This window comes from Narcine bancroftii, chromosome 11 (genome assembly GCF_036971445.1).
Source record: "Narcine bancroftii isolate sNarBan1 chromosome 11, sNarBan1.hap1, whole genome shotgun sequence".
In the NCBI taxonomy this organism is placed as follows: domain Eukaryota; kingdom Metazoa; phylum Chordata; class Chondrichthyes; order Torpediniformes; family Narcinidae; genus Narcine; species Narcine bancroftii.
In genome coordinates this window covers 100,920,477-100,992,565 of record NC_091479.1, presented here as the reverse complement: position 1 = coordinate 100,992,565, position 72,089 = coordinate 100,920,477, and positions in this window count along the sequence as shown.

Below are 72,089 nucleotides of genomic sequence, written 5' to 3'. Positions count from 1 at the left end.
CTCAAACTCATTCTGCCAATGAACAAAGTCTGAGAACAAACTCAAATTATAAATTTTTTTATCTATCTAATTTCTTATCCTTGGTTTTTTAAAAAGAAACATTGAACCAAATACCAATTAATATTTGGGAAAGTGTTAGAGTCCATAGTCATAGAGTTTAACAACACAGAAACTAGGTATTTGGTCCAATGTGTCCATGCCAACCAAGTTGCCGACCTGAGAGAGAACCATTTTCTTGCATTTGATTCATATGCCCCAAACCTTTCCTGTACATATTCCGAACCAAATATTTTTCATCCAACAGGTTTGGATCCATCTCTACCATTTCTTTTATCAGCTTGCTCCATGTACCCACTGGCCTCTGTATGGAAAAAGGAACCCCTCGGCTGCCTTTTAAATCTTTCCCCTTTCATATTAAATCTATGAATCTACCTTTAGGCTCACCTACCCTGGGGAAAACACTATGTCATTTATCTTATCTCTACACTTTGCGATTTTATCAACCTCTATAAGGTTGCCTCATGATTTCCAATGTTTCAGGGAGAAAAGTCCCAGCCCCTCCAGTCTCTCCTTACAATTCAAGTCCATCCGTCCTGGTAACATTCTTGCAAATTCTTTCTGCACCTTTTCCAGCTTAATGACATATTTCCTATAGCTGGGCAACCTGAAATGTGTATTCCAAGTGTGGTCTCACCATCATCTTGTACAGTTGCACAGTACAGGCCCTCGATGTTGTACTGACCCATTTATTCCTTCCAAAAAAAAGTACTAAATCCTTTCTGCCTCATAACCCTCTATTGTTTTTCATCCGTGTACCTGTCTAAAATTCTCTTAAATGCCTCTAATGTTTCAGCCTTCACCACCACCCCTGGAAAGGCATTCCAGGCACCCACAACTCTCTGTAATAAAAAAAAGCTTACCCCTGATGTCTCCCCTAAACTTCCCTCCCTTCACTTTGTACAGATGTCCTCTGGTGTTTACCATTCCTGCCCTGGGAAACAGATGCTGACTGTTCACCTTATCTATTGCCTCTTAGAAACTTGAAGACCTCTTTTAAGTCTCCTCTCATCCTCTTTGCTCCAAAGAGAAAAGTCCTATTATCTCTGCTAACCTTGCCTCAGAAGTCTTATTTTTCAATCCAGGCAACATCTGCACCCCCCCACCCCCCCCCCCCCCCCCATAGCTTCCACATCCTTCATATAATGAGATCACCAGATTTGAACAAAATACTCTAAGTGTGGTCTCACCAGAGATTTGTAGAGTTGCAACATGATCTCTCTTGAACTCAGTCCCCCTATTAATGAAGCCAACATCCCATAGGCCTTCTTAACTATCCTATCAAACTGCACAGCCACCTTGAGAGGTGTATGGATTTTGGAACCTAATGTCCCTCTATTTATCTACACTCTTAAGTAATCAACCATTAACCCTATACTCATACTTCTGATTTGACTTTCCAAAATGCATCACCTCATACTTATCCAGATTGATCTTCATCTGCCACTTTTCCTCTCAACTCTGTATCCTGTCTATATCCTTTTGTAACCTACAACAACTTTCAACACCATCCCCAACTCCTCCAGCCTTCATGTCATCTACATAATTACTGATCCATCCTTCCACCTCTTCATCCAGGCCATTTCTAAAAATCACAAAATTCACCAAGAGCAGGAATCCCAGAACAGATCTCTGCGGAACTCGACCAGTCACTGACCTCCGGACAGAATACTTCCCATCCACTACTGCTCCCTGCTTTTTTATCCACACAGCCAGGGTTCCATGGATCCCATGCCTCATGAATTTCTAAATGAGTCTTTCATGGAGGACCTTGTCAAATGCAACATGATATTTTAACTGCTGGATTCAATCCCTAACTGATGAAGGCCAGAATACCAAACATCGTCTTTACTACCCTGTCTATCTTTTCTGAATTTCTAATTCACTTTATGAATAGATGTGCTTGCTAACCACTCCTGGAAGTTTTGGCTCTAAATAGTCTCCGTTGCTGGCCAACTTGCAGAAATAATTTCTCTCCATCCATAAATTGTGCACGTCCTAAAAACTCCAGTCAAATCTCTTAATCTTTCTTATTGTAACTTGAATGATTAGTCTAGCACTTGGACCTTTCCCTTCTCTTTCTCTCACTTTATTTTAAAGTTAGTTTCAAGATCATTGTCACATGTCCCAAAAATTCTGCGATGGAAGTTCTTTTGTGAATTGATCTGTCGGACGTCTTTATACATAGTGCAACAACTAAGACTCAGTACAAAATAGCAGAGATCAGTTCATACAGAACAAAGGCAGCTTAATTTTAATTATTTTGAGATTCAGGAGTCTGATCACAGTAGGGAAAGAGATCGCCATTGAACATCAGATGCGCATCTCTGTGAGGCACTGTCTCAAAAAGGCAGCCACCATCATAAAGGACCTCCACCACCCTGGTCACAACCACTTCTCACTGCTCCCTTCAAGCAGAAGGTACAGAGCCTGAAGGCCAGCACCTCTTGGTTCAAGAACACTTTACAGTATTTCAAACTGTAACGATCAGGCTGTTGAATCTCCCCATACTATCCAAAACAGAACAGGACCACAAAAGATCTGTCTGTGCTATTGTTACATCACATTTTGCACTACTGCAACTGTGAATATATATCTCTCCTTTTATAATTATTAATTCTTTTGCTTGTGGTAATTTAGCATATTGTTCTCTGGTGTATTTTACGTACCTGTGTCTTTGCAGCTCGTAAACATTTAATTGCCTCTGCACATTATTTTTATATGTACAAGAGTAAACTCACATCATCATCCTCAGTGAATGGTCATGTATGCAGAGGTACATCAAGCAGGGTCACAGACTGTGAATATCAACTACTCCAAGAGAAAGGAATTTGGCCAAACTTCATTGGAACGGGTGCCGAAAGGCTGTGGAGAGACTTGGCCAGATTAGGAGAACGGGCAAAGACATGGCAGATGAAATCCAATGTTGGAAAGTGTATGGTCGTGCCCTTTGGTAGAAGAAATAAATGGGCAGATCATTATTTAGATGGGGAGAACATTAAAAATTCCAAGATGCAAAAGAACTTGGGAGACCTCATGGATGTTTCCCATGGTAGGGGATTCCAGGACAAGAGGGTATAACTTCAGGATAAAAGGTTGTCAATTTAAAGCAGAGGTGCTGAAAATTTTCTTTCGTCCGAGGGTCGTGAGTCCATGGAACTTGCTGCCACAGGCAGCTGTGGGTGTGAGGTCGTTGGATGTATTTAAGGCAGAGATTGAAGAGCTACCATCACTTCAGTTGGTAGCTCCTTCCACCGTCTCACTTCTCTTTGTGTGAAGAAGTTCCCCCTCATGTTCCCCTAAACATTTCCCATTTCACCCTTAACCCATAACCTCTGGTTTGTATCTCACTTAAACTCAGTGGTAGAAGCCTTCTTGCATTTACTCTGTCTATACCCCTCATAATTTTGTATACCGCTATCAAATCTCTCCTCATTCTTCTATGCACTAGTCCTAACTTGTTTAACCTTTCACTGTAACTCAGTTTCTGAAGCTCCAGCAACGTCCTAATAAATTTTCTCTACACTCTTTCAATCTTATTGATATCTTTCCTGCATTTAAGTGACCAAAACTGCAGTCAATACTCCAAATTTGGCCTCACCAAATTTGTTTCACAGTTTAATCAAAAGCAAATTCAATAATGCATAGTGCAAAACCCATGTCTGATAAATAAACCTGGCTTTATTTCAACTCAAATCCAAAGTCAAGGAGTCCAAAAGAAGGTTCAACACCAAAAACCTACAAGGTCAAGAAATCTCCAGAAACTAATCGCAAGTCGCAGGCAAAAGTTGAAGTATATCATGTATATTATATTTCTGTATTATATGACAGTAAAAGGCGCCTTGAAAGATGTAGTTATTGCCCATTGAATGATTTAAATCAAATAACCAATAATTATTTTTTCATGTTTCACTATCTATTTATAATCTGACCGGCTGCATCATGGTCTGGTATGGGGACACCAATATCTCTGAGTTGAAAACTTTGAAAAAGGTAGTGGGCACAGCCCAGGACATCACAGGAAAATCCCTCCCTACCTTCGAGAACATCTACAAGGAACGCTGCCATCAAAGAGCAGCAGCAATCGTCAAGGATCCACACCACTCAGCACACGCTCGGTTCTCACTGCTGCCTTCAGGAAAGAGGTATCAGTGCTATAAGACTCGCCCCACCAGGTTCAGGAACAGCTGCTCCCCCTCCACCATCAGACTCCTCAACAACAAACTCAATCAAGGACTCTTCCTTTCCACATTATTTATTACAGAATTTCTTTTTGTTTACATTTCTCTCTTTTGTATAGGTAATTTTTTTTCTTGAATACATTTTACTGATAAATAGAAATTCTGTCTGACCTGAATCTCGTGGTTGTATGTGATGTCATGTGCAGTATGAACTCTGACAATCAATTTTAACTCAAACTTGAACTTGAACATGGGCTTCCTATCCCTTTCTGTATCTAGGTGTGTGTTTGGCTGGTAGGAATTTTGTTGTCATTTATCTGCTTTATAACAACTGCGGCTATTTTGGCTTCTGTAAATTTCCTCTTGGCTCGGGTTTATGGCATTTAGAATAAAAAAGGATTTTTTTTTACACATCACACTCAGGACCATGCCGCCCAGTTACAAAACCCTGGTACATTTGGAATGGTGGGAGGAAACCAGAGCACCTGGAGGAAACCCACGCAGGGAGAATGTAGAAACTTCTTACGAACAGTTCCAGATTCGAACCCCAGTCCCGGTTACTGGAACAGTAACCGCGTTGTGCTAACCACTACGTTAACCATGCCACTCCCCACGAATAAGTGAGAATAAGTTGCAGGGGAACAGGGAGGAGGAATGGGATAAATGGGATTGTACTCTTGAGACCCTATGTGGATCCAAAGGACTGAATAGAGTCCTTCTCAGGTTTTTATTCAAGACAAGATTGATTTTCAATGATAAAACGCTGAATAATACAGCATTGAATTTCCAGGAATGTTGGCCAGGATCCCAGAGAGCAGTTTCAATGGACTGCCTAGTGGTATTTTACAGAGGGAAGACAGGTCCTGGGTTGACCACCATGTCCAGGGGTCTATTCCTTGACTGCAGTTCCTCACACACCCCATCTTCCTATTCACTTGACTTTGGGGGGAGCATGGATACAAGGTTTCCTCTGTCATTCACCAAAGATACTTTAGAAGTCAAAATACATTTTCAACTAAAGATTCCTCGGGTGAAGATCAAAAATATCTATAACTCACCCTTATACAATATCAAGCTCCTTGTTAATGATGTGCACATTATTATTACAATCTGAGAATTCTATTTTGCTCAGGAGATCTGTGTGGTTAAAGTTGCAATTTGACCTGTTTCTCTGTGTTGGAAATTATCAATTTCATTGTGTTATATTTCAAGATAAGATGTATTTTGTGCTTAAAATGCCTCCCATCTGTATTCAGTCCCTGGTCTGTTATTCCCCACATTACAATCATCTCTATATTTCCTGAGATGGTGAAAGCTGCCATGGAAACGCAAGCACTCTCACCTTTATTAATTACGCTTAGCATGTTGACTCCGACAAATCCACTGGAAGGCCGGGATCGATTGCCAATGGAAACTCATGGGGGAACCTGATTAATGGCTGCATTTAATTCATTTTATAAAGCAGACTTCTGTGCAAGTAACAATTGGCTGATTATACCCCAGTGATGAGAGGGAGGGGAAAGGTAGTATGTACTTCTCAAACTGCAGTCCGCGAGAAAATCCACCATTTGCAAACCACCAGAGATCTTTCACAACAGTTTGGTATTGGTCATCTAAGGAGTAGCTAACCTAAGGACTTTGCTCTTCTATTATAGCAATACTGTTACAGGGCGAGTAGGCTCACTTGCACAGCTTTATCAAATGAATTGATCAGGTTCCCCAAAGAGTTGGAATCAATCTCTGCCCTCAAACAGATTTGGAGGATTCAACCTGCCAACTGTAATTGTGCTTGCATCTTTCACAAACTCAGGATGAAACATAAAAGTAAAGAGATTATTATAACGCTTCCACATCTTTTAGAAATGTTCATCTCAGCAGAAGCAAATTAAAAAAAAACTTGACCTTCATAGGAATGTGGGACTGAGGAAATGTTCAAGTTTATTTTATCATCATCTGATTGTACATATAAAACCTGGCAAAACAGCATCTCTCCTGACCATGGTGCACGCACAGTACATAACCGAATTCGGTTCATTGCAGCCTGTGGGAAGAAGCTATTCGCCAGCCTGGCAGTCCTGATTCTGATCTTCCTGTAACTTCTTATTTTTTGAAAATTTTATTTTTCATTTGCACCAATAACAAATACAACATGCTTATCCATAATCATACAGAATAATAAAACAATGCAAAAATAATACATCGTTTTATATTTTCTCCCCTCCCCAAAAAAGAAGGAAAAAAGCCTTCCTGAATGTATCATATTTCATTCATTGATTAATTAAATTTCAAATTTAGAAATTATAATCTTAAACCTCTAAATTAACTGGGGTGAGCTGGAGCGGGAGTAGAGGATGCTGTAGATGAACTCTTACCGATGAAATCCATATAAGGTTTCCAAATGTTAAATCTTTTCTGGTTGATTCCGTAAATAATTCATTATTTTCTCTAATGGTATACAATTTTGTAATTCTATTCGCCATCTATTCAACCCCACATTATTGTCTAATTTCCACATTACTGCCATACATTTCTTTGCTACTGCTATTGCTACACTTAGAAACTTACTCTGATAAATATCTAACTTCAAATTATGAATATCACCTAGCAAAACTATTTTTGGATCTTTCAGAACTCTATCTTCATAATTTGTCCCAGTAAAATACTCATATCTTCCCAAAATTTTTCTACTTATTCACATTGCCATACTGCACGCAAGAAGGTTCCTACCTCTTTATTACATCTAAAACATTGATCAGATACCTTCTTGATGATAGGTACCTCCTTCTTGATGGTAGGTACCTCCTTCTTGATGGTGTGAAGTGTACAAAGAGGAGAGGCCCATTCAGCCTCTCCAGCCTTTCCTGACATTTAATAATATCACAGTTTTAATTTTTAATTTAATTTAATTTAGACATACAGTACAGTAACAGGCCATTTCAGCCCACAAGTCCATGCCGCTCAATTTACACCCCATTAACCCTCACCCCAATACATTTTGAACGGTGGGAGGAAACCAGAGCCCCCAGAGAAAACCCATGCAGATACGAGGAGAACGTACAAACTCCTTACAGACAGCGCGGGATTCGAACCCCTGTCCCAATCACTGGGACTGTAAAGGTGTTAACCGGTACACCAATACATTGATCCACACAGCCGCATTTTCCTTAATATTGTCGTTTTCAATAATGAAAAAAAATCAACTTTTTTATTTAAGAATTACAACTTGCACAGTATCAATACCTCCCATGGGGAGGAAGTTCACGAGTGTGAGATCAAGCACATCACATTCAATGACATTTTCTTTCCTGCTTTATCAGACTCCTGAGTGAAGCTCTCAATTGTAAAATTATGCTGTCTTTGTTGTGTAACAACTGATCTCTCTCTGCAACTCTACCGTGTCTTACTTGCTGTTGTACATATGAAATGTCAAGCTGGCCTGCTTGCTAACAAACTTTATCAGTGCATGTGACCATATGCCTGAACTCGAGGATGGGGCAGCGGTGATGCAAGGTAGTATTGCTGCCTGACAATTCCCAGCAATCTGGATCCAATTCTAACCACTAACATTATCTGCGTGTCTGAATTTGCAGGTCCACAGGTTTCTCCCACATCCCAGAGACATGCTGGTTGTTAGGTCGGTGGCTTAATGCAAGAATCCTGGGGTGCCAGCAAGCAGGTGAAAGAGAATAGGTTAGAGGGTAATAAATAGAATGGGATTGAGAGAATAATTCTGGTGAACATAGACTCAATGGGCTGAATGACCTCCTATGTCATAAGGAAATACACAACATATGTATGCACACATATGGAAAATGGTTGCCATTTCCTTAAGAAATATCCAAACTTCTACCTTTAACACCTAGAAGTCTTACAAGTTGTGACAGATTCCATTCCATTATCAATAGCCCCTTTTCCACTGGCACCCTGTCCCAGGAATTAACCGTGAATTTACTGTGACAAGGTCCAGTGGGAAAGGAACACTGTCCTATCGCCGGCATCAAATGACGTCACTTCACGCTGGGGATTAACCGCCTCTACCACTACTCATATCCCTGCCATTTACAGACACCGGCGTGCTAATAAAACCAGTGGAAAAAAAGATAGCATTAAGTCACCCATTTCCAGTTGAAGGTAGAACACTGATCCCCGGGGATGAGTTGTATTCAGTGGAAAAGCAATTAAGGGTGACCCAGTTACCCATTTCCAGTGGAAATGGCACAAAAGGCTTCCTATCCCGGGACACTGCCTGGCCAATTAACTGGATGCCAGTGAAAAAGGGGCTATTGTAATTGGCTCCATTGATTGACAAGAAATGTCTTGCCAATTGCCTCCTGGTTCCCAAACCTCCCAACAAATGATTCAAGCCTTTTTCATGTGGTTTGCGATACCATTCATATTTTCTCTTGTGTTTCCAACATTGCACTGCAGAAAATCATTCCAGTTTATGAATTGTCTTTGGCCCAGCTTCCAAAGGAATTTTAAGGTGCCAACAAAAATAGATTGCATTTATCTCTCACCTACATTAAGGGAAAAAATCCTCAGGCACTTCACAGTTCCTTTATTATTCAGAATTTCCCTCCAAGGAATGGGTGAATTAATGAGATCCATGTATTTGCATATTAAAAATTTGTCATTATTTGATTATCCAATATCTATTATTGTTGAACTATTATTTCTTGACCAGAAAATAAAATTAATTCCTGTGAATGTGTCAACAGTAAACTGCCAACCGCTGCTGCATTTATTGGCAAAGGCCAAGTACATGAACTCAGGCACATAGAACATATTAAGTCTTTGAATAATTAAGTCTTGAAAAATCACAAAAAATGAAACTCAATCTCATCCATTCAATCTCTGCCTATATACCACTAAAAATCCAAAAGGCAGAAAGAATATTAAATCAATGTTTGCTCATTTCCCCAAACCTAAAATGAATAGCTTGTTTGACCATTTTTAATTCCTGTGTATAACACGAATAAGTTATCCTAACTTCCTCATGTGGTGACAGTGCTCTGTTACATATCAATAAACTGTACGATTGATTGAAAGGAAGAAGAGGACAAAATAATTATTGAGATTTTTAAACTTTTATTTGCTCGCTACATTAATTCTCTTCACCATTCCCATTCAGACATGTCAGTCCTCAGCTGCATCCAATGCCAGTGTGAGACCAAATGTAAACTTGAGGAACAATATATTCCTCCTGGGAGCCTAGAACCCAAAGGCATAAACGTTGGAGAAACACAAAAGTCTCAAAGCTGGTACTTTGAGTGTACGTGGAATTGCTGGAGGAACTCAACGAGTCAGACAGCATCCATGGGTACAAATGGTTGGTCAACGTTTCGGGTCTGGACCCAGAATCAGATTTCCGATTTATTGACAGCGTACAAACACAACATCATATACATCCTGAGATTTTTCTTACAGCAGGCCAGGTAGAATTACCACTTACTGATAGTGCACAATATAAGCATGTCAACCAATAAAGAAAGGTAAACAAACTGACTGTGCAATACAGAGAGAAAAAAATCCATAAAGTGCACAAGTCCGAGTCCTTAAATGAGGCCTTGATTGAGTTTGTCGTTGAGGAGTCTGATGGTGGAGGGGGAGCAGCTGTTCCTGAACCTGGGGGTGTGAATCTTGTGCATCTATACCACTTTCATGATGGTAGCAACGAGAACATGTGACGTCCTTACATGTGGTGTGGATCCTTGATGATTGCTGCTGCTCTCCAATGGCAACTTTCCCTGCAGATATTCTCCATTTCTCCATGGTGGGGGGAGGGGGTGTGATTTTGTTGATCTGTATCCACTACCTTTGCAGAGCTTTATGCTCAGGGGTATGATGCAGCCGGTCAGCACACTTTCCACCACTTTCCTATTTCACACCAAACCTCCGCAAACTCCTGAGGAAGTAGAGGCATTAACGTGGCTTTATCAAGATTAAAGGAGTTGGTGTAATATGCATAAAGGCAAGAAGAAAAGGTGAGTTGAGGGGGGGCTGAGGTGAAAGAGTATAGGATAGAAGGTGTGAGAGGTGGAGGGACCACAGGGGAGGAGGAGGATGGGGAGGCAGGAGTAAAGTTAGAGAAAAGTTAGAGAGGTGAAGGAAAAAAAGTGAGAGCCAACACGGTCGACGTAGCGGTTCGCGAGGTGTCTTTACCATGCCAGCGATCAGGACAGGGGTTCAAATCTGCGCTGTCTCTAAGGAGTTTGTACATTCTTCAGGTGGCTTCATAGATATTCCCCAGGGACTCCAGTTTCCTCCCACCATTTGAAACATACCGGAGTTGTAGGTTAATGGGATGTAATTGGGCGGCACGGGCATATGGGTCGAAATGGCACGTTACTGTGCTGAAGAAAGATATTTTGGATATGATGTAATCTGCCTCTTGCCTCTTGCAGTGAGAGAAGTGTCCAGAGAGAGGAAGATCAGCATGTACTCTGAATTTAGCAAAAATAGATGTCTTTTTGTGGGGGTGGGGGTGGGTGGGGGGGGGTGACCCATAAAGTTGCAAGGAGAACATATAAGATCCACAGACTGCTCTAGAGGTCAGTATTGAGCATGGGATGCTGGTGACATGAGGCAGTTGCACTACCCACTGTGTTGCTCGGAGGAAGTGCAAGGTTTGATAAGAGTTTGGAAGCTAACAATTGAGATGAAGGGAAACTTCAATTCTTACCATTCATCTTATCATATCCAATTAATACCTTTTGACTGTTGGTCTTTATTCTTCCCCATACACTTTATACCTTGAAGAACAGTTCAGGCCTGAAATGTTGGTAATATATCTTTACCTCCCATGGATGCTGTGAGACCGGCTGAGTGCATTTTTACAGAAACCTCAACAGAATCGTTGAGTTTGCAGATGACATGATAGTTGACTGCATTAGCAACAATAATGAGTCGGCTTACAGAGAGGAGGTTGAAAAGCTTGTACAGTGGTGCAAGAGCAACAACCTGACTCTCAATGTAGACAAGACTAAAGAGGCAATTGTGAACTTACAGAAGGATGAAAGACCACTCCCCACTACATATCAATAACTCCGTCATGGAGAGAGTGGTGAACACCAAGTTCCTTGGCGTCTGTATAATGAATGAACTATTCTTGGCCCACAACATCTCCTCATTAGTTAGGAAAGCTCAGCAGCAGTGCCTACACTTCCGAAGGACATTGAGGATGCCAAGCCTACCAACCTTCATCCTAACAACATTCTGCAGGAGCGCAATAGAGAGGATTCTGGCTGGCTATATCATATTATGGTACAGTATCTGCAAAGCATCAGATCAGGGTGATTAAAACTGCTGAGAAGATCAGTAGGCCTTCCATTCCCTTATCAATGATATCTACATGGAGTATTGCTTACTCAGAGAGGAGCCTTACCATCCATCCCCCAGAATCTTTGAGACACTACCTTCAAGGAAGAGGTACAGGAGCATAAAAACCAGAACTGCCACACTGGGAAACAGCTTCTTCCTGCAGTCAGTGAGACTGTTGAACAAACCTATATTATTTGTGTGCGGGTGTACTGTGTGTCTGAGTATGTGCACTATGGTCCAGAGATATGCTGTTTCATCAGATGGTATATGTATATGTATAATCAGATTACAATAAACTTGAACTTGATACATGTCACTCTGCACCTTTGGAACTCTCTACCCCAGTAAGCTGTTGGATCCCTGTCTGAGACCAGTAGATCTTTGAACTCCTAATGAATGAGGGGCCATGAAAATCAGGGTCTGTGGATGGAGTGGAGGATCAGTCAAGAGGAGCAGATCTGAGAGGTGAATGGTCTCCTGCTGCTTCATTACTTATTGTCTTTGGTTTAAATTCAAATTTCTATTGAAACATGAACTTGTTCTCCAAAAAGATGCTGCATCACATTCTGTTTTGCAAAATTGGAACTTGAATTAAAATGGGAAAAATTGGAGCCAATTAATCTGTGCCAGACAACACTGAGACTAGCAAATGGTTGGTATTGCCAGCCAGTTCTCTCCCACACCCAGAGCATTATTAATGAGCTCAAAATTGTTGCTTTTTTAGGGACATCACATGTATTCAGCCGGAAAGATCCTCTGTTCCACATTCAGATCCATGTTGTACATCTCATGTTTTCCAATTTTATAGTTTGTCAAGATATCAGTAGTTAACAAAAGGTTCTTGAGAAGCTCCATGACTGATCTGAATGTAACCTCAACACTGTCGATCCACATTTGTCTCTCTGCCTCTCCTACATTGAGGAACGATTGTCAGCTCTTGGACTGTACTCGCTGGAGTACAGAAGAATGGTGGGGGGGGGGAATCTCATGGAGGCATTTTGAATGCTGAAAGGCCTGGACAGAGTCGATGTGGCAAGGATGTTTCCCATGGGAGGGGAGTTTAGGACAAGAGGCCACAATTTCAGGATAAAAGGGTGTCAATTTAAAACAGAAATGTGGGAAAATTTTTTAGTCAGAGGGTCGTAAGTCTGTAGAACTTGTTGTCACAGGCAGCTGTGGAAGTGAGGTCATTGGGTGTATTTAAGGCAAGATTGACAGGTATTTGATTAGTCGGGGCATCAAGGGTTATGGGGAGAAAGCTAGGGAGTGGGGCTGAGTGGGTGGATGGATCAGCTCATGATTAGAATGCCTCAATTGGCTGATTGGCCTACTTCTGCTCCTATATCTTGTGGTATACCTCTACCTTAAAACTATTCAGAGAACCTGCTTTCTCCGGCTTTTGGGGGAAGAGGCTTCAAAACATTTAATACCCATTGAGAGAAAAAAAAACTCTCCCTATCTCTGTCTCTGTCCAAGTTCTTGATTTTCCCATAAAAAGAAACATACTTTCTGCATCAACAATGCATATGTATCGCTTGTCTGTATGTGTATTATGTCTGGTTGTGAGTCTGCATGTTTTTTGCACTGAGGATGAGAGCGCTGTTTTGTCGGGTTGTACCAATGCAATCGGATGATAAATAAACTTGAACAAGATGATCAGCAGGGATAGTGGTTCACCTAATCGAACCACTGCTTTGTACTTCAATCCTGACCTCAGATGCTGATTGTGTGGAGTATGCCAGTGCTTCCTGTGATGGTGTCAGCTTTCTGAGGGTCCCCTGGTTTCCTCCCACATCCCAAAGACATGGGGGTTAGTTGGTGACTTGGCTCTGGTGTGTAGATGAGTGAGAGAATCCTGAGGGGAGTCGATGGGAATGTAAGGAAAATAAAATGGAATTAGTGTAAATAAGTGATTGCTGATAGGAAGGCTCTGTTTCTGTGCCATACCTCATGAATTTATGATAAAATGGATAGTTTAAACTATCTATCCAATGTAAATTTAAGCAATGAAATTCTATATCTGTATCAAACTGTGTATTCATTTTCTCATAAATTACATAGAACACTACAGCACAATACAGGCCCTTCGGCCCTCGATGTTGTGCTGACCCATATATTCCTTTTAAAAAGTACTAAACCCTCCCTACCCCATAACCTTCTATTTTTCTTCCATCCCTGTGCCTAAGAGTCTGTTAAATGCCCCTAATTTTTCAGTCTCCACCACCATCCCAGGCAAGGCATTCCAGGAACCCACAACTCTGTGTAAAAAAACCTACCCTTGATATCTCCCCTAAACTTCCCTTTGTACACATATGTTTGCTGATCCTGCCATGGGAAACAGGCGCTGGCTGTCCACCCCATCTAGGCTTCTCATAATCTTGAAGACCTCTATCAAGTCTCCTCTCATCCATCTACACTCCAAAAGGAAAAGTCCCAACTCCTCTAACCTTTCCTCATAAGACTTATTTTCTAATCCAAGTAACAACCTGGAAAATCTGCTATGCGCCCTCTCCATAGCTTACACATCCTTCTTATAATGAGGTGAGCAGAATTAACATAATACTAAGTGTGGTCTCATCAGAGATTTATAGAGATGCATCATTACCTCTCTGCCCTTGAGCTCAATCCCCCTTTTAATGAAGCCCAGCATCCCACAGGTCTTCTTAACTATCCTATCAACCTGTGCACTGACCTTGAGGGATATATGGATTTCGACCCCAAGGTCCCTCTGTTCATCCACATTCTTACCATTATCCTACCATATCCTACCATTAACCCTGTACTCAACCTTCTGGTTGTCCTTCCAGAATGCATCACCTCACATTTATCCAGATTGAACTCCATCTGACACTCTCCACCCAAATCTGCATCCTGTCTATATTCTCTTGTAATCTTCAACAACCTTCAGCTCCATCCACAACTCCTCCAACTTTTGTATCATCTGCAAACCTACTGACCCATCCTTCTGCCTCTTCATCCAGATCATTTATCAAAATCACAAGGAGCAGTGGGTCCCAGAACAGATCCTTGCAGTACTCCACCAACTTTTCTTCCACTACTATTCTCTGCTTTCTACCTGCAAGCCAATTTTACCCAGCTAAGGTTTCATGGATCCCATGCCTCATGACTTTCTGAACAAGTTTCTCATGGGGGACCTTTTCAAATGCATTACTAAAATCCATATAGACCACATCTACTGTCCTACCTTCATCGGTTTATTTTGTTACCTCCTAAAAAACTCAAATAGACTCGTGAGGCACGGCCTTCCCTTCACAAAGCCCTGCTGACTATCCTTGAGTAGACTGGACTTCTCCAAAAGCTCAAAGATCCTATCCTTGAATCCTCTTCAATAGTTTGCACCCCCCTGATGTAAAACTCACCAGGCTATAATTCCCTAGATTCTCCCTATTACCTTTTTTAAACATTACATTTGGCTACTAGACAGTCTCCACCAACAACTAAAGACTCATGTATAACTAGTTTGTGCGTTTTCTTCCAAACTCACCTTTGCTTCCTTTTGAAAAGATATCCACTGTCCTCAAGAATTTGTGAAGATATTACAATAGGTAATCTTAGCAATAGGTGATTGGACTTGGTAGATGGGTTTCAAGAGACAGCAGAATGAACAGGGAGGCTTCTACCCAGAACATTAGGAAGTGATCTGGTTGAGGCGAGAAGTTTGTTGAAGCTTAGATGGAGAGGAACTATTTTTTCTGATCTGGAACAAGGAGGCATAACCTTAGATCTAAACCAAAAACATCTGAACTAAGATTAATAGATATTTTAATGTCTATTGCCCTCGGCACAACCTCTTCCCAACACTACCTTTGAATAGAGATACAGAAGCCTGAACACCAGCATCTCTCGGTTCAAAAACAGTTTCTGTTTGATGGCTATCGGGTTCTTGAACCTCCTCTTGTTCCACTAATCAGAAAAGGACTGTCTACCTTGATGCCATGCTACTTTTTTCCCCTCACACTATGATAAACATTTATTAACTATTTATCTTGTATATTTATTAGCATTTTCCAATTTAAATTTAAATTTAGACATACAGCACAGTCCACAAATCCATGCCGCCCAATTACACCCCATTAATATACAACCCCTGGTATGATTCGAATGGTAGGAGGAAACTGGAGCCCCTGAGCAAAACCCATGCAGACACAGGGAGAGCCTGCAAACTCCTTACAGAGAGCGCGGGATTCGACCCCCTGTCCCAATCACTGGCACTTCAACCCACTGCACAAACTATGCTGTCCAAATTTAATCTGATGTATTTTATTGTAATTGGTATTTTTTAACAAAGGGCATGTTTGATTGCCGCAAGAAAGAATTTTGGTGTATATTTACATTGAACAATGTGTATAATGAGAAATTAATTCTCCTTATTATCATTATATGAAGTATTTAAAATGGATACACATAGGGAGGTGCCTTCCCTGCCCTTTCCAAACAAAATTTTATATTGTTGCTTTTAGTCAACATTACAAGGCTATTTGGCCCCATTGCACCTGTCCTGTTCCGAATCACAGAGTAATCTCCACAGCACCATTCCTTCACTTATTTTGCCGTTGGCTGCACTTTTACCCCTGATTCTCCTATCATCCACCTACACCAGGATCACTTACAGCAGCCAGCAAACTTACCAACCAGCAGACCTTGGATATGGGAGGAAACCGGAGTGCTTGGAGGAGGGTGTGAAAGCCCTGCCCAGGCCACATCCAAGGCCGGGAAAAATCCAAGGTCCCTGAAGCCCCGAATGCACTACCCTCTATCAATCTGGCTGATCCAACCGATGGATCTGGCCGAATGGCAGAATGTGTATGAGGGGCTGAATGGCCTTCTCCTAATCATCTGGCAGACTTGGACTAAATTTATTCAGCATTGGTAATGCAAAAGAAGTAAACTTTTTGCAGTTCTCCAAACTAGTAAATAAAAGATGCCCTCTCTTGTAAAACCAGATTTGATGAAACAAGATTAAAGGCTTGTAATACGTAGGGGAGCAGAGGACAAATTCTGCAGCACTCCGAATTAAGGATTCATGCACACAGGGAAAGTAGCTGACTGTCATAAAGAAACTGGCCTATTATTAGTGATCTTCCTGTCATTTTATATTATATTTCACTCGCTGTGAATGTAAGTGACGTTACAACGCTTCAGAAAAGCAGCTCCATCTGCTTTAGACTCGCAAAAACCTCAGGGAAAACCAAGCACGATGTCTAATTGAGAAACTGGGCATCTTGATTGCTCCTCTAATAGAAGCCTAAAGCCTATTAGGAAGATTTCATAAACTCGCTTTTCCAAAGAAACAAATCATGTTCTTTCCTTAATGTGTGTTTGTGTCGCACTGAGGAAAATGACAACCCTGCCCTTTCATAATAAGCGTAGTTTTTGACAAAAGAATAGCTGGCTTTTAAGCTCTTTCCTTATTTTGTCTTCTAAAACACAAGATATTGGAGATTAGAAGAGAGAGAAACATGATCGGCTGCAGACGCTGTGATTGTAGTAAACACAACGAAATGCTGGAGGAACTCAGCCGGTCTTTTCAGCATCTGTAGGAGACAAAGATATATTGCCAAAGTTTTGGGCCTGAGCCTTTCTTCAAGGAAAGGTCAGGAAAGACAGAAGCAGAATGTATCAGAAAGGCTCAGAATTCAAACAATGGGGGAGGAATCCAGACCAACAAAAGGTGTTCATTGGATGTGATAAGGTCCTACTCAAAGCAAGAGGTATTATGGACAACTAAGGGAACAGGTGGGAAATATAGTGCCAACGGGAGTATTGATCTGTGAGCATTGTGTCCTTACAAAAGCAGTACCACCTTCAATCTATATATTCACCAAAGAAACACTCCACAGGTCAGTCATTTCAGGGCCCTGTGTATATTTTGAAATTACACAAGGCCCTGAAATATTGTATATAGGTTTTATCTCTCGATCTAAGGGATATACTCATGACAGAAGGACCACAGTGAAAGTTTATCCATGTCTGCAGGGGGAGGTTCTATGAGGAGACATTAAGCAGACCGGACATGTGATGTCCATTGTCAACATTTTACTGCTCCAATGTGATGTCTCTTCGAGGGACACCCATCACGAAGAGGTCCAGGGAATAAAGTCCTAACCTGGTTAACCTTTCTCTCACTCAGTTCCTGAATTCCTGACAACATCCTAGTAAATCTCTGCACTCTTTCAATCATATTGATATATTTCCTGTAATTAGGTGACCAAAACTGGACACCATACTCCAAATTTTGCCTCACCAATGTCTTATACAACTTTAATATCCCAACTCCTATAGTCAATACTTTGATTTATGAAGACCATGCCAAAAACTCTTTTTACAACCCAATCCACCTGTGACACTACTTCCAAGGAATTATGTATCTACATTCCATATCCCTCTGTTCTACTGCACTCCTCAGTGCCCTACTGTTTACAGTCCTACTTTGGTTTTTCCTTCCAACTGCAACACCTATCAATACCCCAAGATGAGGAGTGAATATTGGTCAAGGATAAATCCTTTGCTACAAAACTATGCTGTCAGATTCATTTGTGTGAGGCCATTGAGCAACAGATTAAGATGCAAAAATAAACCTACTGCAAACAATTCTGTTGAGTTTTGAAAGCATTCATTTTCCTGCCCTTCAGCACAATGTTAATGCTTTATTCTGTTTTGGTTGATGCATTGATTGAATGAGTCCAGTCTGAGACATCAAACACACAGCATTATTTTTCATCATAGCCTTTCAATTCTTAGCAGTCTAATAACAAGAGATGTGTTCACTTAATGGATTGATAATTGCGTGCAATCAGAACAGTGGGTGGGAGTCTCTGAACGAGTGCCCATTCTGTGCTGACGAATTCAGGTATTTTTGGTCCAATTTGATGCTGACTCATTCGGCCAAACATTCCCTTCCTGCTGCCCATCAGCAGATTCTTTGACACCTTTCCACAAAACCATTCTTGCGAGTCAAAAGGCCTTACTTCGAACATTGTTTATTTATTTTTAAATTTGGGGACTCAGCTCGGTAGCAGGCCCTTCCAGATTGCGCTGCCCAAATCCACCCAAGCACCCAATTAACCTATAAATCTTGGGAATGTGGGAGGAAACTGGAGCACCCAGAGGAAACCCACGCAGACACGGGGAGTTCATTTAAACTCCTTACAGACAGTGCCGGATTCGAACCTGGGTTGCTAACGCTGGAATAGCGTTGTGATAACTGCTACGCTAACCATGTGAACATCAGTGGTGCCGTCACAATTATCTGTCCTCCAGAGACCTGCTCCTTGTTGTAAATATTTGCATGAACTGCAACAAAGAATAGTTCTTTATCAATTCTTTTGTACATGTATCTCTTTTACTGTCTTGGCCTATTGTATTTTAATGTATACCATTATAGTTGGTGTACCCTATGTACATGTTTTGCTATTGCAAGTAAGAATATTGATGCATTTGTACATTGTACTATGTATATGACAATAAATTCTAATCTCATAGCATAAGGCACCAGCAATCTTTCTTGCACACACACAACATAATGCTATTAATTTTAGAAATATTTCATGAACATTAGCAATCTCTCTTCCCCTCTCTCTCTCTCACACACACACACCCACACAGACACACACACACACACACACACACACACACACACGCTCATACACAAGCACACACACATAGGCACGCGCGCGCACAAACACACACACGCCATTTTAGAAATGTGCCCTCTGGTTTATATTCTGTCTTCTCATTGTTCAGTAACATCCCAATATTAAATTTCATCTACGATGTGTCTACCCATTCCTGTCTCTCTGCTTTTGAACTCAGTTACCACTCTCAAATATAGTTTGCATCACACCAAATTCTGTACATTGTATAAATATAGAGATTTACACACAAGTCCGAGTCAGGGCATCACAGTTAGCTAGCAGTTAGTGCCATGCTATTACAGCGGCAGTGAACTGGAATTGAATCAGCCGCTGTCTGTAAGGAGTTTGTATGTTCTTCTCATTTCTCCGTGGGCTTCCTCCCACCATCCAGAAGGTATAGGGTTGTAGGTTAATTGGTGTTTTGGGGCAGCACAGGCTCATGGGCCAGTAATGTGCTGTATATCTAATTTTATTTTAATTTTAAAAATTAATATGTATCAAGAAAAATAGTGGTAGAATAGGGGTTTAAGAAAGAAAAACGGGATTATTGATTGTGAGGGAGGGAAGGGTTAGATTGATTGTGGTGTAGTGTTTTATACTGTAGGTCAGCATACCATTGTGGGCCAACTTGTCGGCAACTTTGCTCTACATACTTAAAACAAGAAGGACTGCAATCCTGGGGTCGAGTGCCATGCACAAATGTGCTGGAGAAACTCACCAGATGTTGCGAACTAACACAGGAATAGCAATGGAAAATTCATCAGACAATGGTAAATTCAAAATAATGGTTTTTATTAAACTATTAATAACATAACATTTCTTTCTTTATCTTAAATTCCACTACGTGCAAATGTATATATGTGCACGTGTCTGATTAAATTCCAAATTATTTCAGTTTAAGCTTGAAGAAGTCTGAAAAAGTCAATTTTAAAGTCCAGTTTCAAGCATCTTGTTGATCTTGAGGATCTTTTTAAATCGCAGTTCAGAAGTAATTATGAAGCACTTTAAAACATTATGTCTTCAGATCTCTATACTCACAAGTCCCTTGATGAGTTGTCTTTCAGAGAAATATTCTTCACATGAGTGTTCTCTCTTGCTTGGAGATTTTTGATCTGTGTTCCACACAATGAATCTGCCCTCTTTATCTTAAAGAGGCAGTCAGAAGTGGTCTTACTTATTTTAAAGCCACTTATTTTGCATTTCCCTTTTCCAGGAGTAACACACAACAGTACCTTTTCTGATTACTGTATCTTCAATTCCAAAACTGTCCTCCTTATTCATAAAGACAGTGAAGTGACTCTTCTTTATGGCCACTGATTTTGTGTATCTCCTATGATAAGGATAATACAATACAGAACAATATATCTTTCTCTCTCCATATACTGGTGCTTTACTCCTGTGTCTTTCTCAAGAGGATAAATTTCTCCTTCTGGTTTCAAAATACCTCTGCCCTCTTCATTTATGTTTCTCTGACATCATGTGATGTGAAATCACCACAGTTTTAGTTTCATTTCTGCAAAACCTCCTGCCTTTTTTAAAAACCACTCCATATCCATAACAACCTCTGACCTCACCTCTGTTCCAAGAGGGTTAAGTGATTTACAATGCCAGAAAGACTAGCACGTCACTCAAGAAAGAACTGCTTATTGATACAGCTGCCCAGCAGAATGTTGGGTGTTAACACAAATGCTTTTAAGCATTTCTTGAGTTTTAATTAAGAACACTTCAGCTTTATGGCTCTGTTTTCCATATGCACCGACTCTGAAAATGTTGTATTCTGGAATTGTCCTGTGACCTATGAGTGGTGCTGTATCCAACCCACAAACTAACTTACTAGAAATATTTTAAACTCTATAGCTTCCTTCTTTGGCTTGGCTTCGCGGACGAAGATTTATGGAGGGGGTAAAAAGTCCACGTCAGCTGCAGGCTCGTTTGTGGCTGACAAGTCCGATGCGGGACAGGCAGACACGATTGCAGCGGTTGCAAGGGAAAATTGGTTGGTTGGGGTTGGGTGTTGGGTTTTTCCTCCTTTGCCTTTTGTCAGTGAGGTGGGCTCTGCGGTCTTCTTCAAAGGAGGTTGCTGCCCGCCAAACTGTGAGGCGCCAAGATGCACGGCTTGAGGCGTTATCAGCCCACTGGCGGTGGTCAATGTGGCAGGCACCAAGAGATTTCTTTAGGCAGTCCTTGTACCTTTTCTTTGGTGCACCTCTGTCACGGTGGCCAGTGGAGAGCTTGCCATATAATACGATCTTGGGAAGGCGATGGTCCTCCATTCTGGAGACGTGACCCATCCAGCGCAGCTGGATCTTCAGCAGCGTGGACTCGATGCTGTCGACCTCTGCCATCTCGAGTACTTCGATGTTAGGGGTGTAAGCGCTCCAATGGATGTTGAGGATGGAGCGGAGACAACGCTGGTGGAAGCGTTCTAGGAGCCGTAGGTGGTGCCGGTAGAGGACCCATGATTCGGAGCCGAACAGGAGTGTGGGTATGACAACGGCTCTGTATACGCTTATCTTTGTGAGGTTTTTCAGTTGGTTGTTTTTCCAGACTCTTTTGTGTAGTCTTCCAAAGGCGCTATTTGCCTTGGCGAGTCTGTTGTCTATCTCATTGTCGATCCTTGCATCTGATGAAATGGTGCAGCCGAGATAGGTAAACTGGTTGACCGTTTTGAGTTTTGTGTGCCCGATGGAGATGTGGGGGGGCTGGTAGTCATGGTGGGGAGCTGGCTGATGGAGGACCTCAGTTTTCTTCAGGCTGACTTCCAGGCCAAACATTTTGGCAGTTTCCGCAAAGCAGGACTTCAAGCGCTGAAGAGCTGGCTCTGAATGGGCAACTAAAGCGGCATCATCTGCAAAGAGTAGTTCACGGACAAGTTTCTCTTGTGTCTTGGTGTGAGCTTGCAGGCACCTCAGATTGAAGAGACTGCCATCCGTGCGGTACCGGATGTAAACAGCGTCTTCATTGTTGGGGTCTTTCATGGCTTGGTTCAGCATCATGCTGAAGAAGATTGAAAAGAGGGTTGGTGCGAGAACACAGCCTTGCTTCACGCCATTGTTAATGGAGAAGGGTTCAGAGAGCTCATTGCTGTATCTGACCCGACCTTGTTGGTTTTCGTGCAGTTGGATAATCATGTTGAGGAACTTTGGGGGACATCCGATGCGCTCTAGTATTTGCCAAAGCCCTATAGCTTACTTTACTAATAAACTCTATAGCTTACTTTACTAATAAATGTATATATTTTATAACTAAAGATTTTAACCTTAAAGATTAACACAAATCCGTTACAGCAGGTCATGCAGCATCCATAGGAAGTAAAGGGTAACCAACATTTCAGGCCTAAGCCGTTCATCAGGAATAAGTAGAGAGAAGCTGTATACATTCCTCCTGACTTAAAAAAAAATAACTGTTCCTTGTTAGTTTCCTGTCACTCAGGCAATTTTCTATCCTTGCTGCTACCATGCATTTCAATTTTGATGTCTATTCTGTGGCATGTTATTAAATACCTTTTTGATAATCTAATAAACCACGTCAATCATACTAAACAAAAATATCTGCACACACACTGGGGCCGAGTGCAATATACAAACATGCTGGAGAAACTCAGCAGGTCACGCAGCATCTGGACGGAGGATCCAGGCCTGAAACTTTGGTCACCCTTTACTTCCTCTGGCGGCTGCGTGACCTGCTGAGTTTCTCTAGCACATTTGTATGGCAGTCACATTTCCTTCCTTTACTCTCATCGACAAAAAGAAACTCAAGTTGGTTCAAAACCATTTTCCTGAAACAGATTCATTCTGAATTTCTTGAATAGGTTACAAATCGAAATGACTGCCGATTCAGCAGTAAATTTAAAACAAAATCTCAGAAGCTGTAAATCTAAAAAAAATTGGGCTGGTAACACTCAGCAGGCCAGGCAGCGTCTGTGGAAGGAGAAACAGTGTTAATCTTTGTCACAACTCTCCATTCATGGTTGCTGCCTGATTTGCAGCATTTCTACTCTAAGTGCTAATAATAGAACATCAGAATCAGAATTTATTATCATGAACAAGTCACGAAATTCGGTGTGTAACGCCGGCATCATAGTGCAAACATTCATATTATAAACATGTAGAACAGTTCGGCCCCAATGGTGTGCTGCCCCACAATATAGAAAACTACTCCACAATCAGCCTTCCCTCCCTCACAGTCCATAACCCCCTGTTTTTCTTTCTTAACCCCCTATTCTATCCCCTATTCCCATCAGGGAAGAGATACAGGAGTATCAGAACCAAAACTAGCAGGCTGAGAAGCAGCTTCTTCCCACGGGCAGTGAGAATGCTGAACGACTGATGAACTGCTCACACTAACCATCCAAAACTATTATTTATTTAACAATGATATTTATTTATTTTAATCTCTGCATAATGCATACTGTGCACATGGATCGCTTGTCTATATGTGTGCTATGTATGTGTATTTTGCATTGTTTTATACTGATGACCGGATAATGCTGTTTTGTCAGGTTGTACGTGTGCAATCAGTTGAACTTGAACTATTCAGAATTATTGTTTCTAAAGTTAATGGTGCGGACCAGCAGTTACAAGGAATTCCTTTAAATTAAATGTTTACATTTTATAATTTAGACATACAGCACAGTAACAGGCCCTTTCGGCCCACTAACCCATGCCACCCAATTACACCCAATTGACCTACAACCCCCATACGTTTTGAAGGGTGGGAGGAAACTGGAGCACTCAGAGGAAACCCACACAGGCACGGAGAGATCGTACAAACTCCTTACAGACAATGGGGGATTCGAACCCTGGTCCCGATCACTAGTGCTGTAATGGTAACCGCTATGCCAACCATGCTAGCCCTGGTTGCACTGTTTCCATCTCTTCCTTAGCTACTCCTGTTCCTACTTAACCAACCCCCTCCTCCCTTCCCAGTAGTCTCTCCCTCTATCTGTCTCCCTGCCTCCCCTACAACCCACCACCTCTTAACTCCTCCCCAGCTTCTTTCCTTCTCTCTCTTCTTTTTCCCCCTTAAGAAGAATCAGAATCAAGTTTATTGCCATGAGCTTGTGTCACCAAATGTGTTGTTTTGTGGCAGCAACATCGTGAAGCAAATTTGAATTACATTTCTGTAAATACACACTTTTTTAAAAAATTAGTGCAAAAGAAGAGAAAAAAAGTGAGTTTGTGCCTGTGGTTCATTGTCCGTTTATAAATCCGATGGCGGGGGGGAGACATGGCTTTTATATCATTGGGTGTTCGTCTTCAGGTTCCTGCACCTCCTTCCTGGGAAGTGAGGGTCCTTAAGGATAGAGGTTGCTTTCTCAGGACACTTGCCTCTTGTAGATGTCCTTGATGGATTGAAGGCTGATGACCATGATCATTGCTTGTCAACCAGAGGGGAAGGGAGAATTTCATGGGAAAAGGGATGGCATTTCTCTCAAATGACATCAGTGGACGTCTGGGCTTGCCCAAGTGTTTGAAATGTCAAATAAATTCTTATGGCATTAATATGATGGTGTTCTTTTTTAGTTTGATTCAATACATCTTTAAAAAAACATTTACGGTTAAAAAATCCTTGCATTTACCTATCACCTTCACCATCTCAGAATGTCCCAAGATGCTACCATTACAATGTAAGAAGAATGAGCAGAAATATGCCTTGTGGCTCTGTCACACTAACATTATAGCCAGGCCATTCTAAATCTCGTCTCTCTGATTCACTTCTGCCCAAAAATCTACCTCAGTGATGCAAACAGTCACTCCCCACTTTCATCTCGATATGTTGACAGACTACTTCTACCCATCGACGTTGGCTGACCTGCCAAGACCACTTAACTTCTTGTTGCTTGCTCTGGAACTGAAATGTTGTAAATTCTTAGTACATTCGGCATCCCACTAGTTTTTCCTTCACAGTGAGTACAACTTTCTTGGTGAAGACCAACATCAAATGCTGATTTACCATCTCTGTCACCACGAGGTCATTTCCTTTCTAATCCATCTCTTTTCTTACAGCCTTTTCCTGTTTATGTGTCTAGAAAAACATTAGATTCTTGTTTGTGTTTGCTGCCAATCTTTTCTCATCTTCTCTACCACCTCCTAAAACGTGCTATCCACGGAAAAATCAGCCTGTGGATGAGACACAGAGACACCAGCTGTTGTTCCTGAACTCCTCCAGTGAGTGACACTTCCTGCGTTTCTAATTACCCAGCACACCGAAAGTGTGTGTGTGTGTATGTGTGCACATGCATAAGTGTGTGTGTATGTGTGCGTGCACTTGTGTGTATGTATGTGTGCATGCATATGTGTGAAAATGTGTGATTGCATGTATGTGTGTGTTTGTGTGTTTGAGTATGTGTGTGTGCATGCATGTATGTGTGTGTCTATGTGTGTGTGTGTCTATGTGTGAGTGTGTCTGTTTGTCTGTCTGTCTATCTGCTAGTTTTTATTGTGGCATTGTACATATTTCACTTTAAGATATCGCTTAGTTAAGACAGAAATAAGCAATTTCTTCCCTTATATGATTGTGAATCTTTGGAATTCTTAATCACAGAAAATTGCTGACATCCTGGAATATATACATGGCCAAAAATAGAGAGATTTTTAGGTTATATTTTCCTTGCAAAAGCTATCAGGAGGTTGCAAAAGAATTGAAGGAAGATGCCCTGCAAAGGAAAGGAGGCAGATATCAGCATGCTGGCTGTCGTTCTAGATGTGCATTCCTGGTGAACAGGACAGCCTACGCTGTGGAACCTGAAAAACTGAAGCTGCTCGTACTCTGAGCCATAGTCATTCTGCACCCAAATAGGCCATTCTGCCTGTCACATCCATCCTGACCATCACACCCATCAAGAATAATCCCACTTACATCCACATCCACAGCTTTCTCTGTTTTGCTGGTTCAAATGCTCAACCAGATACAGTAAAACTTCTAATATGCGGAATTCAACCAACCAGCAGCCTCAAGCAACGGGGAAAAGAATGAGAAAAATAAATTTTAAAAATTAAAATAAAAAAGAATAAAATAACAGGAAAATATTGTAAAAGTAAATGTTCTCTGAAGTAACACATAAACCTTTGGTGAAGTTGGGAGCAAATATTCAGCCAGTGGAGGGCCCTGCTTGTGCTTTGCTCATAGCAGCTGTTTGAATAAAGTTGTGTGAAATAGAAATGATGTCGCCCAGGACGAAGAGCTGGTTATTGCCATACGCCGTTGGGGTGACTCTCTTAAAGTGTATCCCTATCCCTGCTTATTGAGAGTCACCCCAGTCAGAACCCTTATCTGTAAACTTGGGAGGGGGTTAATTATCTATAATGTAATTGTTCATCTTACGGCATCTCTGTGGATGGGGAGGAACCTGCAGATGCAGCAACAGTTAAATGTTTTCAAAGAATGAGGCAGAAAATAAATTAAAATGCTTTAAGATTTATAATATTCATGCAAGTGAAGTTTGGTCAGTGTAAGTACAGTGTAGTATTTTTGACTTTTAAGCTGTTCATTCTTAATTCAAGTGTATTAGTTAGACATTGTAAGTATAAGTCTCAAACAACCGGAAGACTCGCTTATCCAGCATCTACCAATCCCCATAGGAGCCGATACCAGGGGTTTTACTGTACTTCTTAAATCTCCATCACCCACTCAGGCAAAATGTTTGAGATTCCAACCAGCCTCTGAGTAAATTAGTTATTTCGTCGATCTCCTACTTACGGACCTTAAAGTGGTATCCTCCAAATTTTACACATTTCTGCTATGGAAAACAGATTCCTAATATCTCTCCTATTCATGCTTCTCATTATCTTGTATGCCTCTATAAGGTCTCTGCTCTTCCATTCCAAGAATGACAAACTCAACCTCCAGTGTTCCCTCATCACTGAATGCTCTATCCCACACAGCATTCTGCTGAATCTCCTCTACACTCTCTCCAGTACAATCACATTTTTCCTAGACCAGAACTGACATAATACTCCAACTGTGGCTGAACTAAAGTTGCACCATGATCTGTGTCTTTATATTCTATGCCCCAGTGAATGAAGACAAGTCATAGAGTAATACAGCACAGAACAGACCCTTCAGCCCCACCCATTAGTCATGGGATTGAGTTCAAGAGCCATGAGGTAATGTTGCAGCTCTGTAAAACTCTGGTTAAACCCACTTGGAACATTATGTTCAGTTTTTGACGCCTCATCACTGGAAAGATATAGAAGCTATGGAGAGGAAGTTTACCAGGATGATGCCTGGATTGGAAAATGTGTTTTATGTTAACAGAGCTAGGGCTTTTCTGTTTGGAGCAAAGAAGGATGAGAGGTGACAATAGAGGTCCGCAAGATCATGAGAGACATAGGTGAGGTGGTCAGCAATCACCTTTCTCCCAGGGTGAGAGGTTATCAGTACAAAGTGAGGAGAGGAAAGTTTAGGGGGGACTTCTCTTTTTTACACAGAGAGTGGTGGGTACCCGGATCCGGGGGTGGTGATGGAGGCTGGGACAATAGAGTCATTTAAAAGACTCTTAGACAGGCACCTGGATACAAGAAAAATCAGGGATTATAGGTGCAGAGTAGAGAAGGGTTCGTTTGTTGATGAGGTTTCAATCAGTTGGCACAACACTGTGGTCCGAAGGGCCTACACTATGCTGTAATGTTCTATTTTTCTATATAAACTGATTCCACAATAATCTCCTTTCCTACCTATAGCTATAACCCTATATACACTATAAACGTATACAGTAAATCAATTTAATAAGAAATAATGATTACAAAACATAGATGGATAATAAATATTTACAATTCCCATCGTGCAAGGAAAAGTGACGTTTCAATGATGCAAAACAGATCTTTTGGACGTCCTGCACTAATTTACGGTTAAGGTCATGCCAAGAGATTCAAGACCCTGATTGCTGATGGAAAATAAACTGCCCTTGAGCCTATAATTGGCAGACTCTAAGCTTCTGTACCTTCTGCCTGAGGTAGCAGTGAGAAGAGTTTGTGTCTACAAGAGGTGGTGCCTTAAGAAGGCAGCCTTTATCCTCAAGGATCCTTAACATCCAGGCCATGCCCTCTTCATGCTGCTGGCGTCGGGAAGGAGGTACAGGAACCTGAAGACAACCACAGTGGGTGATGGAGATTCAAGAAGTACCGTAAAATCCCTGGTATCGGCTCCTATGGGGATTGGTAGATGCTGGATAAGCGAGTCTTCCAGTTGTTTGAGACTTACACTTACAATGTCTAACTAATACACTTGCATTAAGAATTAACAGCTTAAAAGTCAAAAATACTACACTGTACATCTTTGGCTTGGCTTCACGGACAAAGATTTATGGAGGGGTAAATGTCCATGTCAGCTGCAGGCTCGTTTTTGGCTGACAAGTCCGATGCGGGACTGGCAGGCACGGTTGCAGCGGTTGCAGGGGAAAATTGGTGGGTTGGGGTTGGGTGTTGGGTTTTTCCTCCTTTGTCTTTTGTCAGTGAGGTGGGCTCTGCGGTCTTCTTCAAAGGAGGTTGCTGCCCACCGAACTGTGAGGCGCCAAGATGCACGGTTTGAGGCGATATCAGCCCACTGGCGGTGGTCAATGAGGCAGGCACCAAGAGATTTCTTTATGCAGTCCATCAGCCAGCTCCCCACCATGACTACCAGCACCCCCACATCTCCATCGGGCACACAAAACTCAAAACAGTCAACCAGTTTACCTATCTTGGCTGCACCATTTCATCGGATGCAAGGATCGACAACGAGATAGACAACAGACTCGCCAAGGCAAATAGCGCCTTTGGAAGACAACACAAAAGAGTCTGGAAAAACAACCAACTGAAAAACCTCACAAAGATTAGCGTATACAGAGCCGTTGTCATACCCACACTCCTGTTCGGCTCCGAATCATGGGTCCTCTACCGGCATCACCTACGGCTCCTAGAACGCTTCCACCAGCGTTGTCTCCGCTCCATCCTCAACATTCATTGGAGCGACTTCATCCCTAACATCGAAGTACTCGAGATGGCAGAGGCCGACAGCATCGAATCCATGTTGCTGAAGATCCAACTGCGCTGGGTAGGTCACGTCTCCAGAATGGAGGACCATCGCCTTCACACTGTACTTACATTGACAATAAACCACAGGCACTGCCTCACTTTCTATTCCCTTTGCACTAATTTATTTTAAAATGTAATTTATAATGTAATGCTGCCTCAAAACAACAAATTTTGTGACATGTTCATGACACAAATTCTGATTCCTACTCGGTTGATGGGGGTCCATTAAGATATTGGTAGTAAGGGGGAGCAGGGGAGGTAAAGGGACCGGTGTCACACTTCCAAAGGTTCCAGGGGTAAGTGCCAGGGGATAGGGAGGGGTGAGTAGGGGAGGATGAGTGAACCAGGGAATTAATGAGAGAGTGATCCTTGCAGAAAGAGGGGAGCGGTGACTGTTGGAAGGATCGCTTTCTGATTTGGAATAGAAAGGGTGACACTGCTGTGGAAGTTTTCCTCTATTGAACAATTTAGCACCAGTGATCATATGTGCAGCCTTGAGAACCACATCCTGTAATATTTCCACAAACAATTTCTAAAATTTCCACTCAAAGGACACAGGATAAATAAATGTAAATGTTTTGGGCTTCAAACCAAAGGAAACCCCATTGTCAGTCATCCGTTGCAATTAGCATTCATGGTCACAGCAGCTAATCTCCAGATTGGAGCCTTTTGTTCCAGCAAAGACCACATAGTCATTAACTTAGTGTCAAGAGGTGAGATCTCTGTTATTCTGCACTTTTGGTTGTTTCTTTGTGTATTCTGTACTCATTTACATAAAGAGCCAAAAGCAACCCCAAATGCACAAAACCACAGGAATTGTTTCAAAGCACAAGCAGAAAATTCTGGAAATTTAAAGTGGAAACAAAAATGTATATTATAATAAAGAGTCAACATGGATTTCAAAATCTTGATTGACCAAAATCTTTTGTATGTGTTCAGATAATAGAGAGAGAGATGGAGAGGGAGAAAGAGAGAAAGAAAGAGGTGGGGGGGGGGTGAGAGGAAGAGTGTGAGAAAGAGAGAGAAGGGGAGAGGGGGAGAGAGAGGGAGAGAGATGGAGAAAGAGAGAGAGGGGAGAGAGATGGAGAGATAGAGAGAAAGTGAGGGTGAGAGAGAGAGAGAGAGAAGATAATAGAACAAAGTAGACATAATGTATTTATACTTTTAAAAAGGCCTTTGAGAAGATATTTGGAGTTTGCATGCACTGTATGACAGAAAGATGTGGCTGTGCTGGGAAGGATGCAGAAGAGATTCAAGAAGATGTTACGTGAATTACCGTATATACTTGTGTAACTGTCAAATTTTTTGGACCTATTTTTCAGGTCAAATTTGGGAGAGTTGACTTACATGTGTTGTACTTCTGACCACAATATATACCTACGTTGTTCAAGGCGTCGGGAACTCGGATGGCTGGGGCCAAATGGTGAGTCCGCGTTTGGGGGATCAGCAGTTCGATGGGTGGTCGAGGCCCAGGAGAAGGTTCAGGTCAGAGTGTCGGGAGCTCCGATGGACAGGCAACTGTGGCAAGGATCCATGGTCAGGGTGTCTGGAGCTCGGATGGGCAGTCGGTCGGTACCCAAAAAGGAGAGGGGGGGTTGACTTTTACACAGATCATACAAAACATGAAATTTTGGGGCCAGAAAAAGGGGGAGGGTCAACTATTACTCAGTATCAATGATTGGACAAGAATATATGGTAGTTCTAAGGAGAGAGACTGATAGGCCTGAGAGAGGGATAGGTAGGGTAGAAAGAAAAGCAAAAACCTTTTTCCCATTGTGGGACTGTCAAGATAAGAGGGTGTAAGGGGCAGGATCCAACAAATGTTAACATAGTAGGAGATGAGGTTTGATCAATGGATTTAGGAAAGGAAAATTGAGAAAATGAAAGAAATAGCTGTGGAAAAGGGATAGGACTGGAGAGGGTGCGGGGAGATTATCTGAGGTCGAACGTTTTGGTAATAGGAGAGAATGGAGAATGATTTCCCTGCAGTGGGGTAGGTGAAAGGGAAAATGACTGAGGTGTATAGAATTACCTGAAATATAGGTAGGATAGGCCACAGGAAGCCTTTCCCTGTATCAGAGGCCATAGACTTAGTGTAAAGGGCAAGATTTTACTAGGCAGCATGGTTAGTGCAATCCTATAACAGCGCCAGTGACTGGGGTTCAAATCCAGCACTGTCTGTAAAGAGTTTGTATCTTCTCTCCATGTCTTCATGGGTGCTCCAGTTTTCTGCCACCCTTCAAAACCATATGGCATTTTTAGGTTAATTTAGGTATTTGAACTGTACGAGTTTGTGGCCGGACAAGCCTGTTACTGTGCTGTATGTCTAAATAATTTTTTTAAAATTTAAATTAGAAAAAAATGTAATATTAAAAATTAGAGGGGATCTGCGGGAGAACTATTTCTCCCTCAGATGAAAAAGGTGAGTCCCTGGAGCACATTGCCTGAGAAAGTGGTGGAAACAGGGTCACTGACAGCATTGAGGAAATGTATAGACAAGCACTTGAATTGGCCAGGCATGTAAGGCACAAGTGAGAGTCCTTAAATGAGTCCCTGATTGAGTTTGTTGTTGAGGAGTCTGATGGTGGAGGGGAGCAGCTGTTCCTGAACCTGGTGGTACAAGTCTTGTGGCACCAATACCTCTTTTCTAATGGCAGCAATGAGAACAGGGCATGTGCTGGGTGGTGTGGATCTTTGATGATTGCTACTTCTCTCCGTGGCAGCATTCCATGTAGATGTTCTCAATGGTGGGGAGGGTTTTGCCTGTGATGTCCTGGGCTGCGGCCACTACCTTTGGGAGGGCTTTACCCTCAGGGATATTGGTGTTCCTATGCCAGACTGTGATACAGTCGGTCTGTACTCTTTCCACCACACCTACATAGGATTTGCCAGACTTTCTGGTGTCATACCAAACCTCCGCAAGGTCCTGAGGAAGTAGAGTTACCAACTGAGAGATGAATATTGGTTTGGGTACCAAGAAAACCTCATCATGTTGGTCTTTTTGATGCTGACCGTCAGCCCAAACCCCTGGCAGAACATAAGAAATAGGGAGCTCCGCCATTCAATAAGATCATGGCTGATCTGATCATGGACTCAACTCCACCCACCTGCCTTTTCCCCATATCCCTTAGTTCCTTTTTTTAAGTAAAAAACTAACTGAACCTTAAATATGAAGTTGCCTCAACCACTTCCCTGAGGACAGAATTCCACAGATTCACTACTCTCTGTGAAAAACAGTTTTTCCTCATCTCCATCTTAAATCTACTCCCTTGAATCTTGAGGCTGTGTCCCCCAGTTCCAGGATCACCTACCAGTGAAAATTATTTTCCTGCCTCTACCTTATCTATCCCTTTCATAATTTTATATGTTTCACAACTTCTCAGAGAAGTTGTCGATCAGCCTCTGTCGCTGCCCTTCTGTGTTGGAGGACAGTGCTGCGTCATCAGATCATCTGACGAAAACCCGTCAGGTCTTGCACTTCGCTTTCAGACTGCAGAGAGTTGTGAACTCAGCCAGCGCCATCACGGGCATCAGTCTTCACTCCATCGAGGACATCTACAAGAGATAGCGTCTCAAGAGAGCAGTCTCTATCCTCAAGAGCCCTCATCACCCAGCCCCATACCCTCTTCTCACTGTTACCATCTGGAAGGAGGTACAGGAGCCTGAAGACGAACACTCAATGTTACAAAAACAGCTTCTTCCACCCCCCCCCCCCCCCCGCCATCAGATTTCTGAATGTTCAATGAACCACAGACACTATCTCACTTTAATTTTTTGTAATAAATTATTTATTTTTTAATGTAATTTATCTCAATATTTGCACCTGTGACGCTGCCACAAAACAACAGATTTTGCGACATGTTCATGACAATAAATTCTGATACTGATTTGATACAGACACAAAATCCTGTCAACTTCTGAATTAGTTTGTGCCACTATTTCATGCGTTAATGCGCTTGGCATGTACTGTAAGTATAAAGCAAATACATTGTGTCAGGTTTCCAGATTAACATTGAGCCCTGGCCCCTGTGTAAATTATGTCTATTCATCTTTTCTCAATGGAATCTAAAAATATAGCCCCCTCAAGGATTCTGCCTACCTACTAACATATGAGTGGCATTAGACGTTGGGATTGTGATGGATCTTCTCGGTGCCTCTCTTTTGATTTAGCTCGCTCCTGACCGGGTGCCACGTATGATAGAGTGACAGGAAAGAACGCAGCAGCACGCACAGAGCGATGCTTGCAAATATTTGTTGAAGAGAGCTGCATGCATTGCTCAGCTGGGCCCCAAAGCTAATTGGAGCTCCCGCCTGCCCTCAATCTGTTTGTCTGAGCCATGGCCCAGAGGACTGGAGGATCCTGTGGGCTGCAAAAATGGTCGTTCCTTTGATAATCATTCATCTTTTCGTCGACTTAGATGTCAGATCACGTAGTCACTCATGGATGTGTGGAATCGTGCAGGTTCAGCTGGGGTTGCCAGGCAGGGATCTCACTCACGGGACCGAAGTGAAACACAAAAATCTGCAGACACTGTGGTTGAAGTAAAAACAGAAAGAAACTCAGCAGGTCACACAGTTTCGATTTGCTTATAAAAGAAACTTCCACAGATAATATAGCAAAGGTAAAAATTCATAACTGACGTTTCGGGCTTAAATCTCACGAGACCATTTGGATTCTGATGAAATTAAGCTATGCCTCATAAAAAAAAACATTAAACCATAAGAAACGAGAACAGATTAGGCTGCTTATTACCAGGCAATATGGTCTATTCTTGTTTTAGGTTGTAAATGTTTTGAAAATGCTACAGGTAGTCTAAAGCTACCATTCTCAACCTTTTTATTGGCGATGGCTCAGAGTTTATGGACCCCTCTTCCCTGTGAAACAGGCAAGTTTTAAATGTAAGTTTAGACATGCAACATAGTAACAGGCCTTTCGGCCCATGATAGGGTGGCCAGATGTCCAGTTTTAGGCCAGATAGTCCGGCTTTTGAGCCATCTGATCTCCGTCTGGCGCCACCTCGAGTTGGACGTTAATTTGTCCTCCATATGCCGGCTTGGATGTGCGTGATGAGGGGGATGACATCGCACAAGGTGCTGAGAGAGTTTCTTACACTGACCCTACATGTCCTCCATTTTGGTAAGTTTGAAATGGCTGCCCTAGCCCCCGAGCCCACACTGCCCAATTACACCCAATTAACCTACAAATCTGGTATGTTTCAAAGGGTGGGAGGAAACTGGAGCCTTCCCCCGGGGAAAACTCAAGCATACCTGGGGCGAATGTACAAACGTCTTACAGATAGCACCAGATTCACACCCCGTTCCCAGCCGCTGGCATCATAACAGCATTGAACCACTACGCTAACCTGGCTGCCTTCAGTTGGTTGTTTCCGTACTATACTTCTCTCCTCTTTCTTTGGCTTGGCTTCGCGGACGAAGATTTATGGAGGGGGTAAAAAGTCCACGTCAGCTGCAGGCTCGTTTGTGGCTGACAAGTCCGATGCGGGACAGGCAGACACGATTGCAGCGGTTGCAAGGGAAAATTGGTTGGTTGGGGTTGGGTGTTGGGTTTTTCCTCCTTTGCCTTTTGTCAGTGAGGTGGGCTCTGCGGTCTTCTTCAAAGGAGGCTGCTGCCCGCCAAACTGTGAGGCGCCAAGATGCACGGTTTGAGGCGTTATCAGCCCACTGGCGGTGGTCAATGTGGCAGGCACCAAGAGATTTCTTTAGGCAGTCCTTGTACCTTTTCTTTGGTGCACCTCTGTCACGGTGGCCAGTGGAGAGCTCGCCATATAATACGATCTTGGGAAGGCGATGGTCCTCCATTCTGGAGACGTGACCCATCCAGCGCAGCTGGATCTTCAGCAGCGTGGACTCGATGCTTCTCTCCTACTGGCTGCATAAACACATAAAAATATTTCACGATTTCAGTCCATGGTCCCCCTTAAATGTGCTGTGCCCAAATCCCTCCAGGGGAGGATGTATGGCCCTTGTTTGAGAATGGCTGGTCTTAGAGGACAAAATACTCAGCTACTGAGAGTCCACATGATGTCGTGTTTAAGGAATGGTCGATGTTTCAAGCCAAAACCCTTCATCGAGTCTGAGGAAAGTTAGTACAGAAGTCATATAAAGAGAACAGGGTGTAAGGGGCAGGACAGGGGCCCCACATGGGACAGGTGAACCAAGCAGAGGTGAGACATGAAGGACAGAAGCAGAGAACTGACAGATGCCAGACAAAGGGAGAGAGAGGCAAGGAAAGAAAATGGGTCAAGTGGAGGAGGATGAACAGGATGGTTTTTTCCCCCCTTCCCAACCACCTCTGCACATTCTCATCCCCCTTCCCCCTTCTTTGGTTCTATCCTTCCATCGCTAACTTTACACTTGATTCTTCCTCTCTCTCCACCTCCTCCTATAATTCTGATCTCTCTTTAAACCACCATTCTCTTGATATCAGGTTTCACGATTGTGTAAACCTAGAAGGGTTCACGAGCTCAGTGACTGGCTACATCAGCAAGTGCTTTGAAGATGTCATTGAAATCAAACGCCTCACAACCATGGCTGACCAGAAACCATGGTTGGATGCAGAAGTCCGGGGACTTCTCAGAGCTTGTGATGCTGCCTTCTCGACAAGCGATAGGATGGCACCGAGATCAGCTAGGGCTGAAATCTCGCATGCAATCTGGAAGGCAAAGGTCTACAGACAGCTGTGCGACACTGGTGGGAGACACGAATTGCATGTGGCAAGGGCTCAGGACTACTGCAGATCACAAGTCATCCTTACGAATTAAGAACAATGACACCTCCCCACTGGACGGACTGAATATTTTCTAGGTACGGTTTGATGAGAAGAACAAGATGATGCCAAAGAAAGCTCCGTGCCCCCCTGATAAACAGGCTCCCCACATACCGCAGCCGAGATGAGGAGAACCCTATCCAAGGTGAACCCACACAAGGCAGTGGGACCAGACAACAAACCTGGTCGGGTAATGAAGGACTGCGCAGACCAATTGTCAGAGGTCTTTACGGACATCTTCAACACCTCACTGAAGCAGTCCATAGTTCCCATAGAGTTCAAGACTGCCACCATCATCCTGGTACCCAAAAAGACAACAACAACAGGCCTCAATGACTACCGACCTGTGGCACTGACCTCCACCATTATAAAATGCTTCGAGCGTGGTGATGGAACACTTTAAGGCACACCTCCCAGAGATGCTGTATCCATTTCAATTCGCCTATAGAAGAAACCGTTCCACAGATAATGCTATAGGCTTGTCGCTTCACTCTATCCTGACCCACCTGGAGAACAATGCCTCATATGCCAGGCTGCTTCTCATTGACTTCGGCTTGGCATTTAATACGATAATACCCCAGAGTCTGGTGGAGAAGCTGTCCTTACTGGGACTCAGCACCCTTCTCTGTAATTGAATCCTGAACTTCCTAACTGAAAGACCTCAGTCTGTCTAGGTTGGTAGCTGAATATTGCGCACTGGTGCACCTCATGGCTGTGTTCTCAGCCCACTCTGGTTCATGTCACTGACCTATAACTGTATCAAGATAATAGCATCATCATGCTTGCAGATGACACAACAGTAGGTAGCCTCATCGGCAACAATGATGAGACACACAACAGGGAAGGGGTAGAAAATCTCGTGAAGAGGAGCGAGAGTAACAACGTTGACAAGAAGAAGGAGATGATCATGGACTTCAGGAGGACTAGAAATGACCACTCTTCACTACACATCCACAACTCTGTAGTAGAGAGAGTGGAGAGCACAAAGTTCCTTGGAGGTCACTTAATGAGTGACACCACATCATGTGCAACATTATCTGCACTTTCTGAGAAGACTGAAGTGGGCAAGACTACCAGCTGCCATTATGTCAACCTTCTACAGGAGCTCTATCCAGAGCATCCTGGATGGATGCATCACAGTGTGGTACGATTTCTCCAGAGAAGTGGATCGGAGGTCAATCCACAGGACCATAAGAGGGGTAGAGAGAATCCCTGGAGTCTCCCTCTCTCCCCCCCCCCCACCCCCCCATCGATGTGATTAAGGATCATTGTCTGAAGAGGGCGTGCAAAATCATTGAGCATCCCTTCCACCCTGCACACAGCATCTTTCAGCTGCTCCCATCAGGGAAGGGCCAGCATCAGACTAAGGAACATCTATTCTCCTGAGCAGTGAGAATGCTGAATGACTAAAGGAACAGTTCACACTAAACATCATTGGTATAAAACAATATTTATTTTTATAGATATAATGCTTGTCCTGCATGTGCATTGTTTCTCTGTATGAGTGTTTTGCCTTGTGCGTCTGCGTGTTTTGCACTGAGAACAGGAGAACACTGTTTTGTTGAGTTGTACTTATACAACCAGATGACAATAAACTTGACTTGAATTCAGCGCAGGCTCCCTTTGCTGAGGGACTCGGCAGCTGAAGGAGCCACACAGGCTGCAGGCAGTTGGCGACTTGCAGTTCAAGGGCTCACACAGGCTGCGGACTGCTGGCGACATGGTCTAAGTCCTCACACCAGTCTGCGGGCTGCTGAAGACTGGCTTATGGGAAGCAGACATCAGAAGCCAGATTTAAGAGCGTGCTGAGGGCAAGAAGCGCTCTGGAAGGGCCTCAGGTGCTGAAAGCTTTGTGATCGTGTTGGAAGTTTGGATCTGGAGCTCATGATGCCAATAGATTGAACACGAGCCTTTGAGCTGCAGAGGCTGTGGGAGGGCTGGAGATGAATCCATGGACACTCAGTCTCTGAAGGGAGGCTCTTTTGCTTCTCTTTCTCTTATTATTAAGGGCTACGGGCAATGCTAAGGTTCACGAATTTTGTGTGTATTATTACATGGCAATAAAATAAATCTTTGAATCTTGAATCCTGTTTTTAGAATCATCCACTCCACCCCATATCACTCACTCAGGTGGAATGCCAGCTCTTGATCATAATATGACCCATGACATGTACACAGGATAGGGTGAGGTGGACGGCAGTGGTCAGGAGACCTTGCGGTTAAAAGCCTCCAGGTTACGTCAAAACAAAGTGGGCAACCACTGGTCTTTCCGTTGCCCAGCAGACAGAGGGTCTGGGCTCGCTGTGTGAGCATGTAACAAGGAGTTTATAATATCCTCTTTATTTTCTGCTATTTCAAAATACAGATGAGAAAGGAGAAAAAAAATCCAATAAAATATGGATTTTCAAAGATGGCACAGCAGACACATGCTGTTCATGGTGTGTCTCCATGGCAACTGGTTGGAGGGTGAAGCTTTTTATGAATCTAGAATGACTTTATAAGATGCTTTCTGTTCTCTTATGGAAATAACAATTTATTTGAGTGTTATATAAAGACCATGCAGCTCAGAGTATACTGATGAGGGCAAATAATGACCACCCCTATTAGATGGAAATACTCCTTTAGACTTCAGCTTCAATTTATTTTCCTGTTGTGACTTGTCAGACCTGTGACAGGAGATTGGGCCATCAGGTGCCACAGAGTTCCAGAGATCAGGCAGCATGGAAACATGTCTTTTGGCCCAATATATTTGAGATTTTAAAAGGGACAGACAGAGTAAATGTGGATAGGCTTTTTCAATTAAGAAAGGGGGAGATTCAAACTAGAGGACATGGTTTAAGATTGAAGGGGGAAAATTATAAGGGGAACATGAGGGGAAATTTCTTTACGCAGAGGGTGGTGGGGATGTGGAATGAGCTTCCGGTAGACGTGGTCGAGGCGGGATCATTGGTTACATTTAAGGAAAGACTGGATCATTACATGGATAGGAGGGGACTAGAGGGGTATGGACCGGGTGCTGGTCAGTGGGACTAGGAGGGTGGGGATTTGCTACGGCATGGACTAGTAGGGCCGAACTGGCCTGTTCTGTGCTGTAAGTGGTTATATGGTTATATGGTTATATTGATGTCAGCTACCAGGTAATAATTAAGTAAAACACCAAAGACTACAGACATGGCGGCTGAAGGAAAAACACCATGCTGGATAAATTCAGTGTGCTTTATGTAGCAGAAATAATGATACATAATCGATACTTTGATGAAGGGCTCAAGTCTGAAATGTTGGTTATAATTTTAGTTACATAAAGTACATTCTTGGAGCAGCTGAATTTCTCCAGCATTGCGTTATCACTAATTTATATTATAATAATTCGTATTTACAGCACTCGCTCAGAACCTTCTCTGCCAAGAAGGTTCAAGTGTTCATTCAAACATTTCTTGAAGGTTGTGTGAACCTCTGCTTCCATCAGTGTTCTAAATGTTCAACTATCTCTGAGTGAAAAAAATTCTTCTGAATCTCTCAGTCATCTATACCCTCCAGTTCACAACGCCTCTGCTAAGGGGTAAAGTTTCACTCTGTGTCTCTCATTACTTTGAGTACCTCAGTCAGTTTTCCCACCAGCCTCCCCCCCAACCCCACCTCCTCAACTTCTGCCCATTAACCTTTTTGTCTCCTTTGAAAACAATCTCTCCAATTCTTTTCCATAACTAAAGTCCTCCAATCCGGGCAACATCCTGGTGAATCTCTTCTGTATCCTCATCAAATAACCATGAGAGATTTCAATTCTCGTGCCAAGCTAACCACCTCTCCTTCAACATCAGTAATACAAAGGAGATGATCATTGATTTCAGGAGATGGATTATTACTATTTATGATGGACTCGATCCAGGGGTGGAGGATGGGCACTGTTCTCGGAACTCACCCACCGTCGCTTCCCTCTCTAATGATACGCGGGCCCGGATGTAACCCCGAAAGAGGGGTAGGCAGTTGGTTCACCCAGAACTCTCGACTGCCCGCCCCCTTTACCCGTGAATGGCTAGCTTGGCCAGGCCTAGCGACAATCTGACAAGAAGATCCTTGACTCGTGGTTGCAACCTCCAAAGGCCTGAGGTGGCTCTCGGTGCCCTTCAGGAGCCCTGCTCACCATCAACTCCCTCACAAATCCTCTTTCCTACACCTGGTTCCCAGAGGCCGGTAATTGGCACCACATCCTGCACTGGCCCTCTGCTATGGTTCCTACCCAATAGGATCTTCACCCCAATTCTCAGGAGGAGGAGGAGGTGGGGGAGCACTGGTGGTGTTCTCCCAGCCTGGTGTCCTGTGCCAGTCTGCCACTCCCCCTTCACCATACATCATGTATCTCCTGACTTCTTTAGCCCTTCCAAGTGAGGTAAGGATTTAATGACTGTGGGCTGGGGTCCGTGAGTGACTTTAGGGTGAGGTTGAAATGTTTTCTAGTTATAGACACCTCTGGGAGTAAATTAATATTTAGGTCAGGATTCAGATTCAAAATTCAAGATACAGGGTACAGTTATCCAATAGGTTGGACAGGAAACTGGTCCAAACAAAGGAATTTCCACATGCTTGCTCCTGACCATCCAGGCAGGAGGCAGGTTGAAAGTCAGTCAAGGTTAGATCCACCCACAGGTGAGGCTGGCATGCAATTGGTTCTCCTAGGTCATGTGGATGCATCAAGATTGGCTCCTCCAGGAGGAGTCACGTGATGGAGTAGTGGCCGGACGGTGAACTCCAGCCCTCTCCAGAAAAGTCGGGAAAAACAAGAGAAAATACAAAGGCACAGAAATACAAGTTAAAGAAAAGTGAGTATAAAGGTGGAAAGAAGATGGAGACAAAAGGAGAAAAATCAAAATCAACGGAAAGAAGAGAGGAAGAGAAGACAACGGAGGAAAAAGGTGAAGGCCTTACCTGTCCGAAGAGGCCCGCTGTGGAGAGAAGACCCCACTACCTCAGGTCGGTAGAAAGAGAACTACAACAATGGCTCACAGAGCCGAGTAAAAGTGCGCAACCGCGCATGAAAAAAAACACACCGACGGGAGGGGGGACCAGCTGGGGAGTCGATCTCCACAGCCGGCAACGACAGCTGCAGAACACCTGCAGCAAGAAGAGACCACAGAAGACAATGGAAACAAGAAAGAAGAGGAGGAAAGGGCAGCAAAGAAACAACAGATGGTCAACCTAGAGGAAGAAGAAGAGGAAGAGGAAGAGTACAGGGAAATAGAAGAAGAAAAGAAAGGCAAGGTAAAGGAGGTACTTGCTCTTGTTAGAGGATACATGGAGTCATTTAAAGAATGGCAAACACAGGAATTCAATGATTTAAGAAGAAGAATAAACAACACAGAAAAGAAAATAAATAAAATGGATATGACCTTAACAGAAATGGGGAAAAAAATGGACAAGATGGAAGAACGGGCAATAGCAGCAGAAATGGAGGTAGAAGACTTAAAAAAGAAATTGGAGGAATCTAATAAAAAAACTAAAGAGACACAAGAATTACTAGCCCAAAAAATAGATATATTGGAAAATTATAACAGAAGAAATAACATAAAGATAGTGGGCCTTAAGGAAGATGTAGAAGGCAAGAATATGAGGGAGTTTATAAAAGAATGGATCCCTAAGGCCCTAGGATGTCCAGAACTACAGCAAGAAATGGAAATAGAAAGGGCACATAGAGCATTGGCCCCTAAACCACAACCACAACAAAAACCAAGATCTATTGTAGTAAAATTCCTAAGATATACTACAAGAGAAAAGGTACTGGAGGAGACAATGGAAAAAGTAAGAGAGGGCAACAAACCACTGGAGTATAAAGGGCAAAAAATCTTCATTTATCCAGATATAAGCTTTGAACTCCTAAAGAAGAGAAAAGAGTTCAATGCAGCAAAAGCGATTTTATGGAAGAAAGGATATAAATTTACACTGAAGCATCCTGCGGTATTGAAAATATTTATTCCAGGACAACAAAACAGACTATTCTCGGATCCAGAAGAAGCACGAAAATTTGCAGAACAATTACAAAAATAGACTGAGGGATGAAGACGGGTAATGAGAGCAAAAATTATCACGATTGATATGTATGTGGGTAAAGACAAAAATAGACTGAGGGATGAAGACGGGTAAGGAGGGTAAAAATGACCACGATTGATATGTATGCGGGTAAAGAGGTATAAGAGTGAATAGAGACAATGGGCATATGTGAAAGTATCTGTAATTAGAGGAAAACATAGAGAGTATAGACAAGAATTAATAAGGGAAGGTAATGGAATAGAGAGAATAAGGAGGGAACTAAAAGAGTGACCTTTGTGACATATAAAAAGCGAAATCTTTTCTGGGGGGGGCTGGGTGGGGGAAAAGAGCGGTCACTGCAAAATCAGTTGACGCTTGCGAGTGGATTCGCAAATCCAAATGGAGAGGGGAGATGTGGTTGTCCGACAAGGGATAAAGGGCAACTCAGGAGGGGAAGGGGAGATTGGGGATAAAGAAGATAGAAATAGGAGAATAAGGAAAATGTTGGATGTTGTAGGAATGTTGTCTGGTAAAGAGTTGAAAATAAGAAAACAGAAATGGAAAAGGAGGAAAGGTAATGATGGAAAAACGGAAAGAGAAGATAAACAAAATATAAAATGGCTACGCTGAACTATATGACTCTAAATATTAATGGAATACATAACCAAATTAAAAGGAAGAAACTACTAAATTTACTGAAAAAGGAAAAAATAGATATAGCATTTGTCCAAGAAACACACTTAACTGAATTGGAGCACAAGAAATTAAAGAGAGATTGGGTAGGACATGTAACAGCAGCATCGTATAATTCAAAAGCAAGAGGAGTGGCTATATTAATTAGCAAAAATGTGCCATTTAAAATAGAAGAGGAAATAATAGATCCAGCAGGGAGATATGTTATGATAAAATGTCAGATATATTCAGAGCTTTGGAATCTACTTAATATATATTCACCTAACGAAGAAGATCAAAAGTTTATGCAAGATATCTTTTTGAAGGTAGCTAATACGCAAGGGAACATACTAATAGGAGGGGATTTCAATCTGAATTTGGATCCAAATATGGATAAAACAGGGAAAAAAATTAACAGGAAGAACAAAGTAACCAAATTTATAATTAAATCAATGCAAGAAATGAAACTTGTGGACATATGGAGGAAACAAAACCCAAAAGAAAAGGAATACTCATACTACTCGACTAGACATAAAACATACTCAAGGATAGACCTATTCCTGATATCAGCCCACATACAAGGGAGAGTTAGGAAAACGGAATATAAAGCTAGACTATTATCGGACCACTCACCCCTGTTATTGGCAATAGAGCTAGAAGACATCCCTCCAAGAATGTATAGATGGAGATTAAACCCCATGCTACTTAAAAGACAGGATTTTAGAGAATTTATTGAAAAACAATTAAAAATGTACTTTGAAGTAAATACGGAATCAGTGGAAGATAAGTTTATACTATGGGACGCAATGAAAGCATTCATTAGAGGGCAAATAATAAGTTATGCAACCAAGATGAAGAAGGACTATAATCAGGAAACAGAGCAGTTGGAAAGGGAAATAATAAACATAGAAAAAAAATTAGCAATAAAGGAAGATACAACCAAAAGAAGAGAATTGGCGGATAAAAAAATAAAATATGAAACATTACAAACATATAAGGTGGAGAAGAATATAATGAAGACAAAACAGAAATATTATGAACTAGGGGAAAAAACACACAAAATCCTAGCATGGCAGCTTAAGACAGAGCAAACTAAGAAAATGGTATTGGCAACAAGGAAAAAAGACAAACAAATTACATATAATCCAAAAGAAATTAAGGAAAACTTCAGAGAATTCTATGAACAATTATACCGAACCGAAAACGAAGGGAAAGAAGGGAAAATAGAGGAATTTTTGACTAAAATTGAACTACCAAAACTACAAATAGAGGAACAAAATAAATTAACAGAACCATTTGGAACAGTAGAAATACAAGAGATAATAAAAAATTTACCAAATAATAAGACACCAGGAGAGGATGGACTCCCAATAGAATTCTACAAAACATTTAAAGACCTAATAATACCGCCCCTCCTGGATGTAATCAACCAGATTGATGAGACACAAAACTTACCAGATTCATGTAAAACAGCAATAATTACAGTGATACTAAAACAAGGGAAAGATCCACTCTCACCAGCGTCATATAGACCAATATCTCTGCTAAACACAGATTATAAGATAATAGCTAAACTACTAGCGAACAGATTAGCAGAACAGGTACCGAAAATGGTAAATTTAGACCAAACTGGATTTATCAAAAAAAGACGCACAACAGACAATATTTGTAAATTTATTAACTTAATTCATGCAGTAGAAGGAAATAAAGCACCGGCAGTAGCAGTTGCTTTAGACGCAGAGAAGGCCTTCGACAGAGTAGAATGGAATTACTTGTTCAAAGTATTGCAAAAATTCAGTTTACCGGAGAAGTATATTAATTGGATTAAAGCATTATATAAGGGTCCGTTAGCGAAAGTGACAGTAAATGGACATGTATCAAAGCAATTTAACTTAAGCAGGTCAACGCGGCAGGGATGCCCACTATCACCATTATTGTTTGCGCTAGCTATAGAACCACTAGCAGAATCGATAAGAAGAGATAATAATATAAAAGGAATAAAAATAAAAGACAGGGAATATAAAATCAGTCTGTTTGCGGATGATGTGATAGTGTACTTAACAGAACCAGAACTATCAATAAAAGAACTATATAAGAAATTGAAGGAATATGGAGAAGTGTCGGGATACAAGATAAACGTAAATAAAAGTGAAGCAATGCCTATGAATAACGCGGATTTCTCAAAATTTAAAGAGGAATCCCCATTCAGATGGCAAACGCAGGCAATAAGATACCTAGGTGTGCAAATAAACAAAAATCTAGGCCAATTATATAAACTCAATTACAATCCACTAATGAAAAAATTACAGGACGATTTAGAGCATTGGAAAGAGCTACCACTAACACTGATAGGAAGGATAAACTGTATTAAAATGAACATTTTTCAAAGGATACTATACTTATTTCAGGCATTGCCAATACAACTGACAGAAAAATTCTTCAAAGAGTTAAAGAAAATAATAAGGAGATTTTTATGGAGAGGGGGGAAACCGAGGATAGCACTAGACAAATTAACAGAATGGTATAAACAAGGAGGCTTACAATTGCCAAACTTCAAAAATTATTATAGAGCCGCACAATTAAGGTACCTATCAGATTTTTATCAAACAAGGGAAAAACCAGACTGGACGAGACTAGAATTAGATAAAATAGGGGAAAAGATACCTGAACACATATTATATAAATGGGACGAAAAATTGGTACAACATAGAACTTCTCCAGTATTACACCATCTCCTCAATATATGGAAGAAGATTCATGTAGAAAGAAATAAAATAAATTACCAAATACCAAAACTAATATTGACGCAAAATAAGCTACTCCCTTTTACAATAGACAACCTTGCCTTTAGAAAATGGGAAAAAAAAGGGATTAAAAGAATAGAAAATTGTTTTTCAGGAAGTAGATTCTTATCCTTTGAACAAATGAGAGATAAGTACAATATAACGGGAGATACAGCGCTGGCATATTACCAACTGAGATCCTACTTGAAAGATAAATTAGGAAGCAACTTGAGTTTACCAGAGGGAAGTAACCTTGAATATGTGATTACAGATACAATGTTAATCAAAAGATTTATAAAAACTTTGTATATTAAACTGCAAGAAAAGGAAAATGAGGAAACAAATGGTAAAACTAAACAAAAATGGGAACAAGATTTAAATATAAAGATAAAAAAGGAAACATGGGAGAAGTTATGCTCTGGAACGATGAGAAATACAATAAATACGAGGCTGCGTATGATACAATATAATTGGTTACACAGACTATACATTACACCGCAAAAGTTAAATAAATGGGACCCAACAGTATCTGATAGATGTTTTCGATGTAAAAAAGAAAGGGGAACAACAATTCATGCAATCTGGACATGTGAGAGAGTAGAAAAATTTTGGGATGATCTCAATCAGATATTAAATAAAATAACAGAAAACAATATACCAAAGAATCCAAAGATCTTTCTCCTAAGTAACATAAAAAATAAAGAATTTGGAATTGACTTGGAGGATGCACAAAAAAGATTTGTTAAGATAGCCCTAGCCGTAGCAAAAAAATGTATTATGTCAACCTGGAAATTGGAAGATAATTTGAAAATACAACAATGGTATATAGAAATGAATAAATGTATTCCATTAGAAAAAATAACATATAGTTTAAGAAATAATATTGAAATATTCGAACAAGTATGGGAGCCTTACATTAAATACAATAGCGAAAACCTACCGGGAACAAACATTACCTAAGTTGATGGAAGGAGAAGAAAAGAAAAGAATGGACTCAGTAGAATTTCTGGTGTATTTTTGTTGAATGACAACATTGTCTAACTGAATTAATGCAACCTAGATTGTATAACTAAAATGGATGAGAGGGGGGGGGATGGGGGGGTGGCTTGGGAGGAGGGAGGGGGGAGGGAGAAAAAGTCACTGTAAATGTGTGGAAAAGAAAAAGTGTATATCATGGCTATTGTGATTTATGGTGTGAAAAATAAAAAATTAAAAAAAAAAAAAAAAAAAAGATTGGCTCCTCCAGATGCTGTTGGTCCTTGGGCATACCTGAGCTGTCTCCTCTATCCGGCAGCAGCATAAAGCCCGCCTCATGGAGCAAATTACTTTCTTTTATCCCTTGGACATCCCTGAGCTCCACTCCAGGTTGCAGGGCGATGCCAGTAGACTGACTGTAAGGGGTCTGATCCAGGTTGTGAGCCTTGGGTGATGCTGGAACTCAACCAGACAAATGGAGAGAATGAGTAAAAACACAATGCTGGAGAAACAGTAGGGCAAACTGTGTACTTTAGATAGCAAAAATAAAGGTACATAACCAACGTGTCAGGCTTGAACCCTTCATCAAGGCATGGAAAAATGTCAGCTGACACCCAAACAAGATGGTAAGGTGGAGGAGTAGAGGGAGAACATGGTCCCAAAGGCAGAGGTAATAGATGGAATAGGGAGGGAGGGCACACCACCAGCAAGGGGGTCAGAGGATGGCTCTGTGAATGGACAGGGAAGGGGATGGAGAACTGGAGGAAAGAAGGCAGAGGGGAAGGAAAGAGAGGGAAAAAGAGGAATAGGCTAGCAGAAACCGGAGAAGTCGATGTTAATGCCACATGGTTGGAGAGTACCCAGATGGAAAATCAATTGTTGATCCTCCAATGTGTGGGTGGCCTTGATGGGATAGCACATGAGGCCATGAACAGACTTGTGGCCATGGGAGTGGAGCGCAGAATTGAAATGGTTGGCCACAGGGTGATCCCTGTCACTGATGTGCTCGCCTGACTTTTGCTTTTTAAATTATGGAAATACTTTTAACTGAGAGGAGAGTTACTTGCCACAACTTGTCCTGTTTTGGAGTTGGGAAAGGAGCATGCAACATACACACCCAACGCTTTAAGCACCATATGTCCCACCCAAGGAGGAGACTGCTGTTCCCCAAGGATGCTCCAGCCACCTCTGAACTCGCAGAACTGTCATCCTCAGCCAAAGAAGATGCTGTTGAGTTGGTCATAGCTTTAATTTAAAAATCAGCAATAAATGTCTGGGTGGGCTCTCTCAGTGTCCCGTAAGAAATCTCTGTTAAACACAAGGTTGATGTATTTGTGTTTGCTGTTTAATGCAGTGACATGAATTCACTAAACATTCAGACATACAATTCATTTGGATTCAGAGAATACATAATTCACTAAAAGGGATATAATGATAGGGTATTGATGTGGTTGATTATCTTCTGTTATTTTATCGGGCAACATTTTCATTACAAGATGCTCTGTAATTATGTGTTGTTATTAGACAGTTGTCGTCAAGTGATCATCCTTCAAGAGTTACTATCCTTCCTCACATATCAACAGTTGATGTCAAGAGAGCCTTTTATATTAATTGCATTTTCTTCCAATGCTCTCTTTGTGTTAAACAAATCTGTATGAGCCAGCGGGAACCAATAGGTGTGCAAATGCTCCATGACAATCAACTTTTCCGAGCACACTTTTGCATTAGACAGATGGCATGTTACTGGCTTCAACACGCAAGTCAAGTCATTTATTGTTATCTGATTGCGCATATACAACCCGATGAAACAGCGTTCTCCGGTCCTCGGTGCAAAAACACGCAGACGCACAAACAGACATAACGCACATACAGACAAACAATACACATGCAGGACAAGTATTCAGATATACAAATAAATAAATACAGATTGGCAGTGTGAGCTGTTCCTTTGGTCGTTCAGCGTTCTCACTGCCCGTGGGAAGAAGCTGTTCCTCAGCCTGGTAGTGCTGGCTCTGATCCTCCTGGATCTCTTCCCCGACGGGAGCAGCTGAAAGATGGTGGAAGGGGTCCTCAATAATTTTGTGCACCTTCTTCAGATATCACGTAATAGATAATGGAGATTTCACAAGATCACAAAATAAAGGAACAGAAGTAGGCCATTTGGCCCATCAAGTTTGCTCCACCCTGAGTTAAACCATTCTCACATCTACTTCCAATTTCCGGCCTTTTCCCCATATCTCTTGATACCCTAGCTAATTAGATACTTATCAATCTCCTCTTTAAACTTCCCCAATGATCGGGCCTCCACAGCTGCATGTGGCAACAAATTCCACAAATCCATGACCCTCTGGCTAAAGAAATTTCTCCTCCCCTGTTTTAAATGGGTATCTTCTAATTGTAATACTGTGCCCTCTTGTCCACCCACCAAGGGAAACATCCTATTTACTTCTATCCCAACTCATGTGTCGTACTTTGTGTATTGCTCCAGCTTTTCAACCTACACAGACTTCTTGTTTATCCCATGTTACTGCCTTACTGTTTCCTGATTTGCTCTGTGGCAATTCTATCTCTGAGTATCAAGATTTTAAAATTAAATAGATTCTTATAGCACCCTCGCAGAGTTAGATTCACAGTTTTAGAGCACAGAAAAAGGCCCTTCAACCCAACTTATCCCTGACAACCAGGTTGTCTTCCATTTGCATGTATTCATCCTATGTCCCTTTAAACCAGTAGTTCTCAACCTTCTTTTTCCCACTCACATACCTTCTCAAACCTTCAGTTTGTGGCTATTGCTGAGACAAACTGGAGGACTCACTTATGCGCACCTTCATCTGCTAAGTAATATCCCTGATTAGTGATCCCTCTTCACATTATAAGGCAGCACTAGGCTAATGTCCAGAGGTCTGGTGAACCCCTGGGCTCAGTTGCAGGGAAACATAGATCCACAGAATAATATAGGTTGGTTTGTGTTGCTTCCCAGTCAAGGACTTCAGAGATGGAGTCCCCGCTCAGCTCAGTGTACTCCTTCACTGTGTGTCTACACAGTGAAGCACGAAATTACAGCACCAAATGTAGCTTGGAGGCATCTCTGAGAGATTGACAAGATTAATATGTTTATTTAACCAAGAAAATCTGCAGACATTGTAATTGTAGTAATTCCATCTGGGCATTCTCCAACCAGATAGCATTAACATCGACTACTCCAGTTTCTGATGGGCCACTCCCCTGTCTCCCTCTCTTCCCCGTCCCTCTGTCTCCTTTCCTCCAACTCTCCACCCCCTTCCCTCTCCATTCAGAGAACCATCCTGTTTTCCCCCACCACCCCTCCCCCATCACTTCTCATCCTTTTTCTCTTGTGCCCTCCCTCCCACGTCCACCTATTGGTCAGTTGCCATTTTGGAGTTAAAGATTCACGGAAACTAAGTAACAAGATGAATTTTGAGAGCAGCCAAACTGGGCTTCCACCATTTTAACCTAGTGGGTGAATCAGATTCATTCACAGCAACTTCCTGCCATTCCAGGTGCTCCTCGGTCCTTAGTGGGAGGCCTGGGATCCTGCACAGTTGCTAAAGAACTGGGTAAAATAGTTTTTTAGGATCCAGATCCTGGAGTCACGTGCAAAGCATATTCATCCTGTGAGGATAGATGGTTTTCCTCCCTGCAATGCACCAGATGGATCTTTCTGATGGGTCGGTGGTCATCATCATTAGCACCCAGCATTTTGCTCCATGAATAGTGCCTCATTTAACTTTCACTGCACTATTCCCATCCCCACAGTTCTGTGTTGGAAAGGAACTCCAATAATATCAAGATTTAAGAGAAAGAAAAAGTAATGAACATATCAGTTTACACCAAATTGCTGGTCAAGATACGCAGCATTCAAAATGTAGTAAAGATAAAGATGTGTACCCATCGTTTCAGGCCTGAACCCTTCATCAAGGTCTGAGCAAAATGCAGGCAGGTTGATGGAGGAGCAGGGGGAAGAGCACAGTCTCTCAGGAAGGAGGCCATAGGTGGGAGGGCACAAGAGAAAAATTGAGGGGCGGGGGTTGGGAGGAAACAGGATGGCTCTCTGAATGGAGAGAAAAATAGTATATTTCTAGAGATGTGGTGGAAAGTGTGCTGACCGGCTGCATCACAGCCTGGTATGGGAACATTAATACCCATGAGCCCTCCAAAAGGTAGTGGACACAGCCCAGGCAAAACCTTCCCCACTATTGAGTACATCTACAGGGAATGCCGTCGGAGGGCAGCAGCAATCCTCAAAGACCCACACCACCCAGAAAGAATATAACCAACTTTTAACTGCCTCCCCAGTTCAGTGGGATTTTACGAAGCTTCAGATGATACGTGCAGGAATCTGGACCAAAAAACTTTCTGCTGGGGGAGCTCAGCAGATCCAGCAGCATCCGTGGAAGTAAAGATTGTTCTCGATGAAAGATTCCAAACCAAAACATCAACAGTTCTTCTTCTCCAACCGATGCTGCTCGCCCCGCTGAATTCTACCAGCCGATAGTTTTTTTTCCCAATAAATTCCTCAGCCTAAGAATGAATAAACTTATTGAAAAAGACTTTTTGAACTATTTCAAAATATAGCTTGGCACTCATCACATTCAGGTGGATTGGTTAGCTAATATTTACCAAACCTGTGCCCTGTAAAATAAAAAAAATATGACAGACAGTTGTCTTGTTCCTTTATTTTTGTCTTTCAGCAATTTGATGGTCAAACTTGAAGGCTAATTAGCTGGTTAATGGCAGGATTTTTAACAGTGTAGAAGAACAGAGTCACCTTGATAAGAAGACTTACAAGAGTAAAGTATATTCATTAGTCGGGGATTGAGTTCAAGAGTTGAGAGGAAATGTTGCAGCTCTATAAAACTCTGATTTGACTACACTGAAGAATATTACGTTCAGTTCTGGTCGCCTCATTACAGGAAGGATGTGGAAACTACGGAGAGGGTGCAGAGGAAATTTACCAAGGTGTTGCCTGGATTGGAGAATGTGTCTTATGAGGCAAGGTTAGCAATGCTATAGCTTTTCTCTTTGGAGCGAAGAAGGGTGAGCGGTGACTTAATATAGATGTACAAAATTAGAAGAGTCATAGATATGGTGGAGAGCCAGCACATTTTTCCTGGGACAAGAGAAGCAAACATCGGAAGACATCAGTGAGGGGAGGAAATTTTAGGGGAGAGGACGAGGTCGCTTGGAATGCATTGCCGTGGGTGGTGGTGGAATCTGGTACAATCAGGACATTTAAAAGACTCTTTGACAGGAACATGGATGAAATAAAATTAGAGGATTATGATGTGAGATAGGGGAGGTTTAGTTTGTTGATTTGGTTTATAGAGGTTGACGTAACATTATGGGCCGAAGGGCCTGTACTGAGCCATAATGTTCAATATTCTGTCTCTAGCTCCTTTATTTTTAATGTTTTAAAGTTGTTTTCTTTCCATTTTAAAAAAAAATGCTAAAATGATGAAAACCTGCGCAAATTGTATCATTGCCTTCTGCGTCCACCATGGATTTTGACCCAACTGTCCCAGATAGTGAACAATCCATGCTCCCTGTCCAGGGGCATACTGCTACATCCCTTTCTTATGGTCCCACTGCAGAGACTCGAGCCAAAAACTGGGATGACACTTCCATTCAGTGATGAGGGAGTACTGCTCCATCAGAGGCAAAAATAGGACGAAGCCAGATCTAAAGTCAAAGTTCAGATTTATTGTCAGAGCACGCACATGACATCAATACAACTCTAAGATTCTTGCTTCTGTTGGCTAGGCAGAATTACCACTTATTGGTCATGCAAAAACTGTACTCAAGAAGATGTGCAAATAAAAAAATATAATAAAACTGACTGTGCAATACAGAGACAGAAAAAAATCAATAAAGTGCAACGGTAAGTGTCCTTAAATGAGTCCCTGATTGAGTTTGCCGTTGAGGTGTTTGATGGTGGAGGGGGAGCAGCTGTTCCTGAACCTGGTGGTGCGAGTCTTGGGGCACCGATACCTCTTTCCTGATGGTAGCAGTGAGAACAGAGCGTGTGCTGGGTGGTGTGGCTCCTTGATAATTGCTGCTGCTCTCTGATGGCAACGTTCCCTGTCGATGTTCTCAATGGTGGGGAGGGTTTTGCCTGCGATGTCCTGGGCTGTGTACACTACCTTTTGCAGGGCTTTATGCTGGGCTATTGGTGTCCCCAAACCACTTTGCAACACACATCTGTAGAAATTTGCCAGGGTTTCCTTGGTCATAGCAAATCTCCATAAACTCCTGAGGAAGTAGAGGCGCTGACATGACCCACTTTAGACATGGAAATAGTCCCATATTGAAGAAGAGAAGACATTCCCTGCAGTATCCCTCATCTAACACTTCAAGTGGACCACCTTGGTCATTGCTAGGGAGCTGATTTTGGGATCAGGTGTACAAATTAGATGCCACACTTACCGTGACTGTACTTCAAATGTGCATTACACAAATGTGCTGGAGAAACTCAGCAGGTCATGCAGCATCTGTAAGAAGCAAAGTTTCTCCAGCACATTTGTGTATTGCATTCAACTCTAGCATTTGCAGACTTTCCTGTTTAACTTGATACAGTAAAAAAAAATGCCTGGTAAAAGCCTTGCATCCAGCACATATAGGAATTAGTAGATGCCGGATAAATGTATTTTCCAGTTGCTTGAGATTATGTGGTTGTGTGATTGGCAAACTAATGGCAAGGTGCTCCCATTTTCAACATTTTTTTTTCCTTGACTTTTTTTGCCGGTTGCTTGAGGCTGTCAGATATTCGAATTCTGGATACTAGATGTTTTACTGTACAGTACTTCAGGTATATTTGCTTTGTTTTAATCCACTAGAGATGGAGATATGAAAGATGTTGCACAAATGTAAGGGATTATTTTCTTACTTTTCTCAATCTGAGTCTTCTGAGAAGTGTTCAGTTAGTTTACATCTGGCCCCAGAAAGAGGCCATTCTGGCCTATGTCATCTCTACAAAATAGTTGTCGTTCATACCATAACATTTTTAAAATACAATTATGGCCTCCAATTCCTCCGTTTTAGTCATATGGATGTGTTTCAAGTCCTCACTATACATTTTCTTCCATTCCTTAGCTTGTCAATCAAGCTATGATTGGTGACTAGGATCTTCTACTCACTGGATATTCTGGAGAGGGATCATTTTCCGTATCCTCTATTTGGCAAATAGATTAAGTTCTGAGTAATTTTGTCTGATCAAATGCCCCTTGCACTAAAGAAACCAATAGTTTCCTGTTTGTGGGAACATTACCACAGTAAGTGCCCTGCAAAAATACTTTATCAGCTATAAGTGCTTTGCGTCTCTAGAAAGGGATGTGCATGTTGCTATAGAAATGCAAATTATTCTTTTGATTACCAGCCTGCTCATCTGATTCACTGCCATTTATTAACACCAAAAAACTACTGTGTATTTTATATCAAGAATCCAAACTCTTTATTATTCCCTTGCTTCAAGTATATTTGAAAAGGCTTTTGCTCTAATCTTATATATTGACTGCCAATTGTATTTCATTATGTTTGTGCCTTTTGGAGCTATTTTATCTTTCTACGCTCCCACTGTTTCTCCTCATATTCTGTATGGCTGCCTTTCATTTTATTCTATGCATGTTTACACTTCGTGTTTTTAATCAACTCTGAAAGTCCGGGCTTTGTCATCACTCCCACCGACCGCACTGAATGTCTTTATTTTGTCTTCATTAGATATGGTGGAAATTTAACCCCAGATCTCAGCTGTGACTCAGTGGGTAGCATTGCCGTATCCCAGTCAGAAGGTCACGTTCCACTGCAACACATAAAACAGCAAGTGAAAATCAAATCACAGCAAATGTTGGAAATCTGACATTGAATCGAACAGATATTTCAGATTTCAAATTTAAGATTTCAGATTATTCTCAGAGTACATACGTGCATGACATCTCTTTTCTGGGGGCGAGCAGAATTAACATTTATTGGTAATGCCACAAAAAAACTGTATGCATCTAAACAGATGGCAAAATGTCAACAAACTGACTGTGCAATACAGAAAGAATGTTAAAAATCAATAAAGTGCACGTAAGGGTCCTTAAATGAGTCCCTGATTGAGTTTGTAGTTGAAGGGTCTGATGGTGCAGGGGAAGTAGCTGTTCCTGAACTGGGGGTGCGAGTCTTGTGGCACTGATACCTCCTTCCCGATGGCAGCAGCGAGAACAGAGCGTGTGCTGGTTGGTGTGGATCCCTGATGATTGCTGCTGCTCTCTGATGGCAACGTTCCCTGTAGATGTTCTTGATGGTGGGGAGGGTTTTGCCTGTGATGTCCTGGGTTGTGCCCATTACTTTTTGTAGGGTTTTACACTGAGGCGTATTGGTGCCCCCCTTACCAGACCATGATACAACTAGTCAGCACACTTTCCACCACACATCTGTAGAAATTGGCTGGGATTTCCGATGTCATCCCAAATTTCCACAAATCCTGAGGAAGTAAAGGCTTTCTTCACGATGCCATTGGTGTGTGAGGACCATGAAACATCTTCCGAGATAGTGACTCCCAAGAACTGAAATTTGCTCACCCTCTCCACCTCTGATCCCCCAATGATCACTGGATTGTAAACCTCTGGTTTTTCCTACTGGAAACATGCTGGAAAAACTCAGCTGATTAGTCAGCCTGGGTATAAAAAGAGCCAGAGTTAATCTTTCAAGTCTAAATGAATTGTTTATTGGTGCATACACCAAGATATGGTGAAAAACTTTGTTCTGTGTGCTATCCAGGCAGGTCAACTCATACAGCAGGTATGATAATGAAACAAAAGTTCAGGGTATGTCTTACAGTAAGTGAAGAGTGCAGGATGTGATACAAAGTGCAGGTACAGAGAAAGGTAAATTTAAACTATGCAGAAGCACCATCTTTTACTGATGAAACACTTGTTTAAGAGTCTGATAGCAGAAGGAAAGAAAGAGTTTCATGGAGTTTCATGCCTTTAAATTCATGTATTTTCTGCCTAATGAAGAAGATAGCATGCCATGGGTGGGATAAATCAGAGCCAGTACCACCAGGCTGAGGGACAGCTTCTTCCCACAGGCAGTGAGAATGCTGAACGTCTAGAGGAATTTCTCACACTAACCATCTGTACAAAACAATATTTATTTATTTGTATATATGAACACTTGTCCTGCATGTGTATTGTTTGCCTGTAGGTGTGTTATGTCTGGTTGTGTGTCTGTGTGTTTTGCACTGAGGACTGGAGAACGCTATTTCTTCAGGTAGTACTTGTACAATCAGATGACAATAAACTTGACTTGATATTGGCAGTTTTCCAGAAAGGGAGGCGTAAACTGAGTCAATGGGTTGAGGTGGTTTCATTTGTATGATTAATTGAACAGCGCTCACACATCTCTGTGATTTCTTGTGGCCTTGGGCAGTGCAGTTCCTATACCAAGCTGTGATGCAGGTGAATGGGATGCTTTCATAGTCCAAGTTTAATAATTGAGAAGGGACGCTGGGAACATGAATTTCCTTAGGCTTCTGAGAAAGCAGTCACTAATATGTTTTATTGTTCATAATATCAATGTGGTCAAATCAGGGAAGGTTTTTTTTTAATTCAAGATTCTATCATTGTCCTGCAATGAAACAAAAAATGTAATATCATACAAAATTTGCTTTAGTCAACCATAAGACTGACAAAGATTTGCCATCAGCAGAAAGAGAACCAAAAAAGAGACACAATCAGGAGGCCGCCAGCTCTCTCTACCCTCTATCATATCCTGATTCTGATACCTGGTACCCCTCATAACCAGAGAAAGTGAAACAAAAGAGAGCCACCCAGAGTCACTGTCCATGGATTTGCTTCCAGCACTCCCCCAGTCACACAGTCTTCAGTTCAAGCCATCGGCTCCAGAACCAAACTTCTGATGCAATCAGGAAGCCTTCAGCATCTTATTGCATCTCGACTCCGATGCCTGGTGCCCTTCAGCCAGTCTCAAGCCAGGCTCCAGCAGTCCACTGCCCGGCGGGAGTCCTTTGACCTCAGTCTCCAGTCTCCACCATCTCCCCCTCAGCACTGTTGGTCAATACAGAGATCTAGTTTATGTTGGGGTAAATCTCTTTGTCAGAACTTGACCTTGACCACCCAGTCAGGCAGAGTGTTCCAGATTTCAACCATCCTTTGGGTGAATCCCCTCTAAACCAAATGCCCTTTTACATACTTCTGCTGTGGACAAAAGTTTCCTACCTTCGAGCCTAACTATGCCCTTCATAATTTTAAATGCTTCACCAAGTTCTCCTCTCTGTCTCTTTCACTCCAAGGGAAAGAAACCCAATCAGTTATTGGGTTGGTCCATTAGTTCAGTATCACCAATAGATAAGAATTCATTCTTTCTGCTCTCAAAATTCAAAGTTAAAAGTTCAGATTTATTGTCAGAGTTCATATATGACATCAAATACAACCCTGAGATCCTTTTCCGTGTGGGCCAGGCAGAATTTCTACTTATCGTAATTGTAAGCTGTATTCATGAAAAGATAGGCACACATTCTCTAGGAAATCACAAGAACCACCAACACTGGAATCTTAAGTAAATGACAAGAAGCTGGAGGGGACCAGACACCATCCATGGTGAGAAATAGGACAATTGGCATGAGGAGCGGGACCGTCTCTCAAAGTCAAAAGTCAAAGAATCAGAATCAATCAGAATCAGAATTTATTGTCATGAGCAAGTCATGAAATTCGGTGTTTGGCGGCTGCATCATAGTATAAACATTCATATTATTACCATCTTACAACGTAACAATAAAAAAAAATAATGCACGAAGAGTAAGGCAGTGTCTTTGGTTCATGGTTTGTTTCAAATTTCCCATTTATTGTCAGAGTACATCACACACAACCCTGAGATTCCTTTTACCTGCAGGCCAGGTAGAATTTCTACTTATCAGTAACTGTGAACTGTTCGGGAGTGAAACCTGAAAGTCTACAGATGCTGTGGTTGTTGTAATGACACAGAAGGGCCAGAGGAACTCAGCTGTTAGAGAGAGCCTTTTAATTCAGACACCTCCCTGGTTTTTTTTTGCTTATAACTTTAAGAATGGCTCATGGTCAAACCATCGGTAATATATCTTTATCTTCAATGGACGCTGCGAGACTTGATGAGTTCCTCCAGCCTTTCTGTGGTTTTTTTTTTATTTTTTTTTAAAATTTCTGTAAACTGTACTCGGTGGTTGTGGAGTAGCCTGCCTACCTCAGTTAACTGTATCTCCTCTATGATTAGTCCACCCTCTGCTTCCCTGTGCTTTGAAATGGACTTCCTGCTCCATCAGCAAAGGATGTCGAAACTATTGCAGCTGACATTTTAATCCTTCCGTGCAAGTTTGTGTTGGCAGGACTGAAATAGCTATTGTCTTGGAGGGTACATCTAAAAATACTAACAATCATGAGTGGAAGCCAGAAATATGACACCTCAAATCAAATGAGTAAAGGTAAAACCCTAGAATGTGTAATGTTCCAATCAAAAGCATTCTTCACTGTAGAGAAACCTTCAGTACTCAATGGATAGTTTATTGTCACATGTGCCCAAGAGACAGTGATAGAGGATTCATCTCATCCTTGGAAGCATCTCTTTCTTCTTTGGCTTGGCTTCGCGGACGAAGATTTATGGAGGGGGTAAAAAGTCCACGTCAGCTGCAGGCTCGTTTGTGGCTGACAAGTCCGATGCGGGACAGGCAGACACGGTTGCAGCGGTTGCAGGGGAAGATTGGTGGGTTGGGGTTGGGTGTTGGGTTTTTCCTCCTTTGCCTTTTGTCAGTGAGGTGGGCTCTGCGGTCTTCTTCAAAGGAGGTTGCTGCCCGCCGAACTGTGAGGCGCCAAGATGCACGGTTTGAGGCGAGATCAGCCCACTGGCGGTGGTCAGTGTGGCAGGCACCAAGAGATTTCTTTAGGCAGTCCTTGTACCTTTTCTTTGGTGCACCTCTGTCACGGTGGCCAGTGGAGAGCTCGCCATATAACACGATCTTGGGAAGGCGATGGTCCTCCATTCTGGAGACGTGACCCACCCAGCGCAGCTGGATCTTCAGCAGCGTGGTTTCGATGCTGTCGGCCTCTGCCATCTCGAGTACTTCGATGTTGGAGATGAAGTTGCTCCAATGAATGTTGAGGATGGAGCGGAGACAACGCTAGTGGAAGCGTTCTAGGAGCCGTAGGTGATGCCGGTAGAGGACCCATGATTCGGAGCCGAACAGGAGTGTGGGTATGACAACGGCTCTGTATACGCTAATCTTTGTGAGGTTTTTCAGTTGGTTGTTTTTCCAGACTCCTTTGTGTAGTCTTCCAAAGGCGCTATTTGCCTTGGCGAGTCTGTTGTCTATCTCGTTGTCGATCCTTGCATCCGTTGAAATGGTGCAGCCGAGATAGGTAAACTGGTTGACCGTTTTGACTTTTGTGTGCCCAATGGAGATGTGGGGGGGCTGGTAGTCATGGTGGGGAGCTGGCTGATGGAGGACCTCAGTTTTCTTCAGGCTGACTTCCAGGCCAAACATTTTGGCAGTTTCCGCAAAACAGGATGTCAAGCGCTGAAGAGCTTGCTCTGAATGGGCAACTAAAGTATATCTATCCAATCATCAAACAAAGTTATAAACTTGGTGTGTTAAAATCTATTATACTAAAGTTCTCCATATCAAAAACACATCCACGCTGGAGAAACTCGGTTGGTCTCGCAGTGTCCAAAGGAAGTAAAGATATATTACCGACGTTTTGGGCCTGAGCCATTCTTTAAGCAATAAGCAAAGAACAGGAAGGTGTCAGAATCAAGACTGAAGACTGGCTAGGGGAGGAGTCCCGACCAACAAAAGGTGTTAATTGGATATGATAAGAGAAGAGGTAAGAATTGATTTTGGCTCTGCTTAAGGAGATAGAGTGAAAAGAGGAGGAGAGAAAGACAGAGAAAGTGAGAGAGAGAGAAAGAGAGAGAGAACTGGGGAAAGGACAGGGGGATGAAAAAGTGGTGCGGGGGGGAAGGTGGAGGTGGAGGTTTAATGGAAACCAAAGAAGTCGACATTAATGCAATGCGGTTGGAGGGCACTCAGACGGAAGATAAGGTGTTGTTCCTCCAATTTGCAAGTGGTCTCAGTCTGGCAGTGCATGAGATCATGGACAGAGAAGTCAGCAAGGGAATGGGACGGTGAATTGAAATGGGTGGCCATTGGGATATCCACGCTGTTATGGTGGACAGAGCCAAGTCTGAGCCCAGTCTCTCCAATGTAGAGAAGATCACAATGGGAGCATAGTATCAGTAAATGACTCCTGCAGATTCACAAGTGAAATGTTGCTTCACTTGGAAGGAAATATGAATGGTGGTGAGGGAGGATGTGTGGGTGCAAGTAGAGCATCTCCTGCATTCACAGGGATAGTTGCCAATGGGATGCTTGGTGGGGAGCAAGGAATAGAGAAGGGAGTCATATAGGGAGTGGTCCCTACAGAAGAGCAATATGTGTTTAATTGTGAGGTCATGTAATAGGAGGCAGAAATGGTGGATAAGGATACATTGATCACAGAGGATGGTAGGTGAAGACGAGGGGAAATCCTGTCCTTGTTGTGCATGGGATGGGAGGGGGCCAGGGCAGATAGGCGGGTAATGAAGAATATGCAGGTGAGGGCTGAGTTGATGGTGGTAGAGGGAAAGCAGCATTTTTTGAACGAGGACATCTCTGGTGATCTGACATAGAAGACCTGGTCTTGGGAGCAGATTCGACAGACACAGAGGAATTGAAAGAAGGGAATGGAACTCTTACAGGTGTCAGGGTATGAAGAGGTGGAGTTGAGATAGCTGTGAGAGTTGGTGGGTTTGAGGAAGATGTCTGTCAAGAGTTTGTCCATATATGCTATATTTAGAACTATTGAACAGTACAATGCAGAAACAGGCCCTTCTGCCCATCTATTCCATGTCGATCTATTATTCCCATTGACCTGCACCTGGACCATAGCCCTCCATATTCCTATCCAAATTTTTATTCATTATCAAAATCGAACCCACATTCACCACTTCAGCTGGCAGCTCATTCCACACTCACTACGCTCTGAATGAAGTTCCCCCTAATGTTCCCTTTAAACATCTTACCTTTCACCCTTCATTAATGTTCTCTAGTTCTTCCTCACCCAACCTACCTTTATCTTTACCCCTCATTTCTTATGGTTTTAAACACTAAATGGTTTTAACCCAACATACTGTAAATACTGTAGATGTATTGATCAGATTGTCATTTTGCCATGGTGCATCATTTGGCAATGTATTTAGTTCTTGATAGATGGCCACAGCAATACTGCTTTGGAAAGGCTCATTGATTTACAGTGACTCCATGCTGATGTGTATTGATAATTGAGCTGTACAATTCAACTAGCAGGTGCTCGATGAAATAAGTAATGAAAGGAGAGAGCAGTTGCTGAATATTATTCTGTTTCATACCCCATTGGGGACGACAAAGGCTCTCAGCATAATTGCCTTCAACACCTGCCATTGAAATGTTTAAAAGGACTCGGTTGTATCCCTGGCCTGACTGCCTTGAATTGTGGTGTGACACCATCAGCACAAGGAGGCACACGAGACTGCAGATAAACTGCTGGAAAATTCCATCCTGAAGCAGGGTGATGCCCTGGAGCATCAGCTTTCCATTTTCCACCACAGATGTTACTTGACCTGCAGAGTTATTCCAGAAAAAGTACAGAATTGCTGGGGAACTCAACAGGTCTCACAGCTTCCATAGGTTAAACATTCCAAGCCAAAAGGCAATGCGGTGAAGAGAAACGCAAAACCTGCAGATGCTGAAATCCTGACCAAACAGTGAGCTGCTGGAGGAGATCAGTGGGTCTGTGAGCATCCATGGGAAAGTAATGGTTAGTCAATGTTTCCAGATGGGACCCTTTGTCAAGACTGATGTAATAAGGGTTTCAGGGTCTGAGTTACAGGGAAAGGTTGTGCAGACTGGGGCTTTTTTCTCTGGAGCGTAGAAGATTGAGAGGGGACTTGATAGAGGTATTTAAGATTTTAAAAGGGACAGACAGAGTCAATGTGGATAGGCTTTTTCAATTAAAAAAGGGGGAGATTCAAACTAGAGGACATGGTTTAAGATTGAAGGGGGAAAATTATAAGGTGAACATGAGGGGAAATTTCTTTACCCAGAGGGTGGTGGGGATGTGGAATGAGCTTCCGGCAGACGTGGTCGAGGCAGGATCATTGGTTACATTTAAGGAAAGACTGGACCGTTACATGGATAGGAGGGGACTAGAGGGGTATGGACCGGGTGCTGGTCAGTGGGACTAGGAGGGTGGGGATTTGCTACGGCATGGACTAGTAGGGCCGAACTGGCCTGTTCTGTGCTGTAAGTGGTTAAATGGTTATATGGTTATAAGGGGATGATGTTATGTATATAAATGGGGAAGGGAGTTGGGCAGGGCCAAGTGATGATAGGGTACAGTACAGAAGATGTGAGGTGGAGAGACCATGGCTATCCTTCGTGAGGAGATTTGATATTGCAAATTTCTACATTACTCTGGAGAGCATTCTGGCTCGTTACCTCACTGTCTGTCTGGAAGTTCCATGCACAGGACAGGAAAAGACTACAGAGAGTTGTGAACATCTTGGGCATCAGTCTTCACTCCATTAAGGGCATCTGCAAGAGGCGGTGTCTCAAGAAATCAGCTTCCGTTATCAAGCACACACAACCACCAGGTCAGGCCCTCTCCTACTGCTGCCATCAGGAGGGAGGTACAGGAGCCTGAAGACAAACACCCAACGGTACAAAAACAGCTTCTTCCCCTCCACTCTCAGGTTTCTGAACGGACCATGAACCACAGACACCACCTCACCTTCTCTTTTTTGCACTCATTTATTTTTTATAAATGTAAATTTATAGCAATTTTGCCCCCTGTAACGCTGCCGCCAAACAACAAATTTTGTGACATGTTCATTTTCGTTACTCTGGGAGACCAGACCCGTCACAAACAAGTGCAAAGAAGAAAAGTACAATTTTCAGTCGTTGTGAAATTGAGATCTAAAATTTGTCGAGGCCAATTTTTCTGTTATCTCCAGTTTAGTAACAAATGGGAACCAGTTCGATAACAAAATCTTGGCCTCATCAGTCTGTCAAAATGAAACCAGCAGACGCACAAAACACCTGAAATCTCTTACAATTGTCGAGTCATTGATGACTCATTCGCTCGGGAGCAGTCTTTTCATTTCCAACACTGTGGCGGTGAATCAGATCTCTATGACAAAGGCATGCTGCCGTCAGCCGCATTAACACCTACACGAGTCAATCAGTAGCTCCATTCACAGCGCAAGGCAGCCGCACTAATGTGAAAGGCAGGCCAGGCTCTGGGCTCAAAGCAGTTAATGAAACAGGATAACACTTCCCAGCATCCAGAGGGAATCAAGCTCTAAAAGAGTTCAAAATGTATAAATTGGGCGGCACGGGCTCATGGGCCGAAATGGCCTGTTACCGTGATACATGTCTAAATTTAACTTTTTAAATGTTTTTGTCCAGGATGACATCCTGAGCACAGAGGCTGTGGAATGCATTAATTGAAGCAGATATCAGAATAACTTTAAAGGACAGGTCACAAGAAAGGGGTGGTTGATAGAAGTAAAACACGAAAATCTCCAGACAGTGCAGATGAAGTAAAAACACAATGTTGGAGAAACTCAGCAGGTCAAACATTGTACTTTGCGTACCAAAGATAAGATACATAACCAGTGTTTTGGGCTTGAGCCCTTAATCAACCTTTGGACAAAATGTCGGCAGGCGCCTGAACAAAACTGTATGGGAGAGGGGTATGGGTAGGGGCAGAGGGAGGAGGAATAGTTAGGTGAATAGAGATGGAATGGGGTGGAGAGCTAAGGGAGAGGGAAGGGAGAGAGAATGGAGAGTAGGTTGGCAGAAACCGGCAAAGTCATGTTAATGCCATCGAAAATCAAGTGTTGTTCCTCCAGTTTGCGGGTGATCTTTGTGGGATAATGCATGAGGCCCTGGATAGACATGTGAGTGTGGGAGTGGGATGCAGAATTGAAATGGTTGGCCACTGGGAGGTCCCTGTCACTGATGCAGACAGAGCGAAGGTACTCAGGTTGAAAGAATATTGAGAATTAAATACGTGTTTACAATAGAGTCATAGAGTGATACAGACTCTTCAACCCACTGAGTCATCACTAAGCATTTTCTTAAGACACAAAAGCATGGAAGAACTGAGATCCAAATCCCTAGATCTCTCAAGATTACCACACAGGTTGGTAGGACAGTTAAGAAGTTTATTGAGTTTATTTAACAAGTGACCTTTCATGGACACACAGCTCCTCACTTGTCAGGAAGGCACAATGGCGAGAAGACTGAAACACTTCTAATTTCCTGAGAAGATTGAAGCAGGTAAGGTCACCAGCCACCATGATGTCAACCTTCTACAGGAGCTCTATCGAGAGCATCCCTGGCCAGCTGCGTCGCTGTGTGGTATGGTTAACGTAGAGAAATGGATCAGAGGTCACTCCACAGGACCATGAGTGGCAGAGAGGATCACTGGAGTCTTCCCACCCCCACTCCAACCCTCCACCCCAGCGACGTGATCTAACAGGATCATTGTCTGAGGAGGATGCACAAAATCATTGAGGACCCCTTCCACTCTGCACACAGCATCTTCCAGCTGCTCCTGTCGGAGAAGGGATATAGGAGTTTTAGAGCCAGCTGAACCAGGTTGAGGAACAGTTTCTTCCGAAGGACATGAGAATGATGAATGACCAAAGGAACTTCTCATACTGACAATCCGAGACTATAACGTTTACAAATCTATTTATTTATTTTTTATGTATACTTGTCCTGCATATATATATTGTTTGTTTGTAGGTTTGTTATGTTTGGTTGTGTGTCCACATGTTTTGCATCAAGGACCGGAGAACGGTGTTTCATCAGGTTGTACACGTGTAATCAGATGACAATAAACTTGTCTTGCCTATGGTTTGCTGGGTTTCATCAGTCAGGGGGTCAAGTTCAGGAGTCATGAGGTAATGTTGCAGCTCTATAAATCTCTGGTGAGACCGCATTAGAAAATTGTGTTCAGTTGTGGCACCTCATTACAGGAAGAATGAGGAGATTATGGAGAGGTTCACTAGGATGTTGCCTGGATTGGAAAATAAGTCTTATGAGGCAAGGTTAACAAAGCTGGGACTTTTCTCTTTGGAACATAGAAGAATGAGAGGAGATTTAATAGAGGTTTACAAGATTCTGAGAGGCATAGATAGGGTGGCAGCCAACACCTCTTTCCCAGGGCAGGAGTAGCAAACACCAGAGGACGTCTGTATAAAGTAAAAGGGAGGAAAGTTTAGGGGAGACAGCAGGGGTAAGTATTTTACACAGAGCGTGGTGGGGGCCTGGAATGCATTGTCGGGGATGGTGACGGGGGCTGGTACAATAGAGACATTTAAGAGACTTTTAGCCAGGCACATGAACGAAAGAAAAGTAGAGGGTTATGAGGTAGGGAGGGTTTTGGTTTTTTTTCTCTGGGTTGGTAAATAAATGTCAGCACAACATTGTGGGCCAAAGAGCCTATACTGTACAGTAATGTTCTATGCACATGCTGAAATCTGGGCCCAAAAAAAACATTCTCATGGAGGACTGCAAAACACAAAGGTGCTGGAGAAAATCAAGGCCACGAGGCATCCATCAGAAGGAAAAGATAACTAATGTTTCGGGCCTGAGCCCTTCGTCAGGTCTAAGAAAACAAGGCAGATGCCTGAATTCAAGGTGAGCAGAGGGAGGAGAAGGGGAAGGACCTGCTCTGTTTCTCCAGGACATTTGTGTATTGCACTTGACCCCAGTATCTGCAGATTTTCTTGCCTGACTCTGTTCTGCTGGAAGAACTCAATGGGTTGAGCAGTGTCCGTGGGAGGAAAAGAAAGGTCAATATTCCAAGCTTGAATCCTTCATCAAGACTCAGAGGGCAGAGGGGAGATAGCCGGTATAGTAAGTTCCTCCAGCCATTAGATTTCGGCATCTGCATTCACTGTTATTCCAGTTTCATGGCCTGGACTGATGATTCAGAGACATGAGTTCAAATAGTTTCAAAAAAAGGTCTCAGAGATGTTTCCTCAGAGGATGCTGTCTGACTGGCTGAGTCCCCCCATTTCCTCTGTGTTTGCAGGGAATATCAAGATTCAGGGTGGTCTTTGTGCAGGATACCCTCAAGGTGAACCAGCAGGTTGAGTCAGTGGTGAAGAAGGCAAATGCAGAGTTGACATTCATATCTAGAGGGATAGAATACCAAAGCAGGGATGTGATGTTGAGGCTTTATAAGGCCCTGGTGAGGCCTCACTTGGAGGACAGGGTACAGTTTTGGGATCCTCATTTAAGAAAGGATATGCTGGGATTGGAGAGGGTTTCAGAGAAGATTTACAAGAATGATTAGCATATGAGGAACATTTCACAGCTATTGGGCTGCACTCCTTGGAGTTCAAAAGAATGAAGGGGAGCCTCATGGAAGCATTTCAAATGTTAAAATACCTGGACAAGAGGAGATGTGGCAAAGTTGATTCCCATGATAGCAGAGTCAAGTTCAAGATTGAAGGTGTCCATTTAAAACAGAGATATGGAGGAACTTCTTTAGCCAGAGAGTGGTGAACCTCTGGAATTTGCTACCATGGCCAGGTCGTTGGGGGTATTTAAGGCAGAGATTGATAGGTATCTGAATAGTCAGGGTATCATAGGTTATGGGGTTATGGGGTGTGGGGCTGCTTGGGAAAATGGATCAGCTCATGATGGAATAGTGGAGCAGACTCGATGGGCCAAATGGCCTACTTCTGCTCCTATATCTTATAGTCTTATGGATGGTGCGTAACCTGAAGAGGCGTAGGTCTGTGGTGGTGTTGCAGCGTTCCTGTCACTTTTCCTTCCTGGTGATTGAGATCAAAGCCTCCGGGGATATTGCCAGAGCAGCTGAGGGAAGTAACTACAGAACAATTTGTCCAGGACACTTGTCGTAGAGAAGGAAAGTCACGGCGGCGGACCAGGTCTGTCTGTCCCACCGAGTTACAGTATGGAGCACCCAGAGCTAAATGTGGCTGTTACAGCAGTCCCCTGTTTGGGGCTCCCCAGCCAATTGCCTTTTGCCAGGCCTCAGCCTACTTCTGGCTCCCAGGGAAAAGGTCCTGCACTCCCGAAAGTTAGATGACATTCCATCCTCACGCGAGGCCTCGAGCACTAATGGCTTCCCAGCGATTTAGGGATCTGCAACCAGTGTTCGAGGAGGTGCAGCCTTGCAAGCTCATGTTCACTGCTGAACAACAGGCTGTGCAAATACAGATGTTATGGGAGTGCAGAAGGCAGTGTGATTGGTGGCCACATGACTCTGAAAGACTCTCCAGTCTGGATGTATCACTCAGGGTTTGAAGAAGCTGCAGAAGGTGGTGAACGTCAGAACGACACACAAACCTCCCTCCTCTCCATCTCCCGCTGCCTAAGTAAGCCAGTCGACATATTGAAGGATCCATCACACCCTGAAAACACACTGCTATTGAGAAGAAGGCTGAAGGCTTAGCAGTTTCTTCCCTGCAGCCATCAGGCTCCTGAATGAACCCACACCAGTGCTCTCATGCTACCTTTGCTTGGTGATAATTGATCTTCCTTTCTATTGTAACTCTGAACTTGAAAGTGTGATCCTTGTAGAACTCTGTGAATTTTAGAGATAAGGTGTTGGATTCCTTGCAGAAGAACCTTTCTCACTGAACAAGGTATAATGCAAATAAGTTTCAGCATTTGCTTCTCTTACAGGGCAAGGAATAGAAAGATTTTTTTGTGTGTAGTTTGTGTGCGTGACCAAATAAATGGAATTCTGGTCCAAATCCTGCAGCCATACCCTCCAGTGATCGAGTGTGAATGTTCCGATTGGTGGACGGGGTCCCTGCCATGTGACTATATCAGTGCACCTTTCCTGGACCCAACACACGAATGTCATTGGGAAGAGTGCACGTTGCCGCCTCTACTTCCTCAGGAATTTGTGGAGGTTCGGAGTGACATCAGAAATCTCAGCTAACTTCTGCAAACGTGTACATAGGAACATAGGAAGTAGGAACAGGAGTAGGTCAAAAATGGCCCATCGAGCCTGCTTCGCCATTCAATAAGATCATGGCTGATCTAATTTATGACCTAACTCCATCTACCTGCCTTCTCCCCATATCCCCATAAACAGTGGAAAGTGCACTGTCCAGCTGCATCAATGCCTGGTATGGGGGCACCAATACCTTTCAGTGGAAAGCCCTGCAAAAGATAACCCAAAGCCCTCCCCACCATCAGGAAAATGCACATGAAGCACTGCCGTTGGAGAGCAGAACAATCATCAAGATCCGAACCACCCAGGACATGCTCTGTCCTCACTGCTGCCATCAGGAAAGAGGTCTAGGTGTCACAAGATTTAGAAACAGTTGCTACCCCTCCACCACCAGACTCCTAAACAACAGAGGCTCATTTAAGGACTTTTACACTGCACATTATTTATTACTGAATATTTATATATTTATTTCTGTTTTGCACAGTTTGCTTACATTTCATTCTTTGATTACATTTCTCTCTTTTGTGTACATATCTTTTCTTGAATACAGTTTCTTTTTCGCACTGGAGATAAGTAGAAATTCTGCCTGGCCCACAGGAAAAAGAATCTCAGGGCTGGATGTGATGTACTCGGACAATAAACATGAAGCTTGACTTTGACTTTCATCTTCTTCGTCCTGCATTGATTCAAGCCTATGGAGTGTTGTTAAAGCTGCATTTCTCCAGGTAGCTCGAGAGTATCCCTCCATGTTGCTGACAATTATAAAGTTTATTGTGCATTGTACCTATGTAGACGAATTCCAGAATGACAACATGACAAGGAAGGTCAAAACCTACTGGTGATCCCATAATTGCCCTTGAGAAGGTGGGGCAGACCGTCGAATGGAGATGCTCCCATGGAATTGTTGAGAAGAGAGTTCCAGGATTTAGATACAGCATTGATGTTATAGTTCCAAGCAAGGACGTTGTACGTCTGATGGAGCAGAACTTGGAGGTGGATGCATTTCCGTGTCCCGTGATGAAAGCCACGGGATCAGGCAGCTCGAATCCTTGCAGACTGGCAGCTCCTGCTCCCTTATCGACGTCCTGCTGTGTGCGCACCAACAGATGAACCAAGTCTGTGCCCTTTCACAGCGAGGCTCGTTTGCTGCTATTTGCTCATTGTTGGTGCTGGAAGTTAAATGAGCTCTTCCAGTGTCAGATGCATTTCTGAAAGAGAGGAGACAGAGAAAGTGTGTAAAGATTATCCCAAGTATGAGAGGCGCAGGCAGATGTTGAGTGGGAGCATGCGTGGGTGAGTGAGAAAACACATTGATGGGGAGGTGACAAGTGTGTGGGCAAAGTGGTGAGAGAATGTAAACGAGAGGGTAGTGTGTGGGTGGGAGAGTGCTGGTGCTTGGGTGCATATGTAAGTAATTGAATGATAAAGAATCAGTTTTCTTCTTTCAAGCATTTGAGTGAAGGTAACAAGAGAAAGAGCACTTGCATTTTGATAGCACCTTTCACTCTCTCAGGGTTTCCCAACATGCCTTCTGATGCATTAGCCGCCTGCACTGTTACAGCAGGGGACAACAGCAGCAGATTCAGGGACAACACTTCATATTCCGCCTGCAGCCCACGGGACTCAAACTGGATTCCCAAAATTTCAAAAGGTCATTCTATTTCTCTGATTAAGTATTGGCTAATTTTGCCTGCCGTTCTCTCTTTTAGTCTCCAAAACCTTTTTCCGGCTACAGGCCCCTTTAGACTCTCTTCAGTGGGTCCCTTCCCCGTGAAGCCATCGTTTTGTAGGTTTTTTTCTGTACTTTTCTCCTTTTCTTTGGCTTGGCTTCGTGGACGAAGATTTATGGAGGGGTAAATGTCCACGTCAGCTGCAGGCTCGTTTGTGGCTGACCAGTCCGATGCGGGACAGGCAGACACGGTTGCAGCGGTTGCAGGGGAAAATTGGTGGGTTGGGGTTGGGTGTTGGGTTTTTCCTCCTTTGTCTTTTGTCAGTGAGGTGGGCTCTGCGGTCTTCTTCAAAGGAGGCTGCTGCCCGCCGAACTGTGAGGCGCCAAGATGCACGGTTTGAGGCGTGATCAGCCCACTGGCGGTGGTCAATGGGGCAGGCACCAAGAGATTTCTTTAGGCAGTCCTTGTACCTCTTCTTTGGTGCACCTCTGACACGATGGCCAGTGGAGAGCTCGCCATATAACACGATCTTGGGAAGGCGATACATATAAAACATAAAAATCATTTTAAGATTTCACTCGGTGGAACACAGCTCCCCTCCTCCTTAAATGCGCTGTGGTCCCTCAGGTGGGTGGCCATACTGCCCTGGTTGAGAATGACTGCTTTAGAATATTTGACAGACTCCACAACATACAGACAATATTTGACCCAGACAATAAAACACAGACTCTATAAGGGCAGCACAGTTGGAGTTGTCGTAGCAACGCTGTTACAGCACCAACGACCGGGACTGGGATTCGAATCCCGCGCTGTCTGGAAGGAGTTTGTACATTCTCCCCATATCTGCGTGGATTTCCTCCGGGGGGCTCCGGTTTCCTCCCACCCTTCAAAACATAGATGTGAGGGCTGAAATGGCCTGTTACCATTCGGTATGGCTAAATTTAAAATTACAAAAAAAATTTAAATAAGAAGAGTAAATGCTGGCTGCCACACAGGGATAATTCTTTGTCTCTCCCTCTAAATAACACCATCGTCGTTCACCAAGAAAGAGCAGAAAGGGGCTGAGGGCATTGAAACAGTGTAGTATTCTCTCCCTACTTATATTAAATTTTTAAATGTAGACGTACAACACGGTAACAGGCCATTTCAGCCCATGAGCCCATGCCGCCCAATTACAATCAATTAACCTACAACCCCCATACATTTTGAAGGGTGGGTGGAAACCTACGCAGACACAGGGAGAGCATACAAACTCCTCTCAGACGGCGCTGGTGCTGCAACAGCATTGCACTAAGCGCTGCGCTATCCATGCCGCCCCTGTGCTGATTGTTGCTGCTTTGGATGTACTTGATTTCCTTCTACTTCTTCTCAATGCCTTGTGGCCTGACGAGTTGGCCCAGCACTTCTGTGTCCTGCACCTCTACTGCGGGTGCTGTCTGACCTGCTGAGTTTCTCCAGCACGTGGGTGAATTGCATTAGATACAAGCCCAGCTTTCCCAACCTTCCAGAAAGAAACAATCTGCCCATTTCACGTATCGGTCTAGTAACTCAAAATCAGAGGTTTCCAAGACGATAAATCTGAGGTTAAAATGGAAAATACTGGAAAAACAGCTTCCCTGCGAGGGGAAAACAGTCTCTGTCCAACTCATACACTCTCCTGACAAGGAATTCTTCACAATTCTGATTTCCTCTCCACAGATCCTGATTAACCTGCTGTTTCCAGCATTTTGAACACCTCTCAACTGCTCACATTAACCCTCCAAGACGCTATGATTCATTAAACAATATTTATTTATTTTTATATACATACTGTGTGTATATCATTTGTCTTTATGTGTGTGAAGTCTGGTTGTGTGTTTGTATATTTTTCCATCGAGGACCAGAGAACATTGGTCCCTTTATAAAATCAGATGATAAATATACTTGGACTTGAAATGCTTTGAACCCAATGACATCCCTCTTTAAGTAAGATGAAAACTATCCACAATATATGCGTCAGAGGTGATCTCACTTACATAACTAAAGCATTACATCCCTGCTCTGAACTCAGGGACCCCAGGAATAAATGAAACCATTCTATTAGCTTTATGCTTATTACTTGTTATACCTGCCTGACTAGATTTTGTATTGTCTCAGGAATGAGGTATGACACAAAACAAAAACCATTCTCGTAACACTTTCCGCAAAGTGTTGCATTTTGGGAGGTCTAACATGGGTAGGACCTACATAGTAAATGGTAGGAATATGGGGAGTGTTGTAGAGCAGAGGGATCTAGGAGAACAGGTACTTTAGGGCCTTGAAAGTGGAGCCACCGGTAGACAGAGCAGATAAAAGGCTTTGGGCACATTGGCTTTCATTGGTGGGAAGTCAAGTTGCAGTTTATCAGATGTTGGGGAGACCTCATTTAGAGCATTGTGTTCTGTTTTGGTCAACGTGCTACAGGAAAGATGTTGTCCTGCTGGAGAGGGTGCAGAGAAGATTTACGAGGATGTTGCCAGGACTCAGGGGTCCTGAGCTACAGGGAGAGGTTGAGCACAGGAGGATGAGAGGTGATCTTATAGAGGTGTTAAAAAAAAAATCATGTGAGGAGAGCGTAGAGTCTTTTGCCCAGTGGGCACAGGTTTAATTGGGGGGGGGGGGAGGTGAAGAAGATTTAATAGGAATCTGAGGGGTAACTTGTTTGCTTAGAGGCTGGTGGGTGTATAGAATGGGCTGCTGAAGGAGGTGGTTGAGGCAAGTATTCTTGCAATGTTCAACAAAAAATTTCTATAGATACATGGTTAGGATGGGTATAGTGGGATATGGAACAAACACAGGTAAGTGGGACTAGTGTGGGTGGGACATTTTGGTCAGCATGGGCAAGTTGAGCTGAAGGGCC